General features: G+C 51.1%; 1 protein-coding gene across 4 annotated transcripts; it reads right to left on the minus strand.

Annotated features, from left to right (window-relative positions):
• Window positions 1–28135: 28135 nt before the first annotated feature.
• Window positions 28136–44835, minus strand: CHST1 (carbohydrate sulfotransferase 1). Of its 4 annotated transcripts, none has more exons than XM_032358054.1 (4): window positions 44351–44835; window positions 32258–32379; window positions 31491–31587; window positions 28136–30292 (listed from the first exon to the last, which is right to left on the minus strand). In XM_032358054.1, the coding sequence occupies exon 4, from the start codon at window positions 30248–30250 to the stop codon at window positions 29015–29017; it is 1236 nt and encodes a 411-aa protein (XP_032213945.1). In that variant the 5' UTR covers window positions 30251–30292; window positions 31491–31587; window positions 32258–32379; window positions 44351–44835; the 3' UTR covers window positions 28136–29014. The 4 variants fall into 4 exon arrangements, with proteins under 4 accessions (XP_032213945.1, XP_032213946.1, XP_032213943.1 ...); XM_032358055.1 differs by having other exon boundaries at window positions 32258–32385; XM_032358052.1 differs by lacking the exon at window positions 44351–44835 and adding an exon at window positions 33849–37195 and having other exon boundaries at window positions 32258–33796.
• Window positions 44836–71117: the final 26282 nt, after the last annotated feature.

The raw sequence follows: 71117 nt of genomic DNA on the forward strand, positions 1-71117 counted from the left end.
GTTTCAGTTTCACATAACCAAATTCCATTTCCTGCCCTCCATCCTTCATGGCCCATCTCAGGTGCTACCTCCTCCATGAAGCTTTCCCTGATCCCCTCAGCCTGAATACATCACTCCTCATACTGACTTCCTTGTCAGAGCTATTGGTGGATGGATCTAATCATTCTTATTAGGCTGTGAGCTCTTTAAAATTAGAACCCATGTTTGATTCATGTCTGTAAACTTTACAACGCCCAACTCTGTGCATATAGCAAGTTTAAGGTTGTGAAGGTTATGAAGGTTAAGCTTATTAACTAGGTAGAAGGACACATAGGTGGAGGGGTGCATCTATGAATGAAAGGGTGATATCAGCCATAGGTTGGGCTCCCCAGGAAATAAACTCTGAGGCAGAACTGAGTGTGCAGGATGCTTATTAAGGCATGACTTAGGGATCGACACCTGTGGAAGGAGGTGAGGGAGACAGGAAGAGGCAGAAGGGAAGCCAATGCAAGCCCCAAAATAGCTTTGGCTGACATGTGGGGAGCTCTGAAGCAAGAACAGTCTTTCAGAGTTGTTCTCACGGGCCAGGATGGTGAGGCTTATATACCCATGCATACATCAGTCATTGGATGTGAGCTGCCCTGAGAGGGGCACGACCTTGGACGAGGCAGCTGTCTGCAACTGAGATAATCCTTGAGGGAACTGACCTCTAAAGGCTTCTTGACACCAGCACCGCTAGCAGCTGAGGCAACAAGTCCTTCACTGCAAGGGGATCTGGGCAGCACATCACAGTGTCCACCACAGATGGACATGATAGATGGTGGATAAATGCATAGTTGGCTAGATCGACAATTGGATGGTTAAAGGATGGATTCATAGATGACATGTGAATGGATGCCTGGATGAACAAACACCTAGATGATGGATGGATGGATGGATGGATGGATGGTTGGGTGAATGGGTACCTGGATGATGGATGGATGGATAAGTGGATGGGTGGATACACAGATGCATGGATGATGGATGGACAAATTCATAAATACATGAACTTGTGGGTGATAAATGGTTGGGTGGATGATTGGCAATGGATGCATGAAAAGATGATGTTTTCTCAACATTTCGTGTTCTTTAAGTAACTGGGCCCTCCCAGTTATTCTCTTGCTTCCTCCTTTTTCCTTGGGCAGATTTAAGGATGGAGCCCAAATAGCAATCTTAGCAAATGACATGATCTAGAGGGTGAAGGAGAACTCTCCTGCATCACCACACAACATGGGGGGCTCTTGGGGACTGTTGCCTGGCTCTACAGACAATGCCTGTAACTCATTAAGACAGATGCGACCACTGGCCCGTGACAAGCATGAAGGTAGTGAGATCAGCAAGCGAGCAGTCAGCAGCAACACAGACACCATGGGTCTTTTGTGGATGGCAAGAGTCCCTGCACTGCCAAGAGGAAAGACAAGTGTGACTAATTCAAGGAGGGTGTTGGGGAGGGAGATGGGTAGAGCTTCCTCCTTCCACTGAAAGCCAAGCCCAAATACCCACTCAGGCTATGTCACACTTTCAGACTTTCACCTGAATGAACAGGACTAGCTTTAGTTAATTGCAGCATAAAGCCTTTCTTTATAATATGGGCTTTTACAGCTATCCCCTACCCACTGCCCTTGTCCGTGACCCGTCCAGTGAGGGCCACTCTCAGGGTAGGCTTAGGACACCGAACAGCAACTTGGGGCTAAAGATCAGGAACATCCATTAAAAACTGGTGACAAGACATTGACCGTCAAGATTTTTGCTCCATTTTGGGGGAGGTGGGAAGCAAGGGGTTAAGGGACCACCTTTCATGCATAGCAAGACACAGTCCATGGGTATTTGGAATAGGGTAGGCGCCCATGCCTGGATGTGGGGAGCCCCAAGGATGGTTGTTTTTTCCTCTCTCCCTTGGCCATGCTCCCTCTACCTTAAGATTCTTTTCTTCCCCTGTAGAATACTCTTCCAAAGCTGGCTGTCATCCCTTGCAGGGCTATGACCTGGGTCTTCTCTGGTCTCAAGAGGAGGCTAAAGATGATGGCAGGTGAGGGTCAGTGGGAAGCACAGAAGTCATCTTACCAAATTCCCCATGTGTGCATCAGCCCCCTGCATGGCCTGCCAGCCTCCGCTCACATGCAGCCCTAGTAATTAGATGCCCAGAACTTACCTGGGCGAGATTTCCATCCTAGAGCCACTTTAACTGCTTAACAATTCTTCCTTTTACCCCCACTTCCCGTCTCTCATCTCTGGAACTTGTGAGCAGAAAGAACAAGCTGACTTCCTCTTAAAAAATGGAAGCAGCTCTAGTATCCCCTCATGACCTCTTCTCTGAGCCACATACCTCATACACCCTCTCTCATTCCCTAAGACAAAGTTCCCTCTCTCCTGGCCATCCTTGGCCCCTCCTTTGAATATGTACCAGTTTATCTCCTTTCTGGAACCCAGTAGAACTCAGTACTCCCAGAGCAGCAGACCAGACTAGAAGCAAGCAGAACTCTCTTCCCCTATCCTGGCCCAGATATCGCTGGCAGTTTTGGCAGCCACATCATAGTCTTGATTCATTATAACCTTGTTGACAGCTAAAACCCTAGGTCATGTTTAGAGTCACTACTGATGATCTCTCTACGCTCCTATTGAGACCTGCTGTGGGTGCTTCTTTGAGGATAAAATTACAGAACCCTCATATTGTTCCTGTTCAATTTTATCTTGTTAGGTTTAATCCCATAAACGTATTTTCAGATCCTGGTTCCGTCATGAGAAGAATTGATCATGCCTCCCAGCACTGTCTTCTGCCAATTTGATGGGCCTGCTGTATCCTTTAAGGACTCCAGAGGAAATGTATCATTTCCCCTTTGCCTACTGACCACCTATTGTAGCCAATCTCCAAAACAGCCCCCAGTGATGCCCACCTCTTAGTATCCACACCCTTGTATAAGCCCTTCCTACATTGTATCAGGATTGGTCTGTGTGACCAACAGAATACAGCAGAAGTGACCATATTTCACCTCCAAGATACCATTTGGGACTTGTTCTTTCTCTCTTTCTCTCTCTCTCTCCCTCTCTCTCTCTCTCAGAAGAAAGCCATGTCAGCCCATGGAAAGGCCCCCCACTGCAAGAATCCAAAGCTTTTATTGATAGTCAAGTGGGTGAGTATGGAAGAAAGTAGACCCTCCAGCCCCAGTCAGGCCTCAAGGGATGGACTGTAACTTTGTTAAAGAACCGGAACTACCCAGTCAAGTCACTCCTAGATTCTTGACCCTCAGAAACTGTGACATAATAAGTGTTTGTTGTTTGAAGCCCCTACATTTGGGATAATTTTTTACGTAGCAATGGATGGCTAATACACATGCATGCGGGAAGGAGGAATTGATAATTAGTTTGCAGGTCCCCAAACGATAGGCACAAAACATTTTAAATTTTACTCACATGGCATTAGCTCTTTTCTCTTCCTTTTAAATCCATGCCATCTGTTTAGTTAGCCTAGGGTCTTCCCCTCCCCTCTGTCCTCACCCTAACCCTACCATGGGAGGGGGCCAGACCCTCTAGCTCTGTCTTTGGGACTCTTCTCTCTCCCAGCTTATACTACAGAAACAAGAGATTATAACACTCTCTTTCATGGCAGGAGGCTTAGTCCCTAGATATGTCTTAAAAGTCAAGGGCATTTTGGAGCTGTATTCAAGCAAATGCCTAGCTGAGGGTTTAAAAGGAGGGAAAGCTCCTTCCCCACCCCCATTTAAGCCTGGAGCTTACTCCGTGATAACCTGAGCCCCAGCCCAGGTTGTCAGAGAGCAATTCACTGGAAATTCAGACATCAACACAGCAAATACTAAAGTGGTAATTTGACTACCCATTTGCTTTCCTCCCTTGAGACCCTTAGGCAGAGGGCTGGTAGTGATGTGAGACAGATTTCTGGCCATAAGCACCTCTTTAGACCAGAGCTTCCAAGCTGGTGAGCTGTGATTAAGTTTTGGGTGTGTCTCGGACATTGATCCCTCGAGCCTTGAGATATTGATCCCCTCAGTCCTTGGATCAGCCAAGCAGAGCCCAGGACACCCAGATTCCAGGCCAGTCACCTGAGACTGTGAGGAATCTCTCAGTAGGCTGTGCAAACATTAACAATTTCCATCACTGCCATGATGTGGGGGGGAAAAGGTCTGCAATGCTGCCCTCCACAAATATCTTTGAATGACTTCCCTACATACTCTGTCTTCATTCAAGTCACTGGTATAAATTGCTAAATAGTTCCAGGTCAAGGACAAAAACCCAACCACCAGAAACTTTGCAACAGGTAGACATCGAACCATTCATCAACACTGCAAGCATTCATCTGAACATTACACCACCCAAAGAGCTTTCCATCTAAAGAGCATCTAGACAGAGCATTCCCTATCTCTCCATCTGGTCTGCAGGGAGGGATATCATGACATATCTTGTCAAATACTTTGCAGACTTTGTAATCCCAAATGAATTAATGGATTAAGGTAATTGTGATCAATGACTGATAATATGCAAAAAGAGAACCATGCAAGCATTGTGTACCTCCTGATGAATATATAATATGGCCTATGCAGAGGTATACCAGGTATTCAACTGTCTCTCAGCTCCAAGCCCCTTCCCTCCTGGCTCTGAGATGCTGGCACTGGACCTCTGGGCACCACCTTTTTCCTTCACAAGTTGACTTTGTGTTCAGCTCTGTCCACGCAGACGCTAAAAGAGACTGGAATGCAGGAGAATGGAGAAGGGACTTAGTATTTCTTGCTGGCTTTCTGGATTCTAACACCATTGCTCCAGCACTGACCCTTCATTGTCCCCCCTGATAGGACCCAGCAGCTGCAGCTGGGTAGTAACCACCTGAAAATCTGAGCCCCAGCTCTGCAATTCTAGATTCTGTCATCTCAACCTCTTCTCCTTGCTCCCCATCGCCAAAGGGTGGTGACTGAATTATAAAATTATTACTTTTGCTGAAATGCCCAGTGTGGTTTCTGCTTTCCTTAAGGACCCCTAAATGGGGGTCTTTGCCAAAAGGACAGGACTTTGCCAAAAATCAATCTTTTAAAAAAAAAAAGGAAATTGAACCTAGATCTGATCAATTCTCTATATCCAACCATCATTTAAGTCACTAAATCTCATGGTAATTTATTATGCAGCAACAGATGACTAATACAGACGTGATGATAGTGCTATGGTTATGGTTTCCTGGGGCACAGTGAAATATTTATATAGTGTCTAGGATTTGCTTCAGAATAATGAGAGGGAGAGGGAGAGAGTATGGTGGGGAATGAAATAAGACGGGTCATGTGTCGAAATTGTTGAAGCTGGGGGGTGGGCATGTTAGGCTCTTTATGCTACTCTTTATTTTTATGTTTTCTGATGGTTAAAGTTTTTTTTTTAATTACTCAAGTTCTATAGAGCTGTCAGAGGGAGAAATTACATTGTTTGATAAGATTTGTTCTTAGTAAACCTATGTTGGGTCCCAATGATGCTCACTTATTTTCTAGATATGAACCACGTATGTAATAATCCATCTTCTTATCTTACATGAAGAAAAAGGTGCTGGTCTGTCATTCCCCAACCATTTTGAAAAGTGGAATGGTGTACACCCCTCACCCATCTTCAGAAACACTTGCTACTTTGTGATTTCTCAAGGACAAGAGACAGTGGCTCAGGGATCTCCTCTGCAAGTGGTCTAAGACCATGAGTTCTCTGTTCAACCCAGAGCAGGGAATCAGAGCAAAAAGGTGAGTTTGAGTAACTTTCTCACCTGTCTCATACCTCCAGTACATGTTTGTATTGCCAAAGAAAAGGGACAGGAGCAAATAGAAGACAAAGAACTCTGCTCAACCCATCCCGGAACGACATTGTACTGTCTTCTCCATTGAATCTAGAGCACAAATATATCAGAAAAATGAGAACCAAAAGAAAGAAAAAGACAATATGGAACATGGACAGGCAAAGGCAAAGTGCATTAAATAGGACAAAGAGAGTCATTTGACATTGATAAAAGTTATGATCAATAATGAAATCATAGTCTGGTTCATGAACTTTAATGGACCGGAGAACATGGTATTGAAATATATTAAGCATAAACTCTTAGAAGTGTGAATAGAAATTGACAGAAACTCAATTGCAGTGGAAGACTTTAGCATACTTGTCTCTGTTCATGTAAGATCAAGAAGGCAAACTTAATAAAGCGATAAGCGATTCAGACTGTATCATTAATAGCTAAATGTCTGATTAATAGCTAATGTCTATTAAGACATTGAACTTACTGTCCTACAAACAGAGACTGTATCTTTTGGTCAAGTGTCTGTGCAACATTTACAAAATTGATCATATAGCAAGTCACAGATCAAACTCTAGTAAATTCCAAATAGTTAGAAGCATACAAATTACCTTCATGTATAAAACTAAGAAAAATAATAAATTTTTATGAAACAAATTTTAGTAATCATTTGGAAATACTTTTAAACATCATTTTACTCAAGTAGTGGCTCTTTTACTCCTGGTTTTCTCTTTTGCTGTAAATTTCACAAAAATTCCTTTCTGTTACCCTTGATGTTTTAAAAACACTTTGCTCATTTGGCCTTGTGGTTCCTGCAACTGTCTGCTCACACCTACCAGAGTGGGCATTTGCTTTGTGTGTGTGTGTGTGTTTGTGTGTAATTATAAGTGTTTTTTATTTTTTTTTTCAGTGTAACAGTATTCATTATTTTTGCACCACACCCAGTGCTCCATGCAATCCGTGCCCTCTCCAATACCCACCACCTGGTTCCCCCAACCTCCCACCCCCCGCCCCTCCAAAACCCTCAGATTGTTTTTCAGAGTCCATAGTCTCTCATGGTTCACCTCCCCTTCCAATTTCCTATTTGCTTTTTGGGCCACCATCTATCCATTTTGTCTTCTTTTAGTAATGCTGCTTGAAGGAGCCACCTTTCCCCACTCTCAGTTTATGGAGAGAGCTGGTATTGACTTCACCCTGTCCCCACCCCCACTGGTGGGCTTGTGATGCCAACCTGGTCAATAAAAGCATTGCAATAAAATCACTGACCATAGTGATTCGTTCAGGGATGACCACAAACACCAATCCAGCCAATGAGACATTTTTCTAGGACTTCTGGCCTCCAACTCCTGCTGAGCTTGAGGCTGGGAGCCTCAAGAACTGTTGCCATCTGGCTATCATAGCAGGAACTCTTATGTGAAAACGGAGCCAGCACAGACTTCTATCCCATGCTCCATGACATCATTTGAGCTCCAGGATCAAGCCATACCTGAAACCAAATACCCCTATACTCTTCAGCAAAGTCCCTTTTAGTTTAATCCAGCTTGAAGAAGGTTTTCTGTTTAGTTGTGTCTTTTCTTCCTTCTTTGGGCCTGGCATCTTTAGGCATTTAAGCCTGGCATCTTTAGGCATCATTACTTCAATATTCATTGGATTATGCAGAATTGAATGGTCTGAACTGTGTTTTTTTTAGTTTTTAGAACTTCTTAACCCTTTTTTGAGCAGTCTTCCCCGTAGGGGGTTATGACATGAATCATTTGTATCATTCACCAAATTTCTTTATACTCCCATCTTTTTAAGAACATTTAAAATCTCTTTCTTAGTCAATGCTTTTCACCTGTGAGTTGATTCTGGTGGACTCTTCTGCAGCTACTCTGTTACTCTGAGAGACAGAGAATAGGTCAGAATACAAATAGATGGCCAGCCTTCTCTAAGACAGGAAATTCTAGCAGGTACATATGTCATCACACTTGATCTTATAATAATCCCATCAGAAAAATATTTAAATGTTTGTCTTACAGTTGAAGACAGTAAGTCACTTGCCCAAGATCACGTTAAAGGTAGGAGAGGGAGCCAGTGGTCAAAAGCAGCTCTGCCTGACTCCAAAACCTTTCCATTCTTTCTACTACCCACAAACAGCCTCCTCTAGGTGCTTTCCTCAGGAAGACACTCGGGGGCACCTCTCAAGGTCAAGTTCTGAGAAGCAGCCCATGTGGGCAGCTTGTGGAAAGGGTAGGAGGGGTTGTCTCAGTTTCCCCAGGGAAGAAACAAACAATGTGGGACCTAGATGCCCCAGACATACACCACTGGGAATGTTCTGAGTTGTCCTTGCTCTGCCCCTGTGGTGTCCTCCAGATAGCTCTCTCAGTGTCAGACAAGCTGAGGGACGCAGAGCCTAGGACTGATACTTTACAGGAATGCTGAGGAGAACTGAAAAAAGGGCTCAAATGGAGCTGCTGCCTGCTTTACCACCACCCCTATCTGTCTCCATACAGGCCCTGACCATGTGAGGAATGGCCCATCCTGGGTGGATATCACTTCCGTTCCCACCCAGAGAGCTGAAGCCCTTGGCTGGACATCCCTAGATGCAAGACAGAGATCACCTTCCAGGCAGGGGCCCAGAACCCACAGTCTGGGTCTTCACTGTCCTGTTCAAATAGGGCCTCTGAGAAAGGCACCAAGGACACCCTTTGTGGGGAGTGGGGTGTTCACTTTTAGAGCAACAGGACTGCTTGTTTTATTTAATGACAACCAAAGTCGAAGCTTGACAGTGAACATTGTTCCATTAGTCTCAAGGATGCCTTCTTCAGCCAATAGTAACACATCCCAGAATGCCCAAGGCAAATGAGCCCTGGCCCCTCCTATCTGTCCCAACCTCCCCTCTACCTCCTGAAACACTGCATGAGGCCCCCACCAAAAGAAGCCTCTCTCATCACACTCATGCCCATAACCATAAAACGACTACCTTCTATGGGACATCTGTTATACCAGACAGTCAACATACATTATCCGTAATGTGAACACCAGCCCTTAGATGGTGGGTGAGACTGTCCTCCGTTTACATATGACGAAACTGAGCCTCAGAGAAATTAAGAGATTCCAAATCATACGGGTGGTCAGTAGGAAAGTTGGGACTTGGTTCCAGGTTGGCCGACCCTCCCCTTTCCACTGTCGCTCATCGCCACGGGAGAGATCGCAAAGGTGCCCTCACATCCACCAAACCACCAGAGCCAGACACAGACCTGCAGTAGGTGGGTGGAGGGTCTGCACCCTGTAAGCACCTCCAGGCGCCTGCAGTGTTACTCACATAAGTATCCGTCTGCCTGCTTGACGGAGAGCCCCTGTAAGAGCCAAATCCAAGCCCCCTCCCATCACATGCCCCCACATTCTGTACATGCTTCGAGGAGGGACTGAGGGACATCTGCCTTATTTGTGACCATGCAGCATCATCCTTGGAGAAGTCTCTCTTTGGGGGAAAGTCCCCATCGGTTCTGTCTTCTCAAGTCTATTTCAGAACTCGGGTCCCAGGTTCCCTTGTGGCAAGGATACAGGTGCAGGTCCTGGGCTCTGCCCTTAGAGTCCCCAGTTCAGAACTAAAGCCCAGGCAGCCACAGGCACAGACTTCAGTGCTGAGGTCCAGCTCTTCCGGTGGCCTTAGTTACAAGGCCAGCTTCTGGTGGCAGAAGAGACTGTGGTGGGAGTGAAATCGGCTACGGGATGGCAGCTGCCCCCATTTAACCCATGGAGCCCGCTGGGCAGCACAGGCCTGAGTCCCTCTGGGAGCCTCGTCTCAAGTCTGTTGCCCCCACCCGCCCAGTGACACTGGGCATGATCTCACATAGTTTCATAAATCCCTTTTCTGCTTACACCAGCAGTAGTGCGTTTCAGCGTTTGCAACTCAGTAAATGCTTGGCAAAGAAACATTTAAAAAACCACCCTTTGGGGCATCTGAGTGGCTCAGTCGGTTAAGCGTCTGCCTTCGGCTCAGGTCATGATCTCAGGGTCCTGGGATCGAGCTCGGTATCTGGCTCCCTTCCCAGTTGAGGCTCTGCTCTCTCAAATAAATAAATCAAAAATCTTTAGAAATAAAAAATAAAATAAAACCACCTGCCACCATGGAGGCTAAACAGGAGGCTCCTCGGCTCTGCACGGGGCTCTGGTCCCTCCTCCTCTCTCCGCCTCCTCGCCAGATGCCCGGGCCTCGACAGCCTCCATTGCAGCAAGCAGGACACAGCCCATGGCGTTGTAGCATCTGGCACAGTGCCTGGCACATGATAAACCCAAGGAAATTAGCTACTGATTGCTGTATTGCTCCTACTCGCGTGCATCCCAGGATCCCTTGAGCTGCTTTTTGAAACTCCCATCCCTTAAGTTCTTTTCATATGCCAGGCTCTGCTAGAGGGCTTTACAACCCTTAGCTCACCCCTCCTCAGAGTGCCTTATAAGGTGGGTAATCTCCTCAGCATCTTGCAGGTGAGTAAACTGAAGCTTGGTGACACAAAGTGGCTTGTCCAAGGTCACAGTCATGTACCCATGACTGTCTGACTCCAGAACCCGCACATCCTACCCACGCTACACCACTGTGCCAAGGGTGGCTGGGGGGTGGGCATCTGGACTTACAAAGTCCGGGTCCCAGGAGGGGAACCTGGCCAACCCCTGTAAGCCCAGCTGCAGTTGTGGGGATTCGTTGGCCACACTGGCTGGAGCCCCAGATGCTCTGATTCAAAACAGGAAGACTTAAAGCTAATATTCTTTTTCTCTTTTCAAAGCAAATGTGATAAAGAATCTCTGGCCACCTGTGGCTCTTGTCTGAGGCCACACAATGGCTGGGACATTCCCTGCTCTCAAGGACTCTTTCAAACTCAAGAGGCTCAGAGCAACAGCAAATCTTTGTTTTTGCTGGAAGAGCTGGACAAAGCACCAATGGTCGCCATGACGGACGGACCGCATTCACCCCCACTCAAAGTGCATATACTGACATCGGCTCCCCAGTGTGATGGCTTTTGGAGGCGGGGTCTCTAGGGGTGATTAAATCCTGAGAGTGAAGCCCTCAGGAATGGGATGAGTGCCCTCATAGGAACAGACCAGAGAACTAGCTCAGTCTCTTCCTCTGCCACACGAGGATACGACCAGAAGGGGGCAGTCTCACCAGAACCCCACCATGCTGGCCCCTGAACTCAGACCGCCAGCCTCCTTCACTGTGAGGAATACACTTCTGGTATTTATAAGCATTTACGGCATTTTCTTATAGCAGCCCAAACTAAGACAGCCCCCCCGCCACCGTGTCCTCAGAACTTTTCTCCACGACCTGCCTCTCCCAGGGAGGTGCTGCTGGGCAGGACGGGTAACTAGGTAGGGAGTGCCTCCCACTAGATAAATCCCGTCTGTTCTGGCAGCTGGTGGCCCTCTGACTGGGGTCAGAGAGAGGGAAGCCCAGGGAGGCTGCGAACATTCTTCCTCAGCATATGCAGGATGACCTGTATCGGGGGCTCTGACACAGGGACTGTTGGAGGACGGGGGAAGCTCTACTCAAGGCTTGTTGGTGTGAGCACGGCCTGGGCCCTGGTGAGACAAAGGAGATGTCTGACATGCCCTCTGCATGCAAAGGCCAAGTTCGCAGGAGGGGGAAAGGGTTGCTAAATTGCAGGGTTCCATGGATGTTCCTCAGGAACCACTGTGATATCCAGCATGACCCAGCAAATCTCCAGGCCTCCATCCCTGCCTCAGTTTACTTTCCGTGATGACCACAGAGATGCACAGTCCAGGTCCCCCTTCAAGGAAGGGTGTGGTGTCCCCGCTGCCCACAGTGCCCCTTCAGCACCCACATCAGCGGCAAAGAGCCATCATCAGAGGATACGCCCTTCCCAGGATGGCACCCCCTCCAGTGACTGACGGAGGAGGCCACTGGAGAAAAGGCTCCACCATCCTGGCCCCTTCAGAGAGCCCCGCTAGACCGCCATCAGCTGCAGAGTCCCCGTGGGGTGAGCACGGGCTGGCGCAGCCTGACTTCTCCCTCTGCCCCATCCTGCTTCTTTCCCTCTCTTTGAAACAGTTCTCATCCCACAGACCCTCCTGGATAAACACCCCGCACACTACCCTTGTCTCTGAGCCTGCTTCCTAGAGAAGCCAACTTGAAACACTATTTGATAATAGTGTTTTTAGAAAACTATTAGGACCCAAAGCAAGAATATCCATGTTATTTCGTATCGGCCAGTGGTTATTAGTCCACTGCCAAAAAATAACAAACAGCAGAACCAGAAATCCCCCTGGAGCCGCCACAGCGGGTGAGAATGGCCAGAGGGTCCGTCATCACACGCCCCAACCTGATGGGGCATAGCTGCAAACCCTGAGCTGAGTACCACCCGGAGTAGGTGTTTCTGAGCCGCTAGATAATAGTTTCAGTGTTATTTTCTATAATAAGCTCTCCTGGGTATTTCCTAGTGGCTTCATTTCTTAATTACTCCCACTTGGTGCAGAATTATTGATTTATGTGCACAGTTTGATCTTTTTTTTTTAATCTGCTTCAGGATATTGTTTTCTATGAGAGTCAGGTTTACACGAAAAGCTAAAGAGGTCACCGTCCCCTGAACCCCCAGGGCCTGGCAGGATTTGATGTAAAAATAAATAAATAAATAATAAATTAATAAATAAATAATAAAGAAAGAAAAGAAAAAAAGGAAGAGAAGGGAAACCAGTCAGGGGTGTGAGGGGGAGATAGTAACATCAGTCATCACTAACTGAGCACTTACTGCATGCCAGCAGTTGATTGAGAGCCTGACAAAGTGTGAGCTCTCAATACCTCCACGTAATACCATTAGACGGAAGAAGATTGAGCTCTAAATTGGCAGAGGAGCCGGGGGGTGAGTATTGCTAAATTGTGGGCTTCTGTGGATGTGCCTGAGGAGCCATTATGACACCCAGATGTTGAGAAACTACATCTGGCACCCTGTTGGGCGGGGCATGGCTAAGGAGGTGTTTCGTCACCTGGACAAGCTGGACACCTGTGTCAGGACCCAGCTGTGGAGCACTCTGATCCCCACTGTGAACAAGGGGCCCTTGGACTTACAAAGGAAGTTCACATTCCTAGTGTCCTGGAAGCCACAAATGGCCATCCTATGAGGTGGGTCTTTAAAAATCCCACTGTACGCATGTAAGACTGAGGCTCAGTATAGTTGAATGACTCACCCAAGATCCCAGAACCAGAAAGTGGCTGAGCCAAGACTTGAACCCACATCCTTCTGACTTCCTAGCCAGGACATAAGGTCCACACCACGCTCACCTATCAATTAACATCACAAAACTCTGGAGGCCAAACTCAGGTTCTAGCTGCCAATTGGGCAAAGGGTGAGGTAAGATGTATCTTGGGGGCCTAGAAGAAAGGCCAGTTGAAACCAACTGTGATCAGAGAGTGTGGCCTTCTGACGGATTCACCTTTGTGGAGAACCTGAGGCTTTGTGTGAAGTGTGGGAGCCAGGTGTCTGAGGGACCCCAGGTTAAGGGTGTGCCCCCAGCAGCCCTGGTGCAGACGTCCCATGATGCAGAAGCCTGGGTTAACCACTGAGTGTCCTGATCCCATCTACCCACGATCATAATTTTGCCCCAGAGAGGAGGGGCAGCTCTGTCATGGAAGCCCATCCCCAAGTCAGGACAGCCTTGCTTCTGCCAGCACTAGGGTTGCCATAGCAACCATTGGAGGCAGCTGGATTTTCACTAAGGAGGGAAGAAGGTGGGAAGAGGGAGAGGGGAGGAAGGAAAATCCTAGAGGGTGTTGTGATTCGTCTTGTTCTCTCCTCCATGCCTCCCCAGGGAGGGGGTGAGGGGTCCGAGTCAGTTCAGAGAAATGGGAACACAGAAGGTTATCACAAGTCTTCCCAGGTACCTCACACTTGGGCACACAGAGAAAGTGGTCGAATTTGCACAGTGCATTGGGATAAACTAGAGGTAACTTGGGAGTATCTATAGGGAACTAGGTGGAAAAACTATTCCTTTTTCTTTATATTACATAATTTTGATAAAAGTATGATGTAATAGGGAGAATATTAAATATTGAATATGTATAAAACTTGCCAATAAAAACTTTTCAAAAAATTTAATGAGAACCTTGAGCTTTCTTCCATGAACATTTTTTTTTTCAAATATCCGTCTTTACACATGAAATGGCCATACATATTCTGGATGGGGCTTTTTAATGAGAATCTCTTGAAATTCTTGGAAGTCACTATTGACAGGAAACTTTTGTTCACACAGTACATGATAAAAATGTAAGAGCATTCTATAACCATTCAAAAATGTGTAACACTTGAAATTATATTAAGAGAATCTAACAGCTCTTCCTTTTCTTTCTCTGACAAATGTAATGTTGAAATTTCTTGTGATAATGTGAATAGGTTGTGAACACAATCAAACGTTTCATACCAAGTATTTCAAAATAATGATGAAGTTCTAATTTGCAGAGTGTGCATGTGTTATTGGAACCCCCTCCTTGCAGCTAACATGGATGCAACTAAAAGAGAAGATCATCTGCAAATGGATTTAAGTCACTACCTTAAATAAAGAGAGGGGTTTAGGGGCGCCTGGGTGGCTCAGTGGGTTAAAGCCTCTGCCTTCGGCTCAGGTCATGATCCCAGGGTCCTGGGATCGAGTCCCACATCGGACTCTCTGCTCAGCGGGGAGCCTGCTTCCTCCTCTCTCTCTCTCTGCCTGCTTCTCTGCCTACTTGTGATCTCTGTCTGTCAAATAAATAAATAAAATCTTTTAAATAAATAAATAATAAAAAGACAGGGGTTTGGAGGCTTGTCCCAGAGCAGGTCTACCCTGGAGATCCTGGCCAACTTCTTCACAATTTGGTCGGCACTGGACTGGGCACTGGGCTTCCAGGAATGTGAACCTCTCTTATACAGCCAAGGACCCCTTGCCCATAGTCAGAATCAGAGTGCTCTGCAGCTGCCTACTGACACAGGCGTCCAGGTTGTCCAGGTGATGAAACACTTCCTTAGTCATGCCTCGCCCAACCAGGTGCCAGATGTTGTTCCTTAGCATGAAGCCTACAGAAACCACAGTGCCTACTCTGCTTCCCTCTGGGAGACCAAGATGCCTGGGCCCTGTCTGGTAAGGGGACCAACCATCTTGTTTTGCCTGGAACTGAAAGGTTTCCAGGAATATAGGTTTGGTTTTCTGTTTTGTTTTGTTTTGTTTTGTTTTGTTTTGTTTTGTTTTGTTTGTTTTTTCAGTACAAAAATTGGGAAAGCCCCAAGCAAACCGAAATGAGTTGGTCATCCTGCAGGGCCACCAGAAGGCTATAAAAATCAGTATCTCACAACAAGCCTGTAACCCATCCTCTCCACATATGCACACACAAACACGCACAAACACATACACATATTAGAGAGCTCTGGGTTAGAGCAGTATACTCAAACATTCATATGCATATGAATATCCTGGGGATCTTATTAAAAATGAAGATCCTGAATCAGTAGCCTGGGTGGAGCCCAAGATCTACATTTCTTTTTTAAAAAGATTTTCTTTCTAAGTAATCTCTACACCCAATGTGGGGCCCAAACTCACAACCCCAAGACCAAGAGTCACATGCTCCACCAACTGAGCCAATCAGGTGCCCAAGGTCTACATTTCAAACAAGTGCCCAGGTGATGTAGATACTGCTGGTATGTGGACCACACTTTGAGCTGTAAGGGCATAGGTCACAACACTAAAATCAGAGACAAAACTCCCATCACTGTGAGATGATATTTGCAGCCAGTAGCCCCAGAAGAACCAGCAAGAGAGCAGAGACAGGCAAATGAAATCCATCCCCACCCCCATCTGAAAACCAACCATTCCCAAAGACCCACAGATTTGGAAAATTGCTCTCAGCATTAGACAAGTGTCACTTATGAGGACAGATTTCCCATTACCCCTAGGCCTCTCTGAGTCAAGATCAGTTGACACCTGCTGGCATGGGTTATTACAGAGAGTCTTGGACAATGGCCAATTCATCAAGCAAGGTCCCTGACCTCATGGTGTTTCCAAGCTGGCTAATGAACAGTTCATGCAACCAAAGCTGTGTGCATGTCTTCATTCATTCCCAGGCTCACTCATTTATTTACCAAATAATGCCAGAGAACCTATGTTCTAGGTACTGAAGAAGGATGCTAAGTGTGACCCCAGTAGGGCATTTTGGAATAATACAAAATTTTAGATACATAGGATGACCCTCCTATTTGAAAACAACTAAAATATCTGTTATAAAATAAGAAAAATCTTCTTCAATGTAAAATAAGCTGGCAAGAAAGTAAATAATGCACAAGGCAAAAAATGCAGGGTATGAAGGCAAGAACCAAATAGGTAAGGAGAGTGGCAACTGTGTTTGCCCAGAGAGCACTAACTGAACCTTGAGAAACAAAGTTTTATTTCTCTGGTGTCCCAGGACTAAGCTGACAAAGCCCAGGGTCTTCCCAAGGTGGAGAGTCTGATAGGAGTTCCTCCCTCAAATAGCTGAGATTTCCAAGGGCTATCCTTTCAGGCTAAGGAAAAATGAGAAATACCAACAATCCCTTCTTTTTATGGGGCCTGGGAAAGAATGGACTGTCTTAAAACTAAGTACTAAGTAGCAAATGGAAAAGGTACTACTGAGAAGTTAGAAGCCTCAGGCATCCCTTACACAAGTTTATAACCTGAATTCACACAACCTGGGCGGTCCCCAAACCCCACAAACCAAGAATTTTATTTACCATGGTTGTTGCCAGTAAGTGGCCCCAGTGGCCTGGCAGATGCAAAAAAATGAAAACAAATATTCTTTGGAAGAATTCTCAGCAATCCCAGGTCTCACAAATTTCCATAAATAGAAATTCAAGGAAAAATGCACAAACCACAGTTCAAAACTAAACAAATAGACAAGGAAACAAGACATTCTGACCGAGAACCAACAGAAACAACTGACAACAGAACAAACTTGCAAGGGTTTCAGGTACTGGACTTATCATACAATCTGTAAAATAATTATGTGTGCTATTTTTTAAAGAAATAAAAAACAATCTTGAAAATATGTGCAGGGAACAACAAACAGTAAGGAATAACTAAGATTTGAAGAAGAAACAAAGTTAACATCTAGAAATGAGAAGTATTGCAACTGCATCAGTTACTGGGTGTGCATGCTTAACTACCAATTAGACACAGCTGAAGAGAAAATTGGTAAACTGGAAAAAAAAACTATTCACAATTAAGCACAAGATGCAAAAGGATAGGAAATTAAAGGGAAAAATAAGAATGAAGGATAGAGTAAGCATGTGTCATTTATGGCCAATTAGAATTTCAAAAGGAGAAACACAAGAGAATGAAGCAGAGCTGATTTTTTTTTTTAACTAATAGCTGAGAACTTTTCAGAACTAATGAAAGATATCAGGTTCAAAAGCCCAGTGAATCTGAATAGATTAAATCAAAAGATACCTACACTTAGATTCAGCACAGTAAAACTTCAAATTCTGAAGTTAATGAGAAGGATTGTTTAAGTTAGAAAGAAAATATTGATTGTCCTTAAAAGCAATATCACCAGATGATGGCTGGTTCTCAGCTGTAACCATGGAAACAAGAAGAAAATGGAATGTTATTTTTTAACATACTGAAAAAATAAATAAACATCAACCCAAAATTCCATACCCCGAGAAGATATCTGGAAAGATCCAGTGTTAGATAAACACATTTCAAATACACAAAAATTGAGACTTTGCCACTAGCAGACCCTCAATGAAAGTTGTGTAATGGGAGAAAAAAAAGAATTCTAGAAAGAAGTTCTAACAGGAAAGAAGAAATGATATGGGCATATCTAATCAATATTGACTATCTTAAGTTATGTAAAAAGTAATGTATCAAGAGAATATTTAGAATATAGAATCAAAATACAAGACAAGGGACTTCTGCTTCTGTTCATGAGGGATTAAACTATCTCAGGATTTTCCCTATCACCTAAACAATTAGGAAAATAGACCAAAAGGTAGGGGTAGGGGAGACAGAAAAACAAATGTGTTCACCCATTGGAAAACACAGCACAGGACTGTGTCCTGAAAGAAAAGAAACAAATGAGATGTGCACTATGATTGTCCCAGCAACCTTCCTGGAGACAGTTTCCAGGCTGCAGTTCAGGGACAGGTAATACAAACAAAGCTCAATGGTCTCACTGAGTTGAATAGATGGATCTCAGAGTTTAAGGAGATCAATGTGGCTAAAATTTGGGAAGTAGCCTTCCAGAGAAAAGGGACTTGCACAAAGAGGGAAAGAGAGAGAGATCCAGAGACCCAGAGAGGGGGTCTCTTTGAATCTTGGAATGAGTACTGACCTGTACATGCATAGAATGAAGCTCTGTAAGGTCAAGAAAAAAACCACTGGAAAATTAGCAGACTAAACAAGTCTGGGAGCCCACACAGAGAGGTAAATAGTTCATGCAGAGTGGGGACACTTCACAAAACATGGGAGATTGGATAGAGTCCTTAGAAGGGTCACAAGTTAGCAGTTGGCCCTAAAGTGACTCTGCTTTGGAGTCACCATAACAAACTTAAAATTGTCCCTTGAAAGGATCAGAAGGATCCCCGGTAACTTAACTGTGCCACAATAAAATCCAACACTCTATAAAGGAATCCACCCAAATCCAGCATTTGACAACAGAAAACGTATAATGTCTATATGCCAGTTGATTGCTTCTTAGCTCTAAATGCATCCTTCATTGCCCTGCTTTGTGATACTAGAGCCAGACCCTGAATACTTGGTTTATGTTAGATTTTGTCTTTAAGTGTGCTGAGGCAGGTGGGGAGATGTCACTGCAAGAGCATAGTTGAGGAATAACTTTCTCTTCCTGGTTCTGGTGTAGTTTATCCCCAAGCTGTCAAGCTGTTTAGGAGGCCTGGTGGCACTCATTCTCCAACAAGTGTTCCAAACACCTAATAGACCACTTCCTGAACCAGCACCAGTCCCCTAGGACCCTGGCCTCTTGGCAAACTGACAGGTAGATCCTGCAGACAACTAGGACCCATCTTCCTCCACTAATGAGAGTTTCAGCCATCATGTAGGTTGCTGAAATGGAAATATCTAGCATAACCCTCTGGAAAATTTCTTCTCCATTGGCAGGCTGTGTGTTCATATGGCAGCAACACCCTCTCTAACAAGGTCTGACTCAAAAAGGGTAGAGCTGGAGATGTATCTTTCAAGTTCTTCATTTCTGCCTGTCAACACTCCTTCAGCCCTAGAGGAAGGGTTTCCTGCATTCATTATGCCTATATTCCTTACAGTCCTCCTCTACCTCTTGTAGTAATTAACCACATGTGACTAGTTAATAATTACTTGTATTAAATTGTCCCTGTTCAAATTACTGATGAGATTTCTGTCTTTACCTGGTCCTTGACTGATATATCCAGCATCCAATCAAAAATTACTAAGTATACAGAAAAGCTAGCACTGAGTAAGTATGATCATAACCAGGGGAAAAAGAAATTAATAAAAATGACTCAGAAATGGCTGAGAGGATAGAATTTGTCATCAAGGACTTTAAAACATTATAAATTGTATACAAATATCCAAATATTTAAAGGAGAACATGAATACAATGAGGATATAGAATGGAATTTATAAAATAAAAGGACCCAAGGGCCACATAGAGATGAAAAGACAAATCTGAAATGGAAAAATCATTCTGGTTGAGATTAGCAATAGATTAGATCCTGCAGGAAACAAGATTAGATAGCTTGAGAATACAGCACTAGAAACCATCCAGATCAGAACGAGAGAAGAAAAAGTTCTGGGGTGGGGGTGTGGAGAAACAAACAAAAATCAGCCACCCATGGGACAATGTCAGAGGACCTTACATATGTATCATCAGAATCTTGGAAAGGGCAAGACAGAAAAGAATATTTGAAGAAACGAGGTGGCTGAAATCTTCCCAGGTTTGATGAATATTATACATCCACAAATCATGAAGCTCCATGAATCCCAAGCAGAATAAAGAAAAACATATCAAAGCGTATCATGGTCAAAGCTGCTGAAAAGCAATGATAAAGAGAAAAGTCTTAAAAGTGGCCAGAGAAAAGAGATACTGCATACCAAGGGGGAAAGAATTAAGAATTATGGAAGATTTCTCACAGAAACAATACAAGGCAGAAAACAATGACTCAAAATCTTTGAAAACTACCTACTTAGAATTCTAAAGCCAACAACAACAACAAAACTCTTTAAAAAATGAAGGCAGAAAGAAAGAGTTCCAGACAAAATCTGGGAGAACTTACCATAAGTCATCCTCCACAGCAAAAAATAAAAAGTATTAAATAAAAAGTTCTTCACTGGGGTACCTGGGTGGCTCAGTCCATTAAGTCTCCTTTAGGCTCAGGTCATGATCCTGGGGTCTTGAAATCGAGCCCCACATCAGGCTCTTTTCTCAGCAGGGAGTCCACTTCTCCCTTTGCTTCTGCCCCTCCTCCTGCTGTGCACTCTCTCCCTCTTGCTCTCTCTCAAATAAATAAAGAAAATATTCAAAAACAAACAGACAAATAAATAAATAAACAGAAATTTCTTCAGGCAGAAAGAGAATGATACCAAGTGGAAATTTGGATTTGTACAGGGGAATGAAGAATGTTCAACAATAGAGAGAAAAAGACCACTGCTACATTCAACATGATTGAACCTCAACCATCACCTAAGTGAAAGAAGCTAGACACAAAAGGTTACATGTTGTATGATTCCATTTACACAAAATTCAATAAAAGGTAAAACTATAATGACAGCAATAGTTCAATGGTTGCCAAGGGCTAGGAATGGAGAAAGCAGATAGGCTACAAGAGGGCACAAGGGAACTTTTGGGTTGATAGAGAGGTTTTATATCTTCAGTGTGATTGTGGTTACCTAAATACACATTTGTTAAAACTTATCAAATGGTTTTTCCACTGGTATGATTGTTTGAACTATCATGCATGCTGGTTCAATGAAATAAAATCTTTCCTAATTAAAAAAAAAAACTTATCAAATGGTATACTTAAAATGAGTGAAGTTTAGGGACGCCTGGGTGGCTCAGTCCATTAATCGTCTGCCTTCAGCTCAGGTCATGATCCCAGGGTCCTAGGATCAAGCCCCACATTGGGCTCCCTGCTCAGCGGGAAAATAAACAAAATCATGCAAATGATAACCTAAATAGAGTTGATGATTTAGGGGGGAAAAAAAAAACAGAAGACTATATATAATGCTTTAGCTTTAAAAGTGCATCACAACCACCACAGAGAAGTTTAAAAGAAGGCCAATGGAATTAAAGCGTATTTAAGGGATTAAGTGTGTTTTTCAAGAGAAGGGTAAAGATATTGATTAACTTTAGATTTAGATAAACAGAGAAAATAATTTTTTATTTGTAAGGCTACCACTAAAGGAATAGAAATGAATACGTAATTTCTAATCAGTTCAAGGGGGAAAGATGTAATAGATTAAATATATATATGCTAACCAAAAGGAGGGGTAAAAAGCATATAATGGGTGAGACAAACAGGAAGCACAAAATAAGATGGTAGCTATAAATTCAAATACATCAGCAATTGCAAGACATGTATATGAGCTAAAAGCCGGAAACATAAATTAAACAAATTCTAACCAAGAAGACAGGTAGCACTATATTGACATCAGACTTTAAGTCATTGCCTGGTAAACATGAACACTTCATGCTGATAAAAGGTCACTAGAAATACATAAAAACTTTAAAATTGTATGCAATAGGGGTGCCTGGATTTAGGGATGCTCACTCGGTTAAGCATCCGACTTTTGATTTCAGCTTAGATCATGATCTCAGGGTCTCAAGATCGAGCCCCGTGTTGGACTCTGTACTCAGCATGGAACCTGCCTGAGACTCTCTCTCTCCCTCTGCCCCTCTGCCTGCTTGTGCACATGCTTGCTCTAAATAAATAAACAAAATCTTAGAATTGTATGCATTTAAAAATAAAGTTTCAAAATCATAAAGAAAAATATGACAGAACTTATGTGGAAATAGACAAATCCATAATCATAGGATGAAATAATTAACAAATCTTTCTCAGTAATCACTAGAATAAACAAAAAAAGTTTTTAAATGAAGAAAAATATTTTGCCAATCTGTTTAACTTGACTAGACGAATACATGTAACCCACATTGTCAATTACTGCAGAAGATTACATTCTTTTTGATCATTGTCCCCAAGCCATAGCTGGGACACTGAGGCTCAGGGTAAATTTCTGATTTGTCCAGCAAGATGCAGTGGAACAAGGTCTCCAGTTGAGTCTCCTGTCACCTAAATCCCTAATTTTCTGCTTTTCCTGAATGGTTCAAAATGCCTCCTGTTCCCCTCAGCATAAGGGCCTGGTCCCAAAGCTACATCTGTCTTCCCAAAGCTAGCTCAAAGCCAGGGTGACATTGCTAAAGGCTGAGGTGTTAACCAAAGAAGGAAGAAAGCAGGAAGCAATACCGGAAGAAGGCATTGTTGCCTGCGGCTACAAAGGTTTGCCAGAGGAAGAAGCCTCCAACAGTTGGGTGTGGTTGGCTGGCTGTTCCCAGACCCACTCCAGGAAGCTCGAAATCTCGGGCTTAAGAAAACTCTGAAACCTTTACCACTGGAGACTTCCCTGGGCCTTCAAGGGGAAGATGTTCTGAGCCCCCACACTGAACATGATCCTTTATGAATAGAAAAAGAACACAAACGCAGGTACCCTAAAGGGGGTAGAAAGGCCAAGTCCGTCATCTACCCTGGAGGTGGTGGCTGAGAAGCTGGCTTGGGGCCACCCCAGGAAGCCATTTCCCCATGAAGTGAGATGATCTTGCCAATATGGTCCAAGATGGCAGGTCAACTCATCCAACTTCTACTCCTGAGAGTTACTCCTCCAAGGCCACCTGGCATCTTTAGGTACCATCCTGCAAGTAGGCCAGTTGTCTCTATGTTTAGTGGTATGGGCATTTCCATGGGCATTTCCGGTTGTCCTCCCACCTCTCTTCCTCTCATTAACCCTCAGTTCTAGGCCTTGGCTGATAAGAGGACAGCATCGGCTGCCATGTCATGTCATTCAGGTATAACTTCATGCACCAGGAGCAGTTCAAATTACAAGAGTTTACCAAGGATGTCTGGGTGGCTCAATCGGTTAAGCATCTGCCTTTGGCTCTGGTCATAATCCCAGGATCAAGTCCCATGTTGGGAATCCCTGCTCGGTCAGGAGACTGCTTCTCCCTCTGCCCCTCCCCCACCGCTCCTGCTCTGTCTTGTGGGCATGTGTGCATACCCTCTCTCTCAAATAAATAAATAAAATAGTTTAAAAATAAATAAATAATTTTAAAAAATAAATAGAAGAGCATACCCAAAAACGCATTTGTTCAACAAATGTTCATTGAGCAGCCATTGTATTTCAGGCACGTTGCTGGGAACGGTGCCCAAAATGGTAATGATGACAAGTCTTCTGCTGCTGATGACGCCGTAACAGTCGGCATTTCTTGAGCACTCCCTGGGTGTCAAGCACCGTTCTCTGCACTTAAACGCATGACCTTATGCCATCTTTCGAGTAGCCCTCAGAGACAGGTTATTAGAATGATTATCTCTGTATAGATAAGGACCTGAGGGCTCAGGAAGATTAAGTGATGGGCACAAGGTCACACAGCAAGTAGGGGCAAGGATGGGACCAGAACCTAGAACCTCATTTTTTATCACAGTGGTCTCCAAGATGACTATGACCCAACTTCAAATACAAGTTATCTCCAGGTTTCAAGTCCTGATAGCAAACAGCGCAAGTAGACAGGGGAGGTGGGCAGGTGGGCAGATCTGAGGTTTCGATGGAGCACTTTGGGGCTCTGTGAAGACTAGCTGGTTGTCTGTGCGTTCCCTGAGCAGGCAGACTGCAGGCCCCCAGGCTAGTCAGGTCCTCTATGTGGACATTAGTTCCCTAGCTGTCCCTGCGGGCACACACACGCGCACACGAAGCCCACCCCAGTGACCATTCAGCCCACAGCTTCAGCCAGACTCCCTGATGGGTCCCGGCCTTGGCCACCTGCCTGTGAGGATGTGAGGATCTGATTCCAACCTGTTACCCCACCCTCAGGAAACAGGAAAGCATGTGTGTTCTCAATAGGTCTGTGAAGCTGCTTCTCCCATATCTTTTCCTTCCCAACAAGGAGAAGCATCCAGCAGGGGGAAATTCTTCCCCAGGGTGGCACTGAGCTTTGTCCCAGACAGGATCCTCTGGGATGATGAGAAGTGGAGCCAGAGAGCTCCCAAGAGCACCAGGGAAGTGGGACAGAAAAGCTGGAGTGCTGCTGGCGAGAAGAGAACCGAGGGAGCAGGTGGGAACACACAAACAGAGGAAACCTGCGATGACAAGAATCAACAGGACAGGCCCCAGGTGTGGGGACAAGACCAGGAAGTAACTCCTTAGGTTCTGAGCCATCAAAGCGCTACACAGAGAAGAAGTGGGCAGGGCCAGTCTTGCCTACGTGGTGCTCTGACCACTGTTTCCTGGCTAGGAAGAGGTGCCTCTGTGTCAGCAGGAAACAGCCGCTATAGAGGTGTGACTAATAGGAAGGGAAGTATGCTTTGTAAACTGTAAAATTCTACACACGTGTTTGTTCAATGGTATTCTGCAGAGCATTTACCTTGGAAATTGTAACAGGCAGCCAGGCAGGTGAGACATAGCAGCAAAGAAACAGGAAGTCTAAGCAGAATTAGAAAGAATTGTTGACCATGGTTGGGGTGAGGCAGGGGAGAAATGGTGGACATTGAGTCCTGGGACAAAATTCAGCCCAATCCCCCATTAAGTTTTCTTTCTTTCTTTCTTTCTTTCTTTTTAAATTTATTTGACTGAGAGAGACACAGTGAGAGAGGGAACACAAGCAGAGGGAGTGGGAGAGGGAGAAGCAGGCTTCCTGCCAAGCAGGGAGCTCAATCTCAGGACCCTGGGATCATGACCTGAGCTGAAGGCAGACACTTAATGACTGAGCCACGCAGGGTCCCCAAGTTTCCTTTTTGTGTGGGGGAGGGGGGAGAGAGAGAATCTCAAACAGGCTGGAGCCCAACGCGGGGCTCGATCTCATGCCACCTGAGCAGAAATCAGGAGTTGACACCTAACCCACCGAGCCTCCCAGGAACCCTTCCACTCCTGATAACTTTTCAGAACAGCCTGAGAGGGCATGAGCTGCCTCAGGTTTCATCCTGATCCCTAAGAGGATGTGCCCACTTCTTCATGAAGGTCCCAAGAAAGTGAGCAAGTGGGGATTACCGGCTTCATTCACTCTTGTATCCATTCAACGCAGGTTTATTCAACAACTACTATGTGCCAGATCCTCTAATAAAAGGTGTGATTACAACTGTAGTAAATACTATAAAGGATACGTACACAGGGCCATTAGGGCTATAAACAGGATATACAAATATGAGATACAGAATCAGTTATACATGGGGCTATACTCGGGACAACAGGACTAATCTGGTAAAACCAAGGAAATTTTGATAATTAAGCTGAGATCCAAAGGATGAGTGGATATTAATTGGGTAAAGAGGGGAGTAAGACTGACCCAGGCATAAGGAGCGGTCTGGTCGCGGCTAACACCCCCATGGGACAGAGAATGACATTAGCCTTTGTTGTATAACAAGTCACTCCAAAACGCAGTGGCTTAAAACAACAACCACTTTTTGTTCTTTTTAACCCACCATTTAGTGGGTCAGAAATTTGGGCTGAGAACCGCCAGGCAGTTCCAACAATTCAGGTCATACTGTGGCTGATCTTGGCTAGGACTCACTCCTGTGTCTAAAGCAGTTGCCAAGCCAGGGAAGCACTGACGGACCTTGCCTGGGGAGCTTCAGCTCTTCATTTTGTGATCTGCAAGCTCTGCTGGGCTTCCTTCACATGCAGCGAAAGGCTGCTACCAGGCAGCCAAAAAGGACCACTTCCAAAGGTACGTTTCGCGTCTCCGCACCCACCGCATCTGCTGTTGTCTCATTGGCCAAAGCAGGGCACGGGGCTAAGCCCAGAGTTGGGTATGAACAAACTGGGGACTCTAACCACAGCAGTCTCTCAGCGTGTTCAAGGAACTGAAAGGAAGAGGACGGCGAGAGAGTAAAGAGTAGAGAAGAGCACGTGTGGGTAAAGCTGCGGGTCGGGGAGCCAAGACACACAGAGCCTCCAAGAGGACGGGAGTCTTGGAGTCTAGTAGGAGTTTGGTCCTAGTGTAGCTGATCATCACAAATAAATCCCTTGAAGGGGGATCTGCCCTGGGTGAGCCAGTAAAATGGGACTTTCCGACCTTGAGCAGCTGAGAACAGAATGTGGAACACAGTCTCCCCCCACCCCTGTTCCTGCCCGCAGCCCCTGCTGCTATAAATGCCTTACACTTTCTCACCTCTGTGCCTTGGCACCTGCTCCCCTCTCAGGAGAAGGCAATCTTCCCACACCCAGGGTAGGGCCAGTGCCTGCCTCTCCAAGACTGGTTTCAGGCAGCACCACCTCAAAGAAGCCCTCCCTGACTTCTCTAAGCCTCTAAGACCAAAGACACGTCAAATGACACCGTGAGGCCTAGGAAAAAGCCTGTGCCTTATTACAGTGGCCTTGTGGTTTCTAGGACCAAATTCCTATAGGACCCAGCCCTGTCTGTTTGGCACACACCTGGGGGCATGTGCCTCACCAGTGCTGTACCCATCTTTTTATCTGTTTGCCTCCCACGAGACAGTCTTTCTTGAAGGAGTATCCATAACCCCAGGGTCTGCACACAGAAGAGTCAGAAATACGTGAATGAGTGATCCTATCCCTGAATAGGAGTTGCCTCTAAGGCCCCAGTCTATGTCATTAACGCCATCTGTCATGGCAGTTAGGGGGCCAATAGCTCCAGTGTCTCCCAGTTCCACCACGAAGCCACCCACCCAGAGGAGAGAAGTGTCCCATCTCCAGGACGGTCCAAGACAGGGCAGTGGGCAAGTAAAGAGCAGAGACCTCCCTGGGAAAAAAGTACCACAGTACCATTTACTGTAACAGGGGAAGAACTGACCTGCTGTGTGACCTCCACTGGAAGTCTTCACCAGGGGAGCAGCCGGCGGGGCAGGGAGCTGAGGGAGCAATCCCTGAGTACTGATGCCAGGAAACGAATTTATAGGTTGCCTCACTCACCACATGTTGGAGAAGAGAGGTGAACCAGGGGGTGAGAAAAGGGCACCAGGTCCCGCCCACCAGTCCTGACAGACCTTCCCAAACTGTAGTTGACGCGCAGGGGTGTAAATCACACTGACTCCCTTTTGCAGAGAGGAAATCTTAAGTCCAGGGAGATAAGCCTTTGACTCATGGGGCCCCCTGAGAAGTCATGGCCACCCAGATAGTGGACTACATTTCCCAGCCTCCCTTGGGGTTATGTGCAGTCCTGCTGACCGGGTCCTAGCCAATGAGACATGAGTGGAAGTGACGTCTATCACAAATGGCAGAGCTGTGCCCTCCTTCGTTTTCCTCCTTCCCATTGCCTAGTGAGCCATCTTGGACAACATAGGCAAAGGCCAACACCTCAGAATAATGGAACAGCAACAAGATGGAAAGAGCCCGGGCCCCTCCTGTCTGGACACACAACCCCGGGGCCACCGAACCCGGCTTAAGCCAGCACACGCTGTTAAACGAGGACGAAACAACATAGCCTGTCTCGATGAAGCTTTATCTGACTTATCTGCTATGGCCACTAAATCCATATCCTCCTGACTCATAGAATATAGCCCAGGAGTGAGTTTCCTCAGGAAGCCCAGGACCCCTCGGGACTGCTTGATCCGAGGGACTCTCATTGTCCCAGGACAACAGGGCTGTGACCTCTACTCCCAGGGCCAGCTGTTTTCCTGAAATAGCCGGGGAAGTTGCTCCCTTGGAGGAAGCTGCTACACTGCCAAGGATGGGAAGGGAAGTACGCACAGCTGATATCCCACCTGCACTAGTGGTTACAACACGGAAATACCTCCAGGCCAGCTGACCAGCAGCCATTGCCCTGAGCCACCCCACCCCGGGAATGGGCCCCCTTCCCAGCCATCCAGGCCCCAGACCCAGCAATAAAAGGTGTTGCAACACCTGGCACAGGAAGGGCCCACCAGGACTTCACCCTGACCTCTGGACATCATGTCAGCAAGCCACGCCACTTGTTACATATTTTGAACATCACCCCTGGCTCTAAGGGGCCTGGTCTCACTAACTGAGTGCAAATGAACCACTGAGCTGAGTGTTGTGACAGTGATTGAGTGCCACTAGTTCTGAAAGCCAGAGACTGGCCGCTGAACCCCCACCTCCACCTCCTTCTCTCTCTCCCCCAAACCAGAACTGCTTGGCCCCACCCAGGCCACCCCTTCAGAATGTCCCACAGTCACGCCTAGATATTATTGCACTCTTTTATTTACAGAAAACACAGATAAAGCATTTCAACGTTCATTTAGCAAACTGATCCACTTTTTTTTTCTTTTGGCACAAAGAAATATTACAGATGAACCCCGAGATCAATCAGAAACCCATAAGATTTATCAGCCGTCACTGGTCCCGGGGGCAGCCACAAGACTCAGACAGACAGACAGACAGCATCGCCACAGACTGGAAAAAATAAACAAGGTCCACATTCACCTCACAGTAAAAACCTGCTCAGGGGCAGGCAAGGGCAGGCTGGGGAGGGGGAGTGGGTGCAGACTGTTCTCTGCTCCAGGGTGGGGCAGAGGGCCTTGGGGACAGAAGCAGGATGGGGAGGGATTAGACACCATTCATAAATTAGAGAGAGGTGGCCTTTTTGTTTTTACCCTCTTACCTTGTGGAAGTAAGACAGTGCAAAACTACCTGACCCCAACTACTGGGCCACTGGAAATGCTGCAGAAGTTCCGCGGTTTGGGGATAGCTCTCCTCTTGGGCGCCCGTGTGTGTGCATGTGTGCGTATGTGAATGTGTGAGTGTGGTGCTTGTAAACATTGTCACCATCCACGCAGAGACCCAACAGCCGTGTGTCTGAATGGGGGTGGGCTGGGGGCTCTACCCCGCTTCACGCCCCCTCTGCCCCAGTGATTCCTGTCCAAGACATAGTGCAAATTTCAGAGACAAAAAGAGGCAGAAGGAGTGGAGGGTGGGCGGGGCCGGTGGGGGTGGGGGTGGGGCGGTGGGAAGGACATAAAGACAGGGCGGAAGAGGGAGGGGGAAATAAGGCAACAGTTAAAAACGGTCCATTTTATCAAAACCGACACCATGTGCCCCTCACCCCCGCCCACGCAGCCCTCGTCACGAGAAAGGGCGGAAGTCTCGCTCCTCCACCAGACTGACGGAGGGGTTCTTGAGCTCCTCCTCCGACATGGCCATCTTGTAGCCCAGCTGCGCCAGCACCCGCTGGCAGGCGTTCTGGGCAAAGGCCACAATGTCGTAGGAGAGGCGGAAGCGCCACTTCTCGGCCGTGGCCGCCGAGTTTCGGACGGTGCCGTATTTGTGCTTGCCCAAGGTGGGGTCGCCCCGCGTGTTATTCTGGATCCAGCGGGCCACATGGCTGTCCAGGGGGATCCCCAGGAAACCGTAGATCTCCTCGGTCTTCTTCATGGGGTTCCTGGCCAGGTCCTCGTAGCGCACCAACATGTACTTGCCCTTGAGCCACGCGGGCCGCATGAGGCCAGTGGACACGGAGTTGGAGAAGTCCTCGCACACCGTGGTCAGCTGCGTCACATCCAGGTTGTAGGGCTTCCTCCCCGTGCCATACCAGAGCCGCCAGAGGCGGTAAGTGTCGCGGAACGTCTCGCTGCGGGAGGCCAGGATGCCACGCGGGTCTCGGACCAGCTGGATGACCTTGAGGTTTAACCGAGGGTCTTCAACCAGGGCCCGAAGGTCATTCACCTCGGGCACCCGCACCGTCTTGATGGCCACGTGGCTGCGCTCACGACAGGCCTCGGCGGCCACCGTCAAGTTCAACAGGCCGCACTTGCGCACGCAGTCCCCCTCCTCCAGCACTAGGTCGGGGGACCCGGGGGGGTCGCACACGGGGCGGGAGCACAGCACCCTGCTGGCCCCGCGGCGGAAGATCCTGTCGGTGGTGTGGTTGACGGGCGGCGGCTTGATGTAGTTCTCCAGGAAGTAGAGGTCACAGTCATAGAGGCTCCTCAGGAGGTCGCGGCTGGCGCCCAGCATGACGCGCCGGTCCGCGGGGCTCTTGCCCTGGGTGAAGCGGGGGATGAGCGTGTTTTGGACGTGGTAGAGGGGCTCGAACAGGTAGAAGACGTCCAGGTGCTGGTTGAAGAGCTGGCCCACGAAGGAGGAGCCGCTGCGCGTGGTGGCCAGGATGAGGATGTGGGTCTTGCGGGAGAGGTTGTAGGCGAAGGTGGGGCCCTCCTCGCACAGCCGCTCGGCCAGCCCCGCCTCCGCCAGCCCCGGGCAGGTGTGGAAGGACTTGGCGGTGAAGGTGCGGATGGCCGTGTACTGAATGGCGATTGAGGCCAGGGCAAGGAGGAGGACGGCCTTCCAGGAACATTGCATGGCTGGGCACCTTCATGGGGCTGCTTCTCCACCATGCGAGGTCTGCGGGCAAAGGTGGGCATCCGTCAGGGAGCTGGCTGTGCCAGGTGCATCACCAGACCAGGGGCCCTGGCCTGCTCTTTTGGACAGGCTGGTCTCCGTAGGGTCCCCGGACCTACGCGAGTCCCTGCCAGATGCTCACGCATGCGCCTAAGGACTGAGCAGTTTCTAGACTAGATTTTTACATTCTCTAGGGAATCTTGGGAGCTTCTGGGGACCGTACAAATTGACTTCCCACATGCAGAGTTTAACGAATGCTGCAGGGGACTCCCACCGTCAACCTGGAGTTCCTTAGTGGGCCCCACTGTGCAAGAAGCTATCTTCCCCAGCTCACACACTCAGCGGCCCACCAGTCCCTGCTTCTAGCCATTCCCCTGCCACTGCCTGTCACCTCTACCAGCTCCTCTGGGGCCCACCTACAACTCTCACCCCCACAAGCAAGCACCGGGCTCCCCATGTGGTCATCTTTCCTCCATTCCCCCCCCACCACCCCTAGAAGGAAAAAAGTGCTTATGTCAGAGACACACCACGAGGATCTGTTCACCTGTACCCACTGGGCCAGGAGAGGGGGACAACTCATCAAGCCCACCTCCCAGCTTAGGTGTGCCGGTGCCCAGTGTACCCAGATGAGGACCCCCGAGACTCCCAGGGCCAGTGAGAGTCAACCCGCCCAGAGAAAGGTCCAGGGGCTGCTGCAAAGCATCCTTTCCCAGGCCCCAGCACCCTCCAGGTTTGCTCCTGGCCACTGGGGCAAGAGGTCCAGGCGTGGGGCAGATGACCCCCACTGACAGCAGGTTGAACGGGCTCCTCAGGGACCCCCATCCCAGCCAGTCCTCAAGGGCCTCCACCATTAGGCTCTCAGCCCTCTGCCCACAGGGGGCACTCAGAGACCCCACTGGGACCCAGCAATGGCGCCAGAGAACCAGGCAGGATGGAGAAGAGGACGGGGTGGAAGAAAAGGGGCATCTCAAAGAATGGAGAGAAAGCAAGGGTGGGCCCTGGGCGGGGGGGGGGGGGGGGGGGGGGGGGGGGGGCCGTGGCCAGGAGAGCAGGGAAAATGAAGGACGTGCCAAATGTCCAGAGCAAGGGGCCAGTCGGAGCATCGGAAGTTGCGCCATAGAGAGGCTGTCTCAGCTACCAGGCCCCAAGGGAAGGCTGGGGCTGCTCCCAGAGCGAATGCAGGAAGGGCTCCCCGACTCACCAAAGAAGGGCTGCTCCAAGCTAGAGAGTCCGCAGCTGCCAGGTCTCCTGGCCTAGCCGGCAGTCCCAACCTGTGCAGCAGCCCTGTGGCCAACAGACTGTAGAGAGAGAGGGAGGGGAAAGGTTCCAGGTGAGGGGGGAAGTGGGGAGGGTTGGTCTGCAACATCGCCCTTCCCCCACCCCTTCTCTCTTACACCCTGTGCCCCACAGACTGGCCCCCAGTGCTGGACGACAAGGGCCCCAGCTGCTCTCCCAGATCTCCCGACTGATTCAGGGCTCCAGCTATGCCAGGGACACATTTTATCCCCTGGGATCTAGCCTCCTGACTCCTGAGCCTTCTATCCACCTCCCCCACCCCTTACCCATCCCTTCCTGGCAGGTCCAAGACCCTCACACCAGGACCCAGTGGGCAGGGAGCTGGCAAGCTTACACCCTCAGCTAACCAAGAGTGGGAATCCAAAACAGGCAATCACCCCGGGGACGACCCCTCACAGACACCGTCCAGGGGAGTTGCAAAGAAATCCACTGACCACAAATAACCTGGGGCCTCCCTAGCTGTGTTCAGCTCTGGTGACCAGACACAGGGCTCAGCACCGAACCGTGGAACAGCATCAGAGTCAAGGTTATTCCAGAAAACTAGGCCGGAGCACAGTCCCGACTGGTTCTGTGTTTTAAATCAATAGACCAGCCCGACCCTTCAAAATTTGACTTTTTCAGTGACTCCCCAAGAGAGGTTTGGTAGAAATCACCAAGGCAGGGGGTGCTCACCCCAGACCTCCAGGTGGAAATGACAGCTCCGTCCGGACAGCCCAGACACCGAGAACCACGCAGAAGGGACAGCCAAGGAGGGAGGTTCTTCTTCCAACCACACCGGAGACGAGAACAACTACCTAAAACTCAAAGCATAAGTGGACCAGGGAGCGTTCCCGACCTGGATGCTGTTCGCGGATTCTAAGTACGAACCCAAGACTGTGGCATTACTTCAGTTAGCATCCGTCGAATACTTCCAAAGCCCTTTACCTGCATTCGCGCATTTTATTCCGCACGGGAGCATCACGGGGAAGCCAGGATTAGCTCCATTTCACAGGCGAGGAAGCTGAGACACAGAGAGTGGGGTGACCTGCCTGAGCTCACGTGCCTGGTTTAACACACATCTCACAGGTTCCCCAGAGCCCACACTTTCCCTCTGAGGAGACCTGACCTTGTTTCTCCAGCTTATACACACCTGGCCTTCATCCAGCTGATGTCCCCAGCCGATGTATAAATCAGCCAGAGAGAGACTGGGCACTGCAAGGGTACAGATGATCTGTAATATAACACTTAGAGATCCTTTCCTTTGCTGTCTGGTCTTGTTGATCAAAGTCTTGTGGATCAACGTTCATGGCCAGGGGTGGGGAGGGGCTGAACTTGTGCTTTGTGAATATTCTTCCCACATCCCGCTATTTGGCACAGCTCCTTTCAGCGAGGGGTTCGTAGATCCTCAGTTCCCAAACCTGCCCTGCTGCCTGGTTCAGCCAATTCCTTACAGCCCCCTCTGGGAGGTCAGGGTCTTCCCTTGTTTAGGTGGAGAAACTGAGGCTCAAAGACTAAGCAAATGTGCAGAAGCAAATAAGGAATAGCAGAGACTCAAATCCATCTGCATCAGACTCTTAGGCCAGTGCTCTGGCCCCTTTGCCATCAGCTTAGCGGAGAAGAAACAGAGCTGAAACAGTCTGGCTGCCTCCAGGAGGGGCGCAGAGGCTGAGCTGAGAGGACAGCGGGCCAGCTCTGGGGCTTAAGGGCTTAGGCTCTGGGGCTTAAGAGTCCAATTTTAAGTTTGAGCCTGTGCTCAGTACCTACAGGGAAGAGTACCACATCACCAGGTGGCAGTAACTATGGGAAGAACACAACCTAGACTCTTGGGAACCTCCAGTGTGATCACAGAAAACCACAGCCCTGACTCCAGCCCATCCCACCCCCACCTCACCACAGGGCTGCAGAGAACGCTGACTCCATCAACAGGGTTCGCTGAAGTACCCAGAGAAAACTGCCTCCTTGCATTAGATTAGATTCTCCTGCGAAATGCGGGCCGATCCCTGCCTAAGTGTCCCAAGACAGATGCCTCTAAAGAACAGGTAGGGAATACCATTAATAATCGTACAGATAATACTTTTAAGTTATTTGAGTAAGAGTCCACAGTTGCAATGTCCTAATACACATCTCTAGGATGGACTCTTTTTGTACTTATTCATAAAGATCTGTCAGCTATCCAGCAAGATCCAGGCACTGTTCTAGGCATTATAGATGGGGGAGAACATGAGGGAAGCACTTACTGGGTATTCACGATGTTTATCCCAGAAGGGATCACAGGTTAGGGCACAGGGTGGGAGTGAAAAATGCCTCTCGCCCTCACACCAAGCCTTGTGGTTGATGTCCTCATATCCCCATTTTACAGATTAATTTCCCCAGCTCACACTCCTAGTAATGGGCCAGAGCCAGAAATCCTGCCCAGGCAGTGTTCTCTGGAGCCCATGCTCAAATCCTCCTCCTTGACCCACTACATTTAATCCCTTTTGGTCCCCACCAAGACAGGAAACAGAAGGCTGGGGGAGATTTCACTTTACTCAAAGGTTCTGGTACCACCAGAATTCACCCACCAAGGGGAGCCTCCCTACCACCTCTTCCCACCCCAGCCCAGAGAAATTTAAGGCCAAGATGAGAAACCGCTGCCTTGGCTAATAAATCAGGAGTAAATGAAGGATCTCATTCTAAATCCCTAAGAAAGTGGGGCTCGGGTCCACAAGGTATAGCCTGAGCAAGGGCAATGTGTTCAAAGGCTTAGCCTCAGGCCATCCCCCTGCCTCCCAGGAGGGCAAAGTGAGGGCATGGGAACAGGAAGATGAAGAAAGTCAGACCCTCCTAGAAATGCCCCTGCTCTCCTGCCAGCCTGGCGGAGCCGGGCTTAGGACTGGCCAAGCTTCCTTGGTATGCTGGAGGCATCTGCCCTGGAAACCAGAGGCCCCAGGGCCAGGTCCCGCTGTTCCCAGGGGAGCTCTGGCCACTGCAAGGAACTCTTCAATGCCCTTGTCCTCCAAGCCAGACTGCGAGCCCCACAGCCCCTCCCTGGGCTCTGAGCAGCCTTTGGCAAGACCTTCCTCCACCTCTAGGTAGTCAAAATCCAGGCAAGCCTTAGTCACAGGAGCTCAGAATCTGTAACTTGTGTTGGAAGCCGGGGATTCAGTGAAGTCCCAGGGGAAAACTCAGGTTTCTGTACCAGCCACCTTCAGATTAGGGCACAGGGTGGGAGGGAAAAACAGCTCTCCAATGGGGAACTGGAATTCGTAGCTCAGGGCTCAAGCCACGGAACCACACCCACCTGGATATCACTGAGCAGGTGTGCGGACCTGGATTCACTAGCAGTCTCTGCACCACAGTTTCCCTACCCATAAAGTGGGTACAACCATAGAGCAGTTGCAAGAATTGAAAGAATTAAAGCATTTAGTCAATGCCAGGCATAGAACGCAGCACAGCCGCGTGCTTAGGACATGGGCTCTGGCACGAGCCCCACTGATGACCAGATTTCTGAATCTCTCCGTGCCTCTGTTCTCTCACCAGGAAAGGGGGGATCCGTTTAACAAGGCTGTTGTGAGGACTAATTAACCCAGTGCCCGGCACAAAGTAAGTACTCAATGAATGTACATTGCTATTATTATCATTAAATGTCTCGTCCGCCCGGTGTCTCGAGTAAGCACGTGAGAACAGATCTCATTGACTCTGACGGTTAGACATTCTCCCTGGCTGCGGTGCCCAGACCTCTGCCACGCCGGCCTCTGCTCGGTGCCTTCCCTTCCTTCCGCTCCTCTCCCAGCCCGGGAGCTTCCCGCCGCTGGGCCACCGCAGCGGCTTGCCCGCTGCCCTCTAGTGGTCACATCCTGTAGTACAGCTTTCTGGCCCTGCGTTCTTCGCTGGGTTCAGAATTCCTGGCGGCCAATGCTACCTGGGGCCTCTGGTGAGGATTCAAGCCAAGAAAGGTGATGTTGCAGGATGCCGTGAAGTGCGATGACACCCCCACCCGAGCTGTGGCCTCTGCTCTGTGCATGCTCTCTTCTTCACCCACACACCAAGAGGCAAGCATCAATGGGCAGCCCCACTTCATCCAGAGGGCCTCTCTTACCAGTTTCATTCCTCTCTAGCAAGGGAAGGATCACTGAGCTCAAGATCACAGGCAGGAACACCTCTGCATCCCCTGGCTGGGTGACCTTGGACTCATCCCCTGGCCCCTCTCTGGCTTCTGTATTTCCACAGATCCAGGCTCAGGGTCTCCAAGCTCTGACTACTAGGGTTCTCTGATCCCAGGAAGGCCCCATGCTCCATTTGCAGGGTCAGAACCCCCCTGCTGGCAGGGGGATGCTCCTCTGGGAGCAGGAAAGTCCCAGTTCATCTTCCAAAAACTGTATCAGGGCTGGCAGCTGGACCCCATCCCCTCAGCCCCAGCCAGGCAGCCCCCAGGGGGCCTAAGAGCCAAGGGGCTCCCCACCCTCTGCTGGGTTAACCCCTGTCCCCCTTCTACTCTGTAAAACCGCATCTAAGCCAGAGCTGTGGCTTTTGCCTTTTGGGGGCCACAGGCCACGTGGAAAGATACAGTCGCGCTTTCCAGAAGATTCCTTTGTATCCACAACTTTACATACACAGTCAGAGGGTTTGTGGACCCCCCCTAAAGCCCACCCATGGGCACTGCAGAGGCTTCAACCCCTTTAACAGCAGTATTCTCCCCTGCCCTAAGGTTTTCTTTTCAACTGACCATATCAGAGAAGCCTCCACGGATTTGTATACACGGAATGCGAGGCCATGGCCCAAGATAAAAAAGCCAGAGCCAGAAACCACACGTGCAATAGTAGGTTACTACTTCTTGTTTTTAAAAAGAGGATGCATGCGAGGGGGAGTATTTATATACATTCATATACAACCACTATTCTGGTAACCCCAGCTGCCCCAGCAGGAGGGGCCAGGAGACTGCAGTGGGAGGAAAGCAGTTCACACTGAGCCTCTCAGTTCTGTCTGAGTTTACTAACTTTCTGGGAGAGAGCAAGGCCGCCCCATGCAAGACCTGGAGGGGTGGGGCACCGAAATCACACTGGCAACTCACTGTGCCTCCAATTCTGTACCCCAGGGCACTGCCAGCCGGCTCTCCCCTCCCCCACCTCCAAGGCGCCAGGGTCAAAGTCACTACCTTCCAGCCAGAACTGGGCTCTGTCTGCTCAGGCAGGCCACAAAGGATGGCAGTCAGCGGGTGCTGCTGAGAGACACAGGTCAGGAGCTGAAAAAGAGGGAGACCTCCCAGGGGACAGGGACTGCCGGGAGGAGCAAAAGCCTGAGTTGGGGAAATGACGCCCCTCCCCCACTTTTTCTTCCCTAAAACAGCTTGTAGAGCTCTGTGGAGATAGGGAGGGTAAAGAATCAAGTTCCTGAACATGAGATTTCCAACCAGCCTTCGGGGCCAGCAGCCAGCAGCCCCGGGGCTCTCCGGAGCCCCAGGAACTGGAGCAAGGGGCAGGGGGCACAGGACGGGGAGGAAGGAGTTGGCAAACAAGTCTCTGGGAGAGACTGCAGAAAGGAAGTGCTTAATCCCTGGGTCTGCGGTAGCTAGCAGTAGCCAAGGCTGACCCACCAGAGATGTTTGTTTAGTTAAGGCTAAAACATGTAAATCAGCAAGGGTTTTTTTTCTTCCTTAAAGTGAGGTCGTGAAATGAGGCAAGTGAAAAACAAGGGTATGGAAGTCTGAAAGAACCAGAAGCTAGGTTAGCATACAAGAGCCAAGGCACTTCCAGGCAACCCAGCTGGGTCAGAGTTGCCTGGCAGCCAATGGGAAAAGGGAAATACGTCACTTCATGTTTCACAGGATCCATGAGATGAGAATTACAACATCAGCTCAAGAGATGCCCAGCCATTCCTGGTACTGAATCCAGCACAAGATTTCTCCCGAGGGGTCTGCTAGAGAGAGTCCTGAGCACAGCCTGCCATTCTCAAGAACTCGTACCTAATAAGCCCGAGGATGAGTTTCATGGGGCTGTGTTCCAAACATCCTTCAAGGTGAGCGGTATGCCGGCACATAATTCAGCCAGTGCAACCTTCCAGGGAAGGAGATCCCATGGGATCCAGAATCAGCCTCTGTGGTCTGGGCCGTCCCAGGGGTGATGGGAGGCAATGGTAACGTCTCTTTAGGGTGATACCCCCACAAGTTGAAACGGTGTGAGGCCTGCGGACCTTCTCCAGAAAATTTGCCCAACACAAATATGGTGTTTGTATACAGTCTTCAGAGTCCTCGGGCTCCGTAGCTACCCACAGATCCCGCAGGTAGAACCAGTAATTCTTTCAGGCACATTCAGTGGGACAATTTCTCACAGTCGTGGTTCCAGAAAGTGTCCACCAAATCCCACCCTCAGCAGAGACACTCGGCTGCCCCCTGGGAGCTCTGGTATCTCCAGAGCAGATCTCTCTAATGTCCACACATCATGACATCAGAGACCCCCATGGGTGCCTCAAGCGTCCTTGGAAAGTTACCCACAGGTATAACTGGGTGGTGGTTGGGCCCCCTAGCTGTGGGGCTGGACAGCCCTGGGTTTGAACCTCACTGCTATTGCTTGATAGCTACGAGACCTTGAGCGAGGTGCTTAACTTACTCCATAGACCTCAGTTGTCCTCTTCTGTGAAATGGGAAAGACAGGCACAGTATCTTCCAAATACTTGGGTTGTGAGACAGAAAGCCAAAAAGCATCAAAAAGTTAGCACAGTGCTGGGCCCAGAGCAGGGACCCAGTAAGAACGAACCAGGAGTGTGATTTTCAAGGGCCGCTCAAAGCTACAGACAAACTGTAATGGCCTGAAAATGTTTAAGGAAGTTAAAACAGATGCCGCAGCCTCCTGCCCCAAAGCTGCCATGGCCCGTGTGGCTGGAGACACTTGCTGTCCAAGGGACAGAGACTGCCCCGCGGTCCTGCTGTGGGCCCAGCGGCTTGGCGGGGTCCTGGCCTGACCAGAGGAAAGTTTTCCCCAGCAGCGGGGAGAGTGACTGACCTCCTGGCACAAGGCCCCGGTGTGCCCGGCGCCTCACGGAGGAGGGATGAGTCAGAAGGACCCGGTTCCCTCCGGCTGGTCCTACCACAGCCTGGCTTGTGGTAGGCGGACCCTTCTGCCCCGACTCTGGGCGGAAAGGCCCCGGTTTCCTGTCCCCCGCTACACCCCCCCAACCTCACCACCCCCTCCTTCTCAGCAGCCACAGCCGGAGTCGGAATAGTACCAAGGCTCCACCCCCTGGATACCGGGGCTTTGACCCATCCTCCCAGCTTCAAGGATGGGAAACCTCCCGCAGGAGCTAATTAGCAGCTGCTGTTGGAGGGGTGGGAGGGGGGCCCTCTGACCCCAGTGCTGGAGTCTCCAGCCTCCGCCCCAGCTGGACCCTGGGGAGGCGAGCTGGGCATGGGAGAGGCTCACCTGAGCCTCTCACGCAGGATGGAGGGAGCTGCGGGAGCAGATACCCAGACAGGACCCCAGTCGTGACTGGCATCAAGTCTCTGCCACCTCACCACTTCCCAGGGGGCTCTCCCTCCCAGCTGAATGACAAAAAGGAAGATTATCACGAAGCTTGGAAGAGGTGGTGGGTGTGGACACGGCTGGTGCAGTATCACACCTGACAGCAGCCAGAGCAGTCTGGCTAGGCAAGGAGAGGGAAGCGTGAGTATGTTTCTTGCCCAGAAAGCCCAGGAACGTCCAAATCCTATGTAACCAAGAGGATGCCAAAGAACGTCTTTATTTGTACCTGGCCTCAAATGGTCTAGAATGGGATTTAGGGTTTGGGCTCAAGACCAGGATAAGGTCTCCCTGCTCCCTAAGCCTAGAACTGACCACCAGCCCACAGCAGCTTGCACGGACGCCCCTGTGCATGGATGCTGGTGTGGCTCACCCTGTCACTGCTGTCTCCTGGACGAGAAGCGTTAGGGAGAGCTACCCACTGGGCACAAGAAATCGGATGAGTGTCCCTGCCCCACACCAACAGGGACCTGGACAGGACATAATGGCTGCTCGCTGAGGGCCTAGAACTGTGTGACATACCTTTCATGCCCCACTTTATTGGACGGTCTCTCCAAGCTCAGGAGTTAAGGACTACAGCAGGCTCCATGACACAGGTGACAGAGGCTCACAGAGTGATGTGACTCACTCCCATAGCTCAGAAGTGCCTAGCAGGGGAACTGGACTCAGGCTACGGAGCACGGAGCACAGTGTGTGAGGTCCTCACCTCTCCCAGGTTCTTCCTGAAGGCTTCCCTCCTTCCCCCTCCAACCTCCTGAAACCCTCTGTCTGAACCACCCCAATTAGTCTCCTGACTACTCTATACTGCTGCCTTTGAGTGGTTAGGAGCAACATAGCAGCAGGTGAGAAACCCAGACCTTGGGTCCTGGACAGCCTTAACCTCCCCGGAGTCGCAGGTACCGGAGAGGGAGCCCACACCCACCTCCCAGGGCAGGGGAGGGGCTCAAATGAGATCTGAGCACAGCGCCAAGGCAATCACTCAGTTAATGATACTTCCCGAAAGCTAGCTTCAGACTTATCTCTCTTCCTCATCTGCCTGCAGAACCCTGAGGGAAAACAACCAGCCCTCGAGCCTGAGCCCTGGGTCCATCCCCCACCCTCACTAGCCAGGCTGGGGCCCGCAGAGGCTGCGAGGTACTCCGTGGGCACTAAACTCACTGCCCCCAGCAGAGACCTGGAGAAGGGAGGAGCTTTGCCCCGGTCCCCATCCCAGAGGAAGAGACGCACCTCCCCACAATTCCCAGCTCACAGCCTTCCAGCTCTAATCAAGGAGCAAACACAAAGAGGGAATCTCTAAACATTTAGAAAACGCGGGAACTCTGTGCCCCCACGCGGCACCATGGGGATTTATAAAGAACAAATCATGCTTGACAAACTTGATAGCTTTCTTGATAGAATTACAAGACCGGTAGATGAAGGAAATGCAGGCAGGGTAATATATCTTGATTTTTAGCAAAGCATTTGATACAGCGCCTCAAGTAATCTTACAAAATTAATTCAAACAGACTTGGCCCTCAGCACTTGTCATGGGGCCGGAAGCAGGAGGGGGGCAGGTCCCAAGAGTCCTGAGTGGAGGAGGCGTGCCCAGGCGGAAGGGGCTGCGGGACAGATTCTGGGAGCGGGGGCAGGGCGGCCCAGACCCAGCACTGGGTCAGATCTTATCTGACATCTTCATTAATGATCCTGAGAGAGGGAGTAAACAGTCCGTTAATGAAATTTGTAGAGGATATTAAATTGGAAGGTGTTGTGAACACCAATGAGGACAGCAAAGCGGTCCAGAGAGACCTGGTTGGGGCAGGGGGGGGACGGGGCGGGGGAGAAGCTTGGCAGGAAACTGCTATTTGGGGGGCCAGGAGGGTGGATGTGTGGGCTGGGCAGCACCTGGGGCCACCTGGAGAGCCAGGGGCGAGGAAAAGCCATCCCCAGGGCTGGGGTGGAGCTGGGAGCAGCCAGGGCTAGCTTGGGTGTGGGTCCTAGGAGCAAACCTGAACCGGTTTTCCCGTCTGTAAGAGAGAAGGAAGGGCTGAGAGACACGGAAGCATCTCTAGGAATCTCTGCTGCTCTCGGAGAGCTGGTAGTGATGGGGGTGAGGGAGGGAGCTCGGAGCTGAAGCCCAGCTTCAGACAGGACGAGGCGTTGTCTGCAGGCCAGGGAGAGGAGGGTGGCCAGGCAGAGAAGGGCTGGTGAGGGAGACAGAATAAGCCATCCCTAGTGCCCACAATGTCCCCAAGCCATGGCTCTGATGACACTGCTGAGAGCGTAAGGGGTCAGGCCCCTCTCCCAGCTGGCTGGGCAATGACACATGAGCTGGGGAGTCCGGCTAGAGCTCCGAACTGTCCAGACTCGTGGAGTGTGCTGGGAACCCTTCAGCAATCGAAGTTCTCACCTGGGGAGATGGGGGGAGGAGGGTAGGGTCTCTTCTTTCTGCAGAGTTCCTGATCCCTCTTTCATCAGGAGGGAGAGGCGTCTCCAGGATCAGGAAGAGCTTCCCCACCCCAAACCCTTCTATCCTCAGAACCTGTCCTGTCCCTCTCCCTCTGGCCCGATCCCAAGGAGGCTGAGGCAGAAAGCTGCCCATCCATCTGGACTTAGAAGAATTTGTTCCCACAAGGCTCCTAGACAGGTGGGGTTTGAACATGAGCCAGGCCTCCCTAGCACGGTGACGGGCCCGCAGCAACCTAAATAAATGCTTTGTGGGAAGAAGGAATGGATGGCTGGTTCCCAGACGGGGCGGCTGGGGAGAGCTCTTCCGAAGCAAGAGGCCAGCCCTGCCTGGGTCAAGACCACCTGCACAAGAGGAGAGACGCAGGTCTGACCACACAGGCGGTGCTCCTTCCAACCCCCTGAATTAGCAGTAATGACACTTACTGAACACCTGCCATGGCTCCATGATTACGAATGCATTCTTCTTATCAGTGGATTTGACCTTCACAGCCCCCCAAAAGCTAGGTGTGCTTTCCCCCCCATTTCACAGAAGAGGAAAGTGAGGCACATGGTGGCAGCGATGAGCCTGGACACCTCACCAGGAGGCCCATGGGAGCAGCAGCAATCTGCCAAAAGCAGCAAGGAAAGCTGAGCAGCTCCCAGGGTGGGGACCACAGAGGGTGGGGAGAGGCAGACCCTCCTGCAGGGTCCCCAGAGCCTTGCCCAGCCTCTCCCTGCCCCTATCAAAGGGAGTTGGCCCAACTCCTGCCACACTTGTGGAGCCCGATTTTACTATATGTTTCCCTTCTCCCCCACCACTGCCGCGCTACACCGAGTCCTCAGAACAAGTCTGTTTCCATGGAAACCATACAGTGACTCAGGGCTTCGGGACCTTCTCTGAACCAGATTATGAATATCAAATGCTCCCTCCCCGCACCAATGCAGAGTGAGTTTGAAAAGTAAAGAGAGAGCCACAGTGGGCAAGGGAAGGAGACAGGGGTGCGGGCAAGGGGAACCCAGAGGGGTACAGGCTTGTTGCCCCCAGATCCATGAGAACCTGCCTTCTGGGCCCCTCTGCAGACTCAGGGGAGCACAAATGTACACCTCTGTTGTCTGCAGCCAGCAAACATGACCCTTACGTCAGCACCAGGAGTGCATCGCTGCCCTTCCTCTGGAATTAGGACCCTGGGTGGGGGGGGGGGGTGGTAAGAGGTAAGGGGGATCTGCAGCTTTCCTACTTAGGGCCTGAACATAGCAGAGGTGGCTGAGAGGCCACGGAGGAGGAAAGCTGTCTGCAAGAGGAGCTTGACTTCCAGTGCAGAGGAGGAAACCTCTGGCTAAAAGCATTGCAATATTTAGCAAAGAGGGAAACTTAGATTTTAGGGGGGAAATGTGTTCTGCTTTGACATGAGGAGGCTGTGTTAAGTATGGGTGCCAGGAGGGGGGGGGTGGGGGCGTGACCAAGATTTCAAAGCCCCAGCAGGGTGAGGGGCGGATCTTTAGCAGAGACTTCCTCCCCATTGGCCCCACCCTGGCCTGGCCTAGGACAGCTCACCTGCCCCCAACAGAGACATAGCAGGGAAATGAAAATCTACAGTGGAGGGCCAGGCTGGGGATGGGGTGGGGGGGTGCCTAAGGCCCAAGGGCAAATCCGTCCCCTCCTTTCCCTAGCTGTTCCCTGAAGACCCAGGAGGGAGGGTAAGGGAGCAGGTTGGAGGCTTGATACCTCCCTGGTGAATCCAATGTGTGAGTCATGTCGGTGAGAACACTTGGAAAAAGAAACAGGGTCATGGTGATGCCTGTGAGTGTCCCCAGTTGTTGAGGACTGGAGCCTTGGAACTGCCTGTCCAGGTAAGGTCTCTGCCTAAGACAACCGGCCCCATAACAAGGGATCCAGAAAGCCCTGAAGGCGGGTACCTGGTACCTTAGCCCCCACCTGCTTGCCTCTTAATACATCGTTCCTTTGGCTTGCCAGAGCAGCTTCTTTCCCAGCCAGAGGGCCTGCCTCTTGCCCCTAATCCTAAGTGCCCTCTGCTCCCTGCCCCACCAGCCCTCCAAAAGATGCTGGTCTCCAGAGTCCTTCTTAGGAGCCACCTGCTCAAGTCCATCGGAAGGAAACCTGCACCAGAGGTAAGGAACCTAATCCTGGGAACCCGCAGGCCTGGGATGGGGGGGAGGGAGCACTATGTGGCACGGCAAATCAGGCCAGGGTGCCACCCTAGGGCAATCCTCAGGTCTTACCTTTTAACCCCTAGTATCCCCGCCAGGGCTACTCAGGGCTATTACTGTGAAAGCAAGCAATGGGTTCCCGCAGCCTGAGAGGGGCTGCTCCCGGGGTCCTACCCAGAGAAGAGCGGGAGGGTAGGCGGTTCTGCCTTCCCGTGGGGGGTCTCTGCACCATCCATCCCGCTCATCGCAGAGTGACTGGTGCGGGTTCGGAGCCGAGCCAGGGGCAGGAAGCCCAGAGCAGCCCCCTGCCTCCCGGCGCAGCCCTGGTTTGGAAAGTTGGTGCAGGCGTGGGATCTCAGGGTCTCGAGGAGCCTCAGCAGCCCCGAGCCCGGCAGGCTGTGGGACGGCGAGCCCCGGGCACCCCCCGAGTGCGCTCCGCAGCCGCGGGGAGCGGGCCGCCGCGCCTCTCAAGTTTGCTGCCCTCGCCGAATGGGGGCGGGGAGAGCCGGGGTGGTCGCGGCGCTCACCCGCCACCGGCCCGGGGAGCCCTCCCTGCGCCCAACGCAGTGCCGTCCTCCCCCCGACCCGGCGGCGGCGACTGTCCTCGAGCGGAGGGGCGTCTCCCACCGCGCCCGCGCCCCTCCCGCTGCTGCGGCGAGGGTCCGCTCCCGCCCTCCCGGGGCCCGCCGGGCCCGGCCGATACCTGGTGGGGGGCGCACCGGGAGCCGCTGCAGCACCCAGCGCCGGCTCCATCCTCAGGTCTGGAGTCAGGCTCGCCGGGGGCCGGCGGGCGGCGGCGGCGGCGGCGGCATCGGCGGCGGCATCCTCCGCCTTCCGCGCCCTCCTCTTCGGCCTCCCTCCTCCCTCCTCTTCCACCGCCTCCGCGGGCCCCTCACGGGCCCCTCTTCATGACCCGGGGGCGCGAGCCCGGGGCGGCCCGGCCAGCGCAGAGCGTTCTCCCGGGCAGGGCGCGGAACTGGGGACCGGGGCGCGAGGGCCCGAGGGGCACCCGGCGAGGGGCCGGGACCCAGCGCGCCGCAGCCCCCGGGCTCCGGAGGAGAGTAGCAGCCGCAGGAGCCTCGCCGAGCGCGCCCGCCCGCCCGCCTTGCGACCGAAGCCCGGAGCGGCGGCGGCGGCTATAGCGCCGAGCGAGCGGCGAGCGCTGCGGTCCGGGCTCCACCCCCCCGAAGCCGCCCGCCCCTCGGCGGCCGCCCGCCCCCTTCTCTTCCCCACCCCTCCAGCGCACGCCCTCCCGCTCCCCCGCGCCGCCCTGCGCTGCCCCAGCCTCCTGCGCTCCGGACGCCCCTTCCGTAGGCCGGCTCCCGTGCCAATCCCACCCCCCCCGCCGTACCCCCGCCCCGAGGGAGCCACACCCACACCCCGCGGCTCAGGAGGTGGGCAGGCGAGGACCGGGGCTGCCCGCCGTCACCTCTTCCCACACCCTCCCAGCCCGCCCACTGAGGGCGCTCACCCAGGCTTGCGTGCCCCCCAGGGTCCGGCTGGAGCCCCAACCTGGCCCTGGGCCCAGATGTCCTCTACCCCGTCCCCAGCCAGCACCACGGAAGGACTCCAGAACCCAGAACGGGAGTCATCCACCTTTCCGAGCCAATACCCTCCAACACACACCCCTAGCCCGTTCCCCTCAACCTTCACCTCGCAGATGTGGAAATGAATCATCTGCCCTGCTCCAGTTGTGCCTCTTGGGCAGATTTCAGGGGTGGCTTGGGGGGGTGGGGGCACCACTAGGTGGATTTGCTGGGGACAGTCCCACCCCCTTCCCACCAGATTGCCGCGGGCACTCCTAGGTGGAAATATGCAGCCACGGTTGCCCTTTCGGAGGGGAGATAGGCCGTCACAGCCAGAACCAGGAGACTGAGCGCCTCCGTCCTTCGTTCTTTGCACAAATATTGACTGAGCATCTCCTGAAGGCCAGGCCTACACGGGCCCCAGGGACTCATTGGTGACAAGACAAACAGACCCCTGGCCTCTCCGAGGGGAATGGAGAAGCCCGGGCAGCAGGCAGAGTACCACGTGATCAGCGGCCCCAGGGCTGGAGATCAGGGCAGAGAATTCCAGCTCTGCATTAGGCCACCACGGAGGCCTGTTTCCTCATCAGCAGAGGGGTGGGTGGTTGTGCGGGTTCGACCCCCTGCTGCTCCTCAGCACTTCCCAAACGATGATCTTCTGAGGCCCAGAAAGGCAGTCAGCTTCCATCTGTATGCCTATCTGGATCTCCGATTTCCAGCTATAGTCTCTCCATCACTCCCGACTGGCACCAGAGCCATGGAAGATTTGAAAACTCCAGGCAGCCTGGGAAAGGTGGGGTGCCCATTGACTGGTCCTGAAGATGGTCCTCACCTCGTGGGGCTGCTGTGAAAGGCCAGATGGCAAGATGCATGTAAGTACTCAGCACAGAGTCGGGCACACAGCAAATGCTTAATAATTGCACCATGCTGTTCCTGTTATCCGCTGGTGGGTGTTCGGGGTAGCCATCACTCACTCACCCAGGAGGGGATCATGTGGGCCCTTGTACTTCTCTGGGGGACTCGGGACTCAGACCATCAAGAAACTCTCTCCACCTAGAACTGGATGGTAGGAAGGGTCCCCCCACGCCCCACCCCCAGGATCCCACCAGACCAAGGGTCATTTGTCTTGATGAAAACTGCAAATTCTTAACTATAAATTCCTCCACCCACCTACCCACCTAGAGTCTGGCAGCGGATCCCCATCAAGCCAGGATGTGAGCCAGTGTGATCCCAGATCACCTCTGGTGTGTTTTCCTGCCTTGCTTCTGCCCCATCTGACCTCCACCCAGCACAGCCAGGAGGTTGGCTGTGCTGGTCCTCCAACCAGATTTCAAGGTGACTAGATCTGTTTCCCATCCTGCCCCCCACAGAGTGACAGTGCTCCGGGATGGCTCACAAGAGTGCTGACCTTCCAGAAGCAAGGACTTTGTGTTTCAAAATTCCATTTGTCCCTCTGTAGAAAGCCAACCTCTAACAACACTGAGCTGAGCCATCAGAACCTTCCCCTTCACCCAGAGCTAATCCCTCCCTGAGACTTCAGCCTGACAAGAATAGTCAAGGTTTAGACTCTATCTCACACTCTCAGATCCAGCGCCTCATTTTTCAAATTCTGGTGTATTTTGGGTGGAAAGGAGGGAAATGTACGTCTGGCTGACATGAAAAGATTGGTGGGGTTGTAATGTAAAGATGGAGTGGAATTTGGAAATTTTTTAAAGAATATTTAAACTCTAAAAATAGACATAAATCCTGTTCTCAAGAACACCAGGATTCTGATTCCAGGTTCCTGAAATGTTCCAATCGATAACAAGCGTGCGTGTTTCATGAGCAACCTACTGTGTGCACGGTACTGTGGCAAGTGACATGGGTAGGGGAGAAGGCGAGAAGAGGAGGCCGAAAACAAAAGCAAAGGCCTTTGCTTGGGGAATAGGATCCCAGACAATGAAGTGGGACAGAACCTTTGTGACCAATGTTATCAAGTACCCAAGACTTGGAGTTCAGAGGAGGATGGAACCTTGGTGAGTTATTCAGGGAGGGCTTCCTGGAAGAGGCAGCAGTTGAGGCTTGAGGGATGGAGAGGGTATAAAATGGCAAAAGAGCAGAAAAGCCTGTGAGAAGCAGCAGTAGCCAGACTGGGCTTATCTGTGTGATAATAGAAAGGTTAATATTCACGGCTGTTGTTTGAGGTCTTACCTCCTGCCGGGCACTGTGCTGTTTGCTTTGTGTGGATTATTTTGTTTAACTTTCAAAACAACCCTTGGAAAGAGGTATTCCCATTCCCACTTTACAGATGAGGAAATTGAGGGCCAAAGAGTTTAAGCAGCTTGTGTGGGTTTGCAGAGCTGCTGAGCAGCAGCGCACACACTGGAGTGAGCCGTCTGGCCGCGCCCGCTTCCCCACTCTGCCTGGCCACAGTCAGTCATCCTGCCTAGTGAGGGTGCCTGCAGGGAAGGGCAGGAGGAGAGGGCCTTCAGAAGCCCCCAGACCCCCAGAGGGGTTTTCCCGAAATAGAGCCCCCAGGCCCTCCTGGAGGTTTCTAATATTAAACATGTCCTTTCCTCTCCTCAGCAGGCAGGCCCCTGGGGTGTTTGGAAATTGGTTAAGGGATTTGGGGGCTGGAGATTTCAGTTTTTTAATATCTCTTGCCTGTCCATCCATTGGCGGTCCGCGCCACCCACCTTGTTGATTTCAGTCTGTTCTAGGAGATTGATGGCCCGGGCTTTGATTTAAGATGTGCCACTGTGGTCCTCAATTTCCCCTGTCTCACCACTGACGCTGACAAGGCAGCGAACCCCGAGAGGACGGCTTCTGCTCTTCCCAGACTGCAGGCCTGAGAGCCCGCAGTACCTGTCCAGAAAGTTCTGACCAGAAAACCTGGGTAGAGGTAGGCAGGCCCAGGGGACCTGTCCTCTGGAGCCTCAGTTTCCCCACAGATGAAGTGGAAGGCCTGCTGCTGAGGAGGCCCCTTCAGGTGAGCGTGGAGAAGCCCTCAGAGGCGAGCTCACTCAGCTCCCTCATTTCATAGATGAACAAACGGAGACCCAGAGAAGTTAGGTGACTTACCTCAACTTTCTGTGGCCACACCGGAAGTTAGTGGAGCCTTCAGTTGGGTCTCCTACTTTTGGAAGAAAAGGTCTCTTACATACCTCTTAGTCCCCACTTCTACCCCCTTCTGGATGAATTCTTCTTCCGGATAAATCAAGGGACCTGAACTTCTTTGTGGTTGAAATGAAATATTTGAGAGCCTTACCTCAGGCCAGGCACCGGACTGGTCCCTCAGATGTGTGTGATCCCAGTGTTTCCTCACAAGATCCCTGTGCTTCCCCAGGCACAGAGGTAGCCAGGCCCTGCCAGCTCCTGGATTCAGAAAAACCACATCATGTTGACAAAAACTCAAAATTCCTGTTCTTGCCCTATCGAGTCATCAGCCAAAGCCCCTCGAGAAGTCACCCCACTGGCCCACCTTCCAGGGTGTCCGTGAGTCCCTCAGAGGGGGATTTCCTTGCTCCCAGGCCAGCCTGTTTGCAGCAGCCACCACTGGCCCTCTTGTCATGTTTGTCTGCTCTTGCTCTAGAACTTGCCAGAAGCCGTGAAGCTACCTGAAGGAGTGTCCGCACCCCCCGCCCTACTATCCTAATTATAACTCTGGTGAGAAAGCTAATGTCCAGGTGAAGGGGACTTCTTTTGCCCCCAGAGCCCCAGACCTTGGACAACAAGAGGCGAGGAGACCAGCATCTTCCCTAACACAGAGGTCCGGGGTCCCCAGGGCCAGGAAGCACAACGGCTTAGGCCCCAGGACCTCTAGACAAAGAGACTGTCCTGCTGGTGACTACACCATCTAACCACTGGCCTCGAATGTGGGCCAGAGAGGACGACACTGTTCCCTCCTTACTCCTTCTCTCCTTGGAGCCACTCCCAACAGACAGTCCCTCTCCTTCTCCAGTTATAGAACAAAATGCCCCGAGTAAATGAGAGGATGTCAACAAACCTTGGTGGAGGGGAAGAAAGAGGGAAACTAAGTGATTTACTACTGGTAAGTAGCTAAGCCGCAACACACCAGCTGCCCAGACCACCCTGGCCAGCCCAGGGCTCTGGCCCTCCTGGGCCTGGTGGTTGGGAAGCAGGAGTGTTCGGTGTTGGTTCTCAGCCAATTCCCCAGGCTCCAGCGTCCGTCCTCTGGCCTCACGTGGTCAGGTCCAGGTCCTGCCGAGGCCAGTCTCATCCGAGTCCCCAAAGTTTCCGGGAGGAAGGAGAAGTCAGAGAAGGCCAGATGTCCACTTCCTGCCGCGGGAGGAGCCGGCTTCAGCTGCCCTCTGAGGAAAAGGTGCAGCAGAGATGACTTTCCCTATGCCAGTGTGCCGCCTGTTGCCCCACTCCCCCCTGGAGGTCCAGGCTGAGGAGAATCGGAGGGTGCTGTTAGGATCCAACGCTTGACCCAGTGCTTCCCAGAGCCTGCCTGCTGGGGGAGCAGAGATGCGGCCACAGGGCCTGGGTTCATCTGGAAACTTCCGCTCCCCTCACCACCCCCCACCGGGGACACACGGCCACAGAGCTATGAGGAGATGGACAGACTGACCAAAGGCAAACAAAGCTTAAGGAGGGCTGCAGACCCTGTGTCTGATCTAAAAATAGGGTGCAGGGGGTTATCTCACAGGCCCCGGGACCGGGAAGGTGGTGGGAGTCGGGGGCGGATGGAACAGGGATCATGGGCTGCAATTAACACTCACATCCTGGGTAATTCCCAGGCCTCAGTTGGGGTGTTGCCATGGCAAGGGAGGCTGGCTGAGAGAAGACAGGATCCTGGGAGGGCTGGGCTCCCTCCACTGCTCCTACCCACAGAAGCCTCGGCCCCTGGATCGGACAGTTTGGACTGGGTGCGTGGTCCAGTTGAGAGCTGGCAAGGCCCAGGTAGAGACCTAAGCTCTGTGAAGCAGGTGTCCAGGCCAGCAGGGATGAGGAGGAGAGATGGTGTCTGAGCCCAGGAAGCAGCTAATGTGTGCTGGGACTTCGGGAGGCCACCAGGAATCTAGCCCAGACTCTAGGGACATGGGCTGCCCAGAGGGGCCAGGACCTCCAGTCAGGTTTCTTACCTGAGGCAGGAGGAAACCAAGACCCCAGAAGGCCTGTACTTGCCTGGTAAACCCTTGCTCCTACCTTCCAGGATCCCCCCATCCCCTCACTTGCCTCCAGGCCAACCCCTCCCAGTTCTGCCTCGGGTCCCGGTACCCCTCACCTGCCCTCATCCTGCACCCCTCAATACCTTTTGCTTATGGGAGGTCACCTCATGTTGGACCCCAAGGCAACCCCTCTCCCCAGCCCTGGCTGGTGCTGAGAAAGTAGGAAGTCCTTCTGGCACATTCCCTGCTGGCAGATGGTGAGGGAGTGAGCTCTGTGCCGGATCTCACAGGCAGCATTAAAGGGCGGAAGGTCAAGACGATAGGTGCCAGGACCGTCACTTCTGAGGAATCCTAGAGAAACTCCGCAGGTAGGTGGACAGACTTGTCTTGGATGCTAGCACACAGAAATCCCGCGCTAGGGCGCCTGGCCCACAGGCAACTGCAGTCCTGCATCCTGGACCAGTTCCTGGGGTGTGAGCCACCTGGCAGCGGAGGCCTGCTTCTAGATGGTTCCCTGTAGGCCAGTTCATCCCCAGACCCTCAGGTCCCCCACATGCTTGCACACCAGGAGGGGAAAAGGGATAAGCAAGCATTCAATGCCCATTTCCCTTTTCTCACCTTGTCCCCATTCCTCATATGCCCCCAACCTCTCGGAGCCAAGGTCACCGTGTACATCTGCAGATGCCCTAGGCCCTGGCATTCCAAAGTCAGGAGGCCAAGCAGAGAACGAGAGGCATCCTTTGGGCTCCCCAGCCCAGGTCTGGGTCAAACGGAGGCTCTTTCCCTCCTCCATCTGGGGAAGGAGGGGAAGTGGCGATCTTGCCAGGTGTGGTCAGCCCTTGGTCAGGGGCCCATGGGCACCTCCCGTTGGACAGCCCAGCCCTGGTCAGTGCCATACTGGCTGGCTCTGGGAACTCAGCCCCAGAACAATGGAGCCATTCACACAGCCTGAGCTTTGCACAATGACCCTCTTGGTCGATCTCCCGAGGCTAGACGGTATGTGAGGGAGGAGGGGGTGTTGGGGGGGGGGTGCGAGCGCGCGCGTGCACACACACACACACACACACACACACACGAACGACAGAGACAGACAAACAGAGAGACAGACAGAAGGAGAATCTGAAGGTACTGGAGAGCCCAGGCAGAGGTAGAAGAAAGAATACCGACCAAGACATCCATCCTCTGTTGGACAGTTATTGTGCTGGGAAAGTGAGTCAGTTCTAACACTGCACCCATTTTAAAGATAAGGAAACTGATGTGAGGTTGAGAAGTTAGCAGTTAGAATAATGAGAACCTTTAGGCAGGCATATTGACTGGGAAGCAGCACAAGAAACTTTTTGGATGAAGGAAAGTCCTCTGCGTGGCCATCACCTGGGTGTATACATATGCGAATGAGCATTGACTGGCCACTGAAGACTTCTGCTCTATGTAAATTAGATTTCGTCTTTTAAAAGTGACAGTACAGCCAAGAAGGGGGCATTACCCAGCCATAATTAAAGACTAAGGAAGCTCTTTGTATACTAATACAGATTGCCAAGATACACTGTTAAATGAAAAAGAGCGACGTGCAAACATGATTTTCCAGATAGTGTGCAAACACAATTTAAAATACGCTGCACATCTGCTTGTGTGTGTTTAGGTCATCTCTGGAGAGACACACAGAAACCATGACTGCCTTGGGGAAGAGGAATCACAGTGCTGGACACACAGGCTGGACAAAGCCCTTCCACGAGAAACCCTTCCCTTAACCGGAGGGAACCACTTCTTCAAAATCAAACACCCAGCAAAATTAAACGATACAAATCCGACAGAGCTGCCGACTCCTGAGCCACCACGCCCACTGCTTCAGTGCGTTTAATTCCAAAGTCAAAGAGTTCCCCTCCCCTTTTCCCACACGTCTCCATCCTGCCTCCCCTCCAACCCTGCCAGACTGCCCCTGGCTGTGGCGGCCCCTCTAGGAAAAGTTCATGGCTGGGCTCCACCATGGACCATCCAGAATCTTCTGTGGCTTGAGTCAGGAGGCTGGCCGAGCTGGGCATGCCCAGGAGCAACTGATGTCACAGAGCCCAGCCCCCCACCGGCCCCGGAAGGAAGCTGGGGTGCTGCAGGCTTGCCCTCCAGCTGAGGGCAACCATCCAGGTCCCCCACAGCCCCCTCTCCTCATTCTGCTGTCACTGCCTTGTGGGCTCCCCTCCATGGCGACTCCAGGCAAACCCAGGAAGGCCCAGGCCGAGGCAGCCAACAGGTGCATCCAGAACACCAGCCCAACTGGGCTGGGGGAGACCGGCGGGAGGCAGCCTTCCATTGAGAAATGCAGGGCTGGAGCTCACTGCAGCTAAGCCTGTGGTTCTCCAATCAAAAGTGCCTGGGTTCAAATCTCAGCTCTGCCATCTCCTGGCCTCGGGACCTCAGGCCAGTCACTTTGTCCCCTTGTGCCTCTGCATCTTCGCATCCTCCTCTATGAAAAGAAAAGCAAGAATTCGTCCTGTGCCAGTCAGGTGACTGTAAGGGGAAGGAGATGCTGAGGAGCCTCCGCCCTGACCCTGAAGCAGGGTAGGAGCATCTTAAAGGGAATTGTTCAGAGGGTAGCATCTTCTGAGCAGAGCCGTGTAAAAATGCATACAGTGCTTCCCAGAGTGGTCTCTTGGGTGACCAAGAGAGAGGACCTGCCCCTCCCTGCTGGGGCTCCGGGTCCCTCCTGGGTTCCTTCCTGCACAAGGGTTGTCCAGAAAGCAGAAAGGGTCTGTCAGGGAGGCCTCCCCAGGATGTCGAGGGGCTTGGAAACCCGATTTCTAGATCTCAGAGCCCAGAGGTGGGAAGGCTCATGGGGCACTGGGGCCATCTTCAGGTCTCCAGGAGTTACCACAGGGAAAAAAAATGAGGACAAAAATTGTGGGCTTTTGGGCAGGAGAGGTGTCTGCCAATGTCTCAGCAGTGTCACCTACCTGGTCTTCCTTACCTTACCAGATGCCCTGTGTTCCGGGCCTTGAGGGCCGACACACTCCCCACCACCGCAGTAGGCCCCAGAGGTTCGGACCGACCCGGGCAGGTCTAGCCTGAAAGCTGAGTGACTCTGGGCAAGTCACGGGATCGCGGAGCCCCATTTTCCTTAGCTGTCAGGATCACACAGATGGCCCACCTGCCTCCCTCCTGGGTCTCACCCCTGTAAGGGGCAGAGGCCATGGCCCTCAGCAGCCTTCGCTTGATGGCATTCAGGACCCCCGCCATGGGCAGACCTACTGCCAGGCACAGGTGTGACCACAGCCAGGTGGCAGTCCTGTCCTGACCGAGGTCACGTTCCTGTGTGGTGGAGGTGGCCCGAAAGGGAGGCACCAGGCCACACGATGATAAAACTTGGAAATGGTGGGGAGGGGGAGAGAAACACCCTTGACCATAGAGGAAGAGGTTCATTCTGCTAAGAAAGGGGGTCCCCAAGTTCTGTGGCGCAGGTCTGCTCTAAGCATCCCTCGATGGCTCATACCATCCTCGGTAGCCCCAGGAGGAGGCAAGAATGTGGGACAAATAAAAAGTAATACCTCTGTTTCAGAGGTAAGTGCGCTAGGGCTTCTGGGGGCAGCCGCCCCATTGCAGAGATGGGTGCCTGGAATTCCTGTTCCCAGGGCAGCCTGCTCCCCAGTGCTCCCGCGGCCACTCCATCCACCCTCCTCCCTTGACACTGGCCAGACCCTGCCTCCTTGGCAGGGTAAGAAACTTTTCATGACCAGGGGTCATTTCTTAGCAGGTGAGAGCTGTAAGCAGTTCCTTCTCGGGGATGAGAGGGTCTCCCAAGACCCTAAAACAGACCTGCTTCTCATCCTTACCCACCTACCCCCCTGCTCAAATGCACAACAGAAATGCTGTCTCCAAAAGACCCACAGAGTGCCTAATCCCTACAGGCTCTCGTTAGGTCTAAGCATCCCCCTAGAGCCCAAGAGGCAGGTGGGGGAAACACCCAGAGTTATTGCAGCAAGCCGATCTGGCTTCCTGGGCATTCCAGAAAAAAAATAAAAATAAAAAATCTCCCTGGAGGTGAGTTATCTCTGTCCCTCTTCAAAGCGGATCAACTGTTCTTGTTCAGACATTCTCCAAGCAAACCCAGAAGCCATCTGTCCTAGAAGGGTCTCTTCACATTAATGATTAGCTCCTCGCCCTCTCAAAGAAAGACATCTTTTGAAAGGGCAAAATCTGCCAACCGCAGCCTGCACGGCCCTGAGCCAGGCTGTGGAAATGGAAAAGAGGTACACTCTGGGGTATGGAGCTCCCCGCCCCATTCATCGGGTCAGAGAAGAAGCAAGGACTGTCAGAAAGAGAGCCCTACTGGCCTACTGGGTGGCACATGAGGGTGGAGAGAATGGGGCACCCCAGGCCCAGGATCCAGCTTCTGCCAGAGAGAGAGGACATTGAGACAAAAGGGAGACCCACAGAAAGAACACTGAAATAGGGTCCCTGGGAAAGGTCGCTGAGGTACAGAGATCTCTTTCAACCTACAGAGCAAATGGGAACTTAAGTCAAGGCCCTATTCCTCTTTCCACTGGCCCCTGATGACACTCCCTACCACCTAGGGATATATTGCAGGTAGGAAGGGTTTCTGTTAGGCCGTGAAAACAACCTTCTGACTGGGGCCCAGAACAAGACACCAAAAAGTAGTGAAGAAGCAACTTTTACCCAAGACCCCTCAGCCTGGCCCAGAGCACTTTCCAGCACGGTGTTCCAAGGCAATCCTGGCTGGAGGCAGAGGGATGTCCTAGCCGGCCTTTAGAGATGGTTCCCCTTGGCAAGGAAGCCCTTCCCACAGGGAAGCAGGTAAACAGTGGGCTCTTCCTTCCCCTGTCTGGACCTCCATTTTAGGTGATGATGGTAATAGTATATACTTCCTTGGGTTATTGAGAAGTAAGGGATATGAATGTATTAAATAAAGCATTTAACAATGTAGCCAACACATAGCAGATACTCAATAAATGCTAGTTATTATCATTATTAGCTTTACTAGTTGACTTGAAGACTGCCTGGAAAGCATCCCTCTGTCGCCTCCTTCCCCACTTCCCCTCTGTTATTGGCTCCTCCACCAATGCCAATGACATGTCTGCTCAACCTTGGAAACGAACAAACAAACAAAAATCTCGGGTTCTACAATGGGGACTTCTGGCTTTGCTTGGAGATGAGCAAGATCTTTCGAGCCAGCTGCAGGCAGCAGATGAGGACCAGAATCAGGCAGAGAAGACTCTGGGCAGGCCATGCAGGGCTCAGATAGGTGTCCATGAGAGACACTGCAAAGAGAGACTAGGCCAAGCCAGGTTAGAGGGAGGTGTACACAAAGGCCCACTACAGCACTGCATAGGGCAGCTCTTGGTCGAAGTCTGTCCCCAGGGAGGGAAAAGGAAAAGAAATGAACCTCGACAAGTGGAGGAAATGTTAAAGTCATGCAGAGAGAACTGTGAGCACCTTCTGCGTGGGGACAGAGAATCAGGGGCCTCGTGACAAAAGTGCAACCTGGAAGGACCTTCCCAGAACCTCTCGGCCAATTCCAGCTCTCATCCCTTCCACTCCAGACTCCTTCCCACAGGAGGCAGGGGGCTGAGCTCTCCTTCAGGCAGGGTGAGCTGCCTGCTCTCTGACTGACCCTCGTTCTGGTGCTCTGGGTTAACACAGGGACCCCAGGGCCTGTGGCCTGTGGCTTATTCCCCCAGAAGGCCAAGTTCCAAGTCCCACTGAACCTGCTAAACAGCCCAGGGAGTAGAAGAAACCACAGGTAAGCCCTCATGCTCCACTTGCCTTTTTAAAATACTGGTTTGAGCACTCTTCAGCGGTGACCCTGGCACCTGTTCTGACCCTGGGCTAGCCTTGACACACAGCTCCCAGGGCTACCCCTCCATCAGGGCTGAGTCTGGGCTGGCCTGCTATTCTCCCACACTACCTCCTGCTCCAAGCTACTCCTGCCTCATGTCACCTCAGGCACCACAGCCTGGCGTGATGCCTTCCCACTGTCCCTGCCTCTCCCTCATCTGTCTGGAGAGCAGCTTTCTGGCTTTGATGTCTGGTTTCAGGTCCCCTCCCCTGCCGGCCTTTTGCCCTGGCTCTGTCCCAGGAAAGTGGAATTCATTTTACCTTTCACACCCCCATCTGTTACCATTTTGCCTCTTTAAATGCCTACAAACCCGTGTCTCCCAATAGATGAGGAGTGTCTTGAGGTCACAGCCCTAGCTGGTCAGGGCATTCTTCCAACCAACCCCAAAACAGGACATTGAGAACCCTGGTCTGAACCAATGCACCCGCTCATCCATCCATCCTTCCGGGCACTGAGAAGCCCAGCCTGACCCTTGAAAGGGGAGAAAGCGTCCTGTCCCTCCTATCCCAGGGTCGAAACCTTGCACACAGGACTACAAACAAGTCTATCTGCTGATTCACCACCACAACCACTGCCCCTCACCTTCATTTCAGGGAAATAGGAAGACTCAGCCCCAAATGCCAGCATCTGTGTTACTGTCCTTCTGAGGCTCCACCCACACAAGCTACAGTTCTCCAAAGGGCACTCACTCACCCACATGGCCTCCTCCCCCGCCTGGGCTGGGCCTGCAGGGCTGCGCTCTGTGAGGCTTAAAGTAGCTTCTCAGAGACCACACCCAGGATGCTGTGCTGCCCCTGTGCGTTGTGATGAAGCCCAGGCTGTTGTGGAGGCGCAGGACAGGGACAGGACCTGGGGAGCACTGTAAGTCACCGGGAAAGAGTGGGCTCCTGCCCTTACTTCAAAAAGCCAACTGCAAGCACCCTGAGGAAGGCTGGCAGACATGACCTTGGGCCCAGGGTTGGCTTTAAGAGCTGATCAGTCAATAAGGGGCTCTAGCAAAGGGCACTTGGCCTTGATGCACTCAAAGAGGAGTTATCAGGAAAGATGAGAGAGCAGTCCCTCCTTCTCTCTAGAGGCAGATTGCATCACCAGCACTGGACTCACTTCCCGGGTCACCAAGTGAGCACCACCCCTGTCATCAGCAGGTGCCTACGTCAGGCACCTGAAGGATAGGACATGGTGGATGGGTCATTGTGGGGGGAGGGCTCAGACAGTAGGATCAAGGGCAAGGAGGTAACAGGAAAATCTGACTTCTCACAGCACCCCCAGCCGAGGGTCCAGGCAGGCAGGGAAAGAAAAGAAATCCAAGCTACTGCTGGAACAATAAAGACAAGGAGAGGAAGAGAGAATGACCCCAAAGCTGCATCTCTCAGCTCCTAAGAGAATGATGGATAATGATGGAGAGCGCTGAACAGATGGGCCAGTGGCAGGGAGGTGGGGGGGGTAGGCAGCACAAGAGACCAGGAGCCCCAGCCAGACACTCAGGACCAGCAAGCTGGACCCGGGCCCCCCCACTCCACTGCCCCAGGATGGCTTGGTCTCACCTCCACTGGCCTGATGTCCGTCTTCGGTCTCCTGAGCTTTGCCAGGTCACCCTGCCCAGCCCCACCGTGAGCTCTCCCTGCTCTTGTCCCATCTAAAGGAACCAGAGAAATCAGCTAAGGCCTCTGCCCTGAGGTTGCAACAGGGGATGTCCAAGGGAGAAAGGAATAGGAGCCCAGCAAGGGGAGGAGGGCAGTGGGGCCTCACTCAAACTTGTGAGGTGAAAAATCCAGAATAACACAGAAAACAAGCCAGACGAGTGTTTGCCACCATGCGTTCCACAAACGGATAATTACCAGAAATAAAGGATCTTCTGTCCAAAGAAGTTTCAGAAAGTAGAATTAAGCAGGTTTTCATAGCAGGACTTCTCAGAGCCTTTAATGGGCACCTGTGCATGGCAGTCTCCAAGAGGGAGAGACAGTCTGCAGCATTTCTCGAACTGTTTTGACTGAGGAACCCTTTCATCACAGAGATTTCTCAGGACCAGTGTTCTGTGGAACGTGCTTTGGGAAACACAGGATGAGTTTCCAGTGTCCAAGCTGGGTATTTCAGCTCACAAGGAATTCAGCCATCAGGCGAGACGGACAGAGTTCCCAGCAAAAGGCAGACAAGAGGCAGGAGATGTAGCTCGGCCACCCTCTCTGGGGTGGCTTCTCAACTCGCCCCACCATCCCCAGGCGGCTCTTTCAAGGATCAAAGGCAACATGTAAAGCCCCTTTTAAACTACAGCTCTGCAAACTTAGGGACCTAAAGAGCAAAGTCCCCTAGGGAGGGAAGACACACTTTCTAGTATGATTTGATGTGGAAATCCCTCTTCACAGACAACATTTAAAAAGGACTTATCTGCTGCATGAAGCAAGATATACCTATAGAAGATAAAGATGAGACCTGGTAAGAAAAGCAAAGACGAGGAAGAGCTGTGGCATGTGCCACCAGGGTGAGGAGGAAGGCTGAGAGGAGCCAGGATCCCTGGGGTCTGGAGCCCTGGTCTGCCCCTCACCTGCCCGACCCACCCCGTGGCCAAGGTCAAGTCCCTTCTCTTCCTCTGTGCACACGGGAGTGGAAAGAGGCCACCTCTGAGGCCCTCCCAGCCCTCCGGTCAGAACTGAAGTCCTTGCTGTTGCTTTGGGGAGTCCCTGGAAGGAGGAGTGGGGACAAACCTGTGCCCAAGCAGAAGCCCCACGGGACTAGCCAGAGAAGCCAGACCCATCCCTGATATGAACCTGGCCATGAAACTGGAAGGCAAGCTGCAAATCAGAAACCCGGTAAATGCAGAGAGGGCAGGAGTGGCCCCTCCACTGCCCATCTCTGCTGTTCCCAGCCCGTTCAGACATCGGCATCTGCATCTCGCACCTCCCCTCTGGCTGGCTTCCCCACCAGCTGGCTTCCCCACCAGCTGGAGGTCTGGCCAAGGTAAAGGAGCTGGTGGGGCCAAATTTCAACCTGGTTTGCAGGAGCCGCCCTTTGAGGGAAACTGGCCCTCAAGAGCACAAGATGTCACAGATCCAGGGAGATGGAGGGGATGGAAGAGGGAGTAAATGGCATGCTCTCGGAGTCTGCAGGAAGGCGGGATGTCACACGCCTGCTTGCCCCGGGGTGGGGATGGGGGTAAGAGGTGGGGGGGGTGAGGGATGGGTGGAGGATGAGGGATGGGGGCTCCCTTCAGCCCCCTCATTCTGCTTTTCCTATTCTTCACAAGAAGTTTTATTTTCCCTTGGCTGCTGATCCTACCATGAACTGCTCAGGAGGCCAAGGGACCCTCATAAAGAGAGCTCCGTCTGTTTTTGCCTAACAGAGCAGCAGTTTGGACTGGAGCACCTACACGCATGCACACCTATACACACGCATGTACAAGCATGTTTGGCAGAAACACTGATTCCGTAGCCCGAGGCTCATACCAGGGGCATGAGCATGTGGCCATGAGGTCAGGAGACAGGATTTGATTGTCTGGCACTCGGTGACAGGTCTGGGAACACCAGGGGTTCTGCCCATGTCTAGGACTCGGAAAGCGCGCAAACTATCTTATCACACGGTCTGCAGCAGGGCCTCCAGGGGTGTGGGGTCACACTTCTCTGTACAGTGAAGGGGAACAGGAGACTGGGAAGGTCTGCTTGTGATCCAAGGGTGCACATCTGTCCCCCACAGACCTCCGAGTATCTGAGGGCTACCAGCTTGGTGCTGGGTAAGAGCCCTCTGTGAACCTGTGAGCCCACAAGAGAGGCGTGTGCGCTTGTGAATGAGCATACACATGTACACACACACACACACACACACACACACACGTCTGAGTGTGTTGGTGGCAGCAGCCTAGGATTCTGAGTCCACCTCTGTACCCACTTATTCTAAGAGTTTGGCCTTATTGCTTCCCTTTAAATGGGAGGGGAAGACCAAACCACTGGAGCCCCACAGTCTGATCCCACGAAGTGGGGGTAAAGGTGAAGGGCATGTAGAGCCACCAGAGAAACTTCCTGAACCCCGACCTGCTGCCCCAGCAGCCTCCCCCAGGGGCAGGTTTGGTGAGACCTCCCATCCTCCCGGTGGAGGGCAGAGCTCTGTGCGACTTTGTCAACCATCCAGGAAATACTCAGAACCAACAGGGCCCTCATCTGCTCAACCCCAGCAAAGGGGATTGAGGGTGGGAGGGCTGGGGAAGGGCGCTGAAATTTCAGAGCCACAGTCCTGGCCCGAGACCTGGGATCAGCTTCCCCAGCCCCACATCCAGCTCCTGGCAGGGTCTGATAGGCAAATGGCCCCGTTTCAGGCCAGTTTCCCTGCTACACGGCATTAACCCCATGCCAGCCAGAAAGGCAGACCTGGGTCACCATGCTGAATGCCCTGCCCTACACGCATGGTGGACCACCTGCCTCGGGGGGTAGAGGAGGCACCACACTGTGAAAGAAAGAAAAGCTGAACTTCAAGCATCATGAGGTCCCCTCCAACTGGCCTTCCGTTGAGGCCATGACCAAGGCGGTATCCTCCAAGGGACCCTTCTCCTCTTCAACTACCTCTCTCTCTCTCTCTCTCTCTCTCTCTCTTGGTCAGAAAGAGTTTAATTGAGTCTCCTCAGGGAGATGCAGCTTCATCTAATTCAGCTCTTAATTAACCCAGCACACCCCAAAGAGGCTGCAGAACTACTCGTAAATTAAATATGAAAAGCATTATTTATCTAGAACAGCCTTCTAACGGCTGGGACTCGGACGTTTATAATTACTAATGAAGATGGATTTGGAGGGAGAGGAGGAGGAGAGAAGGAACAGGACTGCCCTGGGAGATAGTGAAGCCCCAGGGGCCTTGTGAGGGTCTTGCAGGGCCAGGGGGTGAGTAGTTACCTCAGCCCAAGGGAGTGTCCTTCCCTGAACCCAAGGTCTTGTTTCTCCAGATTTCAGGGAGGTGGGGGAGGATCAGGGGTGCTGAAGGTTGTTGGGACAAGGCCCTCTTCCACAAGTTGCCAGACCACCCTCGTTGCCCCATTTTTCACTCCCAGCCTAATGACCTTGGCCTTGACTCAACGTGAACCACCACTGAGCCAGTCTACTGCTTGTTCCGACCCTGTCTCCATCTTATCCCCTCCAGAGGCCTGGGTGCTGGGCTTTTGGAAATTGCTGGCTGAGGCTACACACCTCTAGTATGTGGGTCCCTCCTCTCCCTCCACTTGGCCAGGAGGAACCATCAGGAGTCTCTCAACTTGGCTTTCAAGGAGCAAAGTGATGCCTCTTTCCTTGCGTACTTGCATAGAACCAAAGAAGAAGCCAAAAGTCATCTGGAGCTCAGAGGGTCTGAACAGGAAGTTGTGGTTATCTGGTTATCACTTCTCTGCCATTGTCCCTGACCCCATAAGTCACTGAAGAGCGAGCCTTGGGCATCATGCCTTGCTCATCTTTATAACCCAGGTCCAGTGCCTGGCATGTTAAGTGACACAAATGTTTTATGGCATTGTTGATCTTCAAGAGCAGAGGAAGGAAAGAAAGGAGCAACTGAGAGCAAGACAAACAGGTGAGAAATGTTGTAATTATTCTTGCTGGTGTCACATCGATTCTCCCAGAAGGGCAGCCCTTTGAGTTCCCTTCCTTCTCAGGCACCGCCCCTCTTGTCCGGTAAGAGCCCCGCCCTGCCCAGTCTCCATGGTCCCAATTCAGTCCAAGAGTTCAATTTCCCATTCTTGGAAGTTCAAGTTCAATTTCCCATTCCTGGAAAACAACTGGAAAGAGAGTCCCAGTTTGGGATTTGTTCTCTCTGGAGTGCTGTCTTCATCTTCCCCACCGATGAGTCCGTCTGTCTTCCTTTCAGCTCCTTTGGCCTTGGAGGAGTGACTGTAATTTCTCCTTTCTGCCAGGTAACAGGCTTCTCTCCAAGAGCTTAAAATCCCTGGAGCGTCTAGATAGCTCAGTCGTTCAGTGTCTGCCTTTGGCTCAGGTCATGATCCCAGGGTCCTGGGATCAAGCCCCACATCAGGCTCCCTGCTCAGAAGCCTGCTTCTCCTTCTCCCACTCTCCCTGTTTGTGTTCCCTCTCTGTGTCTCTGTCAAAAAAGTAAATAAAATCTTTAAAAAAAAAAAAAAAGGTTGAAATCCCTTCGTTTCCTTACCCAGCTGACAATTTAAAGGGAATCTGCTCGGTCATATGTTGAATAAACCAAAGAGGAGCACGACGCATAGGTTCTGTCTTCCTGAAGCTTCCAGATCAATCCAGGAGGACTCACAGGAAAGAAAAAAGCCCACTGAGAAGGGCCACCATTGTCCATGATGTGTGCTCTCTTTCACTGCAGTGAGTCAATAAACCCAACTTGGTTTGTACATTGGTGATGAGGTATTGACAGAAATAGAGGTTCCACTGAGATTCAGCTCAAGACCTCACTGCCTTGGCCCAGGACCGTAGACTCCATAATAGGACACACATCCAGGACTCCTGGGTCTCACCCTAGGTGAGGCTTCCCTGAAGCAACCTCTGTGTGACCAGAAAGCAGGAGGTCCAGGGTGCTGGAATTCTGAAGTATCAGCAAAAGAACAGCCTTGGAGCCTTGAAAGACCTTATCAAGTACTGTTAACAACTAACACAGCAGGAAAATGCCAGGCTGTTGATCGCCGGCTTTGTGTTTCCCAACTACAAAGACAGACGTCACCAAACTACTGGATACCCATTCCACTGGAAGACGTCACACTGCGGGTTCTTATGAACCTCAAGAAAAAGGTATCTGCAGAAAAAAAGAGCCTCTGCCTGAGACAACAGACGGGCTGCTGACCAAAGAAGAGGGTAATTGCCACCTGAGACACCGAACAAGATGAATACGGATTCTTTGCGCCATTTTTCTTCTCCTCCGCCGCTCATCTTGTATAAGACTATATTTTGACACCCTCTATTAACTAACTAAAAGACTTCTCAACAGGACCTCCCTATCTAAATCCTGTTATTTTGGACCCCTGAGGTCTTCTGCCCCTGGAGAAAAAAATAAAACTCTCTTGTGTTTTCCCCAGCCCATAACTACTACTGACATTAGGCGACATTTAACAACTGTTCATTCTACTACAGAAGGTAGGTCTTCCACAAGTCCTTCTGCTCCTCATATAATTAATCCCAAACTTACAAGTTTAAAAAAATTGAACCTTGGCCCCGGGTCATGAATATGCTTCTGTTTAGGTCATTCTAACCTTACTGGCAAAATTTAGCCCATCAGAAATGGAGACTAACATCAGGCATATTCTTCCAGCAATAGTTCTTTCTCTCCAGAAACACTCCATCCTGCTTTGCAAAAGCTGTTTAACTCCACTCAGGAAAGCTTCCCACGCTGAGGGGGAAAAAAAAATACCTGGCTCTCTCCTGTGGGGATAAAGGACATTGTCAATATGGTCTGTGTCCCACCGGGATATTACTTTTTATGTGGACATCAGGCTTAACCACCTGCCACATACTAAGTTTTCCTGTTTCTGGACAAATCTTAAGAGATTTTCAGATATTTAAAATTACCAGCCTTTCCAGTGGATCATGTTTCCCTGAAAAGAAGGTCCAGAAACTTCCAAAAAGAGACAAACACAAACTACCTGGGACAACTGCCGGGGTGGGGGGACCAGCAGACTCACACTTTATGCATACTACGCAAGCTGCAATTCCCACAGAAGGGATAGTTCAGCTGGAAAAGATGATCCAAAACCTCCCCTGACCCTAGTAAGATGTCATCAATTATACAACCGCTGCTCTGAAAGCCAAACCAACCATTTTGAATGGAAATGTATGAGCCAGCGTTGTCACAGATGATTACGTAGCCCTTAATTTCTTCTTAGATACCCCAGGGGAATCCGCACTACAGCAAACCCTCTGGCTGCACCATATAAATGCCCCCAGGCTCACGTAGAACAATCTAGAAGTAGGCCAAATGGAAAAAGTCACCCAGATCTCTAGAAAAGAACAGTTGGGTTTGGGAAACATTTTCTTTGCCTGGATTTAATAATCGGGGCGCCTGTCCTCGGAGCCAATTACAAGAACCAACAACAAGTTCTGTTTCTGTTACAGCTGCCTGGTGTATTCCGTTCAGAGTCTCAACAGCTACTGTGTAGTTCGTGTCACATCAGAAGATTTAGAAACTCTCCCTGCCACAAAGGAGCGGGAAAGACTAACCCTGGCCCAAGTACAGCATTCTCTAAACAGCCTCCTTATCAGAAGAATTTGGGCCACAGTGAAGACCTGAATATCATAGATGAATGTCTTGCAGACTTACTTTGCCCTTGGCCAAACGAGAGGACTAAGGAGGGGGAAAGTAGCCCCTGACAGGTCCTGGCTTGGCACTATCACTTGGCCCTTCATATTTTCGAAGCCACAGCAATGACCGGACATCCTATTCCAGCTAATGTTAATGTGACTAACTGCTGCATCTTTCCCAACTATGGCCTGAGTCTCACTTCATTCCCCCTGCTTTGTAGATAAAATCTATTAAGATACCAACCATAGAATTAACGTGTCTTCTGACAGCATCGAATCCAAAGCAAAGCCCCACTTCCTTGAATCCTCCTCAAATCACTTAAATGAGCCCAAGTCCTAGAATAAGTCCTGTCTAATGTCTCCTTACTGACACTGCCCTTATTCCCCATAAAGTTCCTTTCGCCTTTGTTGCGGTGAGTCAATAAACCAAGTTTGTGTAACCAGAGGTGTGTTTCTGGTGATCTTTGGCTGGAGGGCATAGACACGTAAATACGCGACTCGACAAGGAACAGATGGTGGTGAGACAGAGCTTCACTCAAGGGGAAATGTTATTAATGTAGAGAAAATCATTAAGTGCCTTGCCTGAGAAAGGTATCTTATAAGCTCATACCCATCTCCAGATATGATTATCCATGTAGGGGCAGGAGGAGTTTGCTTTCTGTTTTGTTTTGTTTTGTTTTTTAGAAGCAGGAGACTAGACTATACTATAAGAACACAACCCAGACCCCCAAGAAAACATGTCTTGATTGGCAAGATAATTAGGGACCCAGATAGGAGGAAGAGGAAGACATTGTCAGTGTGGGCATTCCTGGACTGGTCGTGGAATAAAAGGAGCCAAGGACAGTGCTTAGAAGGAGTCTGGACAGAGGGCAATGCCTGGGTGGCTTCGGGGAGGGCTTGCGTCATAGATTAGGAAGAGCGTGCTGAGCCTGAGCGCTCAGGAAATCCAGCCACCAGCAGGACTGCCCTCTGCTCTCTCACTGGTCTGCCCAGTCTCCTTGGACCAGCTAGCTCATCAATGAGTGTGGGAGCCTATCTGCCTTCTCCATTGCTCCTCTGTCCCTTGCTCCGGCCAGAGAAGGGACACTCAACCCACCCTCTTTCTTCCAGGGAGTGACAGGGAGTGAGGTTGCAGGGCTCCACACTCCCAAAGCAGTAAGGAACAAGGGTACCAAAAGCATGCCAGGGCACGGAGGAGAGAAGAAGAAGGATGAAAAAATGTGAGAACAGTTTAGGAGAAAGCATGCCATCCGTGGTGTCCAGAGAACAAACCAAAATCAACCAGACAGAAAGCTCTCCTCTCCAGAAAGACACAAATGCCACCACCCATTGAACACACAGAGCCACGAGGCGCTTCACCTAATTAGACTCATTTGCAGAGCTCTCCTACCTCATGTTCCTTCTGGCCTTCATCTTCACCCGGCCAAGCACCAAACACCAACACCGTACCCAGGCGCTGTTACGCTTAATTGTCGAATAACCTTGAAGCAGAAGGAGTGCTCATCTTACAAAGACTTATTTTACAAAACGAGGAAACTGAGGCCTAGCGATGCAACCCAGCTTACCACAACTGGGATAGCTGATCCGGGATCTTTAACTCTAGATCCAACATTTGTGTTTTTTCTAATCACAACGGCTGTGCTATGGCTTCCAAAACCTGCATGGCCTAGATTGGGATGTGCTCACCTTCTCTCTGCCATGTGATACCAAGGCTGGAAAATGCTGCGCTAGAAAAAATCAAAAAACAAAACACCATAGGTGACAGCCTAGGTAAGCAGTCTACAAAGTACCCAACGCCTTTGCTGTTAAGAAACATGTTAGAGGCTGCACATGGCTTACCCCAACCTAGGCTATTATAGTCCAGGACCCGGCTGCCGTTTTCCATTTCTATAACATGCATTATGGATACGTAATTATGGTAATCAAGAAACTAAATCGTTGGGTGGGCCAGAGCCCTTCTCCGGGGATTCCGAGAGTTCTGTTCATTCACGCCTTACAGGCGTTTAAAACCCTCATAAGCCACACACCAGCCTGGATTTTTCTCATGTCACAGTTCTATTTCAGCTGCCTCCGATGGCCGTGGACCACCTAGCTTTCACAGTATATCTTTCAAAGCACACTCTGACTACAGCAGAAACTCCTGACTCTTCTAGCTGGGGATAGTTGGAGAACCATTGTGGTTTCATTCCTGGATTCTTTTTCAGGAAGTATCTAACAGTTGCATTTCTAGATGGTAGTTTCAAAAGCTCAAACTAGGACTTTTTACTGTTCCTAGTATTAGAGCAAAAGCACTATAGGGACTTTCTGTCAAAAGCACCTTTTTAAAATTGAGTTTCGGCCTCACTCAGTAGAAGCAAGATGGCGCCCTCCTAGCATCACAAGGAGCAGCTTCAACATTATCCAACTCCTTGAACTCCTATCCACTTAACAGAATGGGGCCTCACTCTTTTTCAGGAACTGGAGAAGAGACAGTGCTCAGATACAAAGTCATCAGTAGGTAGATTCAACCTCCAGATCCATCCAGCACATCCTCATGGGCCCCATGCATTTCCACTACCTAATACTCTTCTTAACCTCAGCCAAAGCATGTCCTTTGAGCCTCCATTTTCCCCAGCATGTCATAAAAGAGAGGAGTTGATCCACAGGATCTCCAGGATTTCTTCTGCCTCTGTGATACTATGACTTGGTTTAAGAGGCAGGATGAGAAGCTCAAGGGAGGAAGAGTCCCTGTAGATTCTTTCCGTCAAATTGACTCCTGCCATTCAGACCCTTCCTGGCTCCTCCCTGCCCACAGATGAAGTTAGTTCAAACACTCATTATGTCTGGCCTAGATGGCCAAAGTGGTCATCTAAGAAGCCTGTACCATATGAACCTCTGCTCCCGCACCCCCTTGCATCCCAACTCCCAACCGAAGGCACCTTCAGCAGCTCATACTGCCTTCAGAACCTGAGCTCTGGGGTAGGATGTGGCCCCTCCTCACCTCGGGGTCGCAGCTTGTGGTGCTCACTTAGATGCCATGCTCCAGATGTTTGTCATTCCCTTTGATGCCCCCCCTCCCTTTCTCTCACTCCCTCTACCCCCATGCCTTTGAATATTCTATTGGGTCACCAAGACCTTCCTCCCCGCCACCAACTACCCACCACCTTGCCATGCTGCTTCATGGGGTCAGTCCCCATGCATATTCCAAGGTGAGCCTTGATCCAACATCTCCTCCCCTGTGAGACTTCCATCAGCACCACCACACCCCTGGGCCCCTGACTCCATTCCCATCCCCTGCACTCCCTAGCAGAGTTGTCTGCAAAACATCTGGTAATCTCCCTCCTTTGTGATTCCCTGTGTGTCTGTCATTGCTTCTAGGTAAAGCCTACTCCTTGAGCCCAAGGAGGCATTTTTCTCAGAGCACACTGCCTGGCGCCCAATAAAGACTCGATATGTGTTTGTCAAGGCAATGAATAAGAAAATGAATCAATAGGTTTCCAACTAACTTGGAAACCTTGAAGAAACAATTATAGATTACAGAGTAGAAAGGCGCCAGACCAGTGAGACAGACAGTAAGTGTTTTAGAAGTTCAGTGCCAGGCACTATGAACCATAACAGGTTATTTTTGTTTTGCTTTTGCAAGGAATCAAAAATGTTTTGATTTGTGCGGCAGAGTGGGGAGGTTCATCGTAAAAGCAGTGCTTTGAGATCCATCTGGAAGGGGTGAACAGGACGGATTTGAAGAGAAAATTCAGAAAGCAGCTGGGAGGTTAGGTGTTGCCCAAACACGTCCTGGGTAAGAAAAAAGTATTTTCTCTGCTTTTGGGGCTACTGCAGGCACTCTATTCCTGACCCCCTCGCCACTCTACACCTTGACCTTCATCTTCCCATTATCTCCTCAGTGAGCCTCCACACCTGAGCTCCAAGCCAGAAACCTCCGGGGCAGGGAGGGTATGGCACGGAGCTGGAGTCTAGGTCCTGGTTGGGATGTCAGAGGTAAACACTACCAAGTTCTTTTTCTCCCTTTCTTTTTCCTCTTTAGGTCCCTGATCAGGTGGTGAGATTCCTGGGAAAAACCATCTCACCTTTCCAGCCCTCCCAAGCCAATAGCCAGAGCCCTTCACAACCAAGCTCCCAAAGCACATCTCCAAACTTATATGTGGGGCCCATCTTCTTCAAGGAGGAGAAAATGAGCCCAGGCTTCGTATTACTAAGTCTTGTTCAACTATTTCAGTTGAAGAAACTAAGCCCCATACAGAGGTCAAATGACTTGTCCAAGGTTACACTGCTAGTTAGCAGCCAAGACCGGACACTTCAACCCCAAATCATCTATTGTGGCTCTTTCTCTATACTCAGCTCAGCACTGGAGGAAGAGCTGATCTTTCTGGTTGCTTGCTATAGGGTCTGTGCCAGGCCCAACTCCCGGCTGCCTGACCCTAGCTGTCCCTAACAAGTTCACCTGCCTCTAGGAGCAGGATGAACTGCTCCATCGTCTCTTCCCCCCACATATACCCACAAAGCTGTCCTGGACTATGGAGAATAGAAAGGAGGGAGTTAGCAGCCCAGCTCTTCATCACTGGCTCTCATTCTCACTCTCCCTCCTTCATGCATATTTGCCCTCATAGACTGTGGATTGCCTGAGGTGAACCAAGAGGCATGAATTTTCTAGAGTTCCTAGTGAACCACAGAGGATGATGAGTTGGGGAGACAGCGGTCCGGGGTGGGGGGGGGGGGGGTGGGGGAGGGATGGATGTCCCAGACAGAGCTGAAAGCTGCTTTTGACCTCAGAATCAGAGGCACAAGAGGCTCGAGGGCCTCACCTGTCCCAGGCCACCTGTTCTCTTCACCACCAATAAACAAGGGAGATCAAAATCTATCTTGGGATTCTACTAAAAAGTCATTCAGCAAAGGCCTGGGGGTGCTCGTCCGACACTATGTGCTGTGGGACGCTCGAAGAAATCTAACACCGCTGGAATCCCTCCACTGCAGCGGAAGGCCCTAGAACATGGGCATTTACAACTGTTCCCTAAAGTAACCCCCAGCATAGCCATCATCCACCATAATAAAAAATAAAAACCCTCATACCTGATCCATCTTACATACAAGACAAATAGCCCCAAAGCCCTTGTTACCATATCATCTCCATCCCTACTGAAATTCCCTGAAAGATTTCTCACGAGTGGGTTTGGAGTCTGGTCTTGCTGCTGCTAACTAGCTGTGTGACCTTGGGCAAGTCACTTCACCTCCACGGGGCTTAGTCCGACCTCACTGAACCTCCTGCAGAACAAAGCCTAAACTCCTCAGCCCAGAAGCCTGGGCCTTCCTGGGCCAGTGCCATGAGACTTTCCAGCCTGCCCTTCCTGGCACTCAGCCCCGAGCCGGGTGTTGTCGGTCCATCTCTTACAGCCTTTGTCCCATTCCGGGTCACACTCAAGCGCTCTGGCCCTGGTGTACCCTCCCAGCTTATCTCCAAACTCCTTGGGGGCAGAGTACCTCCACAGCTCCTAGAGGGCCTGGCACAGGGCACGAATCACAGGGTCAACAAATGTTAAGTCGTCAGTGAGCAGTCAGGTAAACATCCATCGTTCCTTCCAGGCGGCTGCCTGCTGCCTGCTGCCTGCTGCCCTCCCCCAGACAGTCTGTTCAACACTACAGATTCCAGAAGCAGGCTTCTCAGATGTGGTCCCGAGACCACTGGCAGCAGAAATATCCCCAAGCTTGTTAAAGATGCAGGTTTCCAGACTCCATCCCAGACCTATGGGCAATCTAATTCCAGGGGGCTCCCACGTGCCAGCCTGAGCTTGACAAGAGTCTGGAGCAGGTTCTTTTGCAACAAGAGTATTGCAGATGCCCCCCTAAGCAGCCTGGGGTGCAGCTGAGCACGGGGGAGGGGTGGGAGGGAGGAGACTTAACAGCACCCGCTGAGCATCCCTGCTTATCCCCAGCGCATTCATGTCCATCTTCCTGTAAGCACATCACAATGTCAGAGGAGCCTCTCCCTGTCCTATCCAGTGCCCCCCACCACCTGGCTTCTCCCTTTTTGCCGCTTCTTCTGCCCACCAGCCCGGCAGGGCTAAAAGTGGCTCTTGCCCTCAGTCAGCCTCTTCCTCCCTCCCCGGGGTGCCCTATCTCTTCTTCCACTGACTTAAACAGCTTCTTCTGCCTCCAGACAAAGAAAAGAAGGGACTCCCTTCCTCCTCTTCGCCCCGCCCACCAACATGCTAATATGCTTTATAAACCTACCTGAGGAGCATTTTCAGTGGCCACTTTACCTAATCAAACCTCTGCTGTTTGCCCAGGCATCCTGGCCTCCCCTCCATCCTAAGGTTTCCGACCTTCAGGGTCCCCCCACCCCCGCACCTCTAACATCAAGTGTCTGCAGTTGTGGGCGGCACCATCACAGGACAAAGAACCCAAAGGCTTAGAGCAGCAAAAGCCCCCAGGCTGACTAGGCATCTCCAGGGAAGTCCTGTTCCCCATCCCAATCTCTGAAGAACAAAGGGTTTTGACAGACAATCCCAGGGAACTCTTTGGATCTAAGAGTCTAGGATTAAGAGTACTAGAATATTCTGTGCCATATGAGTTCAGGGCAGAGGGCTGCAGGGCGTAAGGAGCTCCAGCCACAAAGAGCAGGTTCCTCAACGCCCAGAGGAGTCACTTTGATGGTGGCTATTAGGTTCTCAGCTTCACAGAGGGCTGGAAAAATCTGAAGTTATTTCCCCAAGAAGCAAATACTCAACCAGAGTGGAGAAATCATAGCAAATGCTCACACAGC

The sequence above is a fragment of the Mustela erminea genome, chromosome 9 (genome assembly GCF_009829155.1).
Source record: "Mustela erminea isolate mMusErm1 chromosome 9, mMusErm1.Pri, whole genome shotgun sequence".
Lineage (NCBI taxonomy): Eukaryota > Metazoa > Chordata > Mammalia > Carnivora > Mustelidae > Mustela > Mustela erminea.

Coding starts and splice junctions, on each gene's coding strand:
- CHST1 (XM_032358056.1), bottom strand. CDS start 30,250: ATGCAATGTTCCTGGAAGGCCGTCCTCCTCCTTGCCCTGGCCTCAATC.